At 42.8% G+C, this 71,186-nt stretch overlaps 2 protein-coding genes across 2 annotated transcripts; both read right to left on the reverse strand.

Annotated features, from left to right (window-relative positions):
- Positions 1-1,657: 1,657 nt before the first annotated feature.
- Positions 1,658-5,848, reverse strand: LOC145480549 (uncharacterized). Its single transcript, XM_081458785.1, has 7 exons — positions 4,812-5,848; positions 4,379-4,408; positions 3,984-4,025; positions 3,820-3,843; positions 3,668-3,709; positions 3,159-3,188; positions 1,658-2,887 (listed from the first exon to the last, which is right to left on the reverse strand). Exons 1-7 carry the CDS (start codon positions 4,876-4,878, stop codon positions 2,691-2,693), a joined length of 432 nt encoding a protein of 143 aa, XP_081314911.1. The 5' UTR covers positions 4,879-5,848; the 3' UTR covers positions 1,658-2,690.
- Positions 5,849-7,464: 1,616 nt separating this feature from the next.
- Positions 7,465-15,311, reverse strand: LOC145480503 (uncharacterized). The gene is made up of 5 exons (XM_081458746.1): positions 13,675-15,311; positions 11,374-12,638; positions 9,859-10,007; positions 9,088-9,167; positions 7,465-7,491 (listed from the first exon to the last, which is right to left on the reverse strand). Exons 1-5 carry the CDS (start codon positions 14,881-14,883, stop codon positions 7,465-7,467), a joined length of 2,730 nt encoding a protein of 909 aa, XP_081314872.1. The 5' UTR covers positions 14,884-15,311.
- Between the last annotated feature and the right edge of the window lie 55,875 nt (positions 15,312-71,186).

Genomic DNA, 71,186 nt, shown 5'->3' on the forward strand with positions numbered 1-71,186 from the left:
CCAGTCTGACTCTAGGTTTTGGCAGGGGGGGGGGGGGAGGGGGGAAGGGAGGGGTTGAGTGAGTGCTGTTTTCATTTCCTTAGTATGTTTCGGTTGGTTCTTTCTTTGTTTTTTTGGTTTTTTTTTTCGCAGAAAACCACGTGACACTTAGATTGGCTAGTTGAAGTAGCATTCGATCCTTGACGAGATAAACCAGCGTCCGGTGAAATGACCAGGAATTGTTCTTTGCTGTACGGGTTCTGGAGTCGCTGGAGTCAAGTGCTTGCAGACGGCTAACTGCATGCGTGGGGGTGAGAGAATCCTAACATTTATTTCATATCTGATTCTAAAATCTATCAGTTTTGCTAAGACTTGCAACAAATCTTTGGACTCGCAATATTTTCAATGTTTTGAATATTTGAATAGTTCTCTCTATTTCAGCCAGTATCATTTGATATTTCATATTTAAGTGTATATTATTTAATCACGTCAGAGATTAAAGAGTGACACTTCATATCGGCACTTAATGGCTTGCCAGTTAACCCGTATCAAGCTGCTTTACCAACTAAATTATGTAGTATCTGTGTAGGTAACATACTTACCGAGTGTTGTGTTCATCTCATGGGAATAAGTTGACTACTGGTTACGGGCAGCTGGGGTGTATTCCAGCACGCACGAACCGGACAACTTACATACATGTCTTCTCCAGTCTGACTCTAGGTTTTGGCAGGGGGGGGGGGAGGGGGAAGGGAGGGGTTGAGTGAGTGCTGTTTTCATTTCCTTAGTATGTTTCGGTTGGTTCTTTCTTTGTTTTTTTGGTTTTTTTTTTCGCAGAAAACCACGTGACACTTAGATTGGCTAGTTGAAGTAGCATTCGATCCTTGACGAGATAAACCAGCGTCCGGTGAAATGACCAGGAATTGTTCTTTGCTGTACGGGTTCTGGAGTCGCTGGAGTCAAGTGCTTGCAGACGGCTAACTGCATGCGTGGGGGTGAGAGAATCCTAACATTTATTTCATATCTGATTCTAAAATCTATCAGTTTTGCTAAGACTTGCAACAAATCTTTGGACTCGCAATATTTTCAATGTTTTGAATATTTGAATAGTTCTCTCTATTTCAGCCAGTATCATTTGATATTTCATATTTAAGTGTATATTATTTAATCACGTCAGAGATTAAAGAGTGACACTTCATATCGGCACTTAATGGCTTGCCAGTTAACCCGTATCAAGCTGCTTTACCAACTAAATTATGTAGTATCTGTGTAGGTAACATACTTACCGAGTGTTGTGTTCATCTCATGGGAATAAGTTGACTACTGGTTACGGGCAGCTGGGGTGTATTCCAGCACGCACGAACCGGACAACTTACATACATGTCTTCTCCAGTCTGACTCTAGGTTTTGGCAGGGGGGGGGGGGAGGGGGGAAGGGAGGGGTTGAGTGAGTGCTGTTTTCATTTCCTTAGTATGTTTCGGTTGGTTCTTTCTTTGTTTTTTTGGTTTTTTTTTTCGCAGAAAACCACGTGACACTTAGATTGGCTAGTTGAAGTAGCATTCGATCCTTGACGAGATAAACCAGCGTCCGGTGAAATGACCAGGAATTGTTCTTTGCTGTACGGGTTCTGGAGTCGCTGGAGTCAAGTGCTTGCAGACGGCTAACTGCATGCGTGGGGGTGAGAGAATCCTAACATTTATTTCATATCTGATTCTAAAATCTATCAGTTTTGCTAAGACTTGCAACAAATCTTTGGACTCGCAATATTTTCAATGTTTTGAATATTTGAATAGTTCTCTCTATTTCAGCCAGTATCATTTGATATTTCATATTTAAGTGTATATTATTTAATCACGTCAGAGATTAAAGAGTGATACTTCATATCGGCACTTAAAAGTCTTTAGAGTCGTTTATCGGAAGCTGAATTCTGATGGAAACGATTTTTTTATGCTACCCTATAAGGTCCTTCAGCCATAATCAGACCCCTATTCCTCTTGAGGTACCACACGCCATTTTATCATCAAAGAAATATTTTTATCTGGAAAGAACAACTTTATTCTAACAACTACAATATCCTACGAATACATGATATCAATCAATAAATCTATGTCAATCTATGAATGTAAGACCTGGAAAGGGGATTTTGGCTCAGCTAAGGGGGGTTACAAAACAAAATATACACAATAAATAAAACGGTGGACACTTTTATTAAGCTCTTCATTGTGTGTTTTTTGTTACAGAAAAGGGTTTGACATTTGACAATGTGTAACGTCCAATAGGCACTTAGACTGTAAAGACACTACATGTTCCCGTGGGAAGCGCCGAGCCCAAGTCTAAAGCTACAATAATATATTTACATAGTTGTTTCTACAGAGGTTAAAATATATACAATTTTATGTACAACAACATTTACAATAAATAAGACTTAAGTTAACATCGTGTATTTTACAATTCTATTTACAAAACTATTTACAGCAATTCAACTTTTTAGAATGCAAGATTAACAATACATCTTAACGATTTTTTTTGGTATATATGTTTTACATTTTTTTTTATTATTATTATTACATACACTAATTTCAACGTCTATTTACAAAATTTATATAACTTATGCCCTTACCCTTAGAAATATAGCCCCCCTCTTAGCCCCCATTCCCCTCCCTATTGGCATTTTCTGTCTCTCTCCCCCCCGTTTATGTTAAATAAGAATAAATTTAAGACGAGACGGAAAATGTTGCCCCTCCCATACTGACTACCATTCTTCCCCCCCCTCTTCCCCCTCCCCTTCCCCCTCCCCTTCCTCTCCCCCACCCACGTCCCCTCCCATGGCCACCCCACTGCCTTCTCCCTCCCCCTCTTTCTGTACAATCCTTGGCCCTGTGGCCTTTTCTTTTGCAACGCCAACAGCGCACTAAAAATGAAAGAAAGACATAAAATTGTGAGATAAGTTTTTTGTTTAACACATTTCTATTTTTCCTATTTTAGGGAAATTTTCTTGCTAGCGTCACAAACAAGTATTACTCACTCCGATTTAGGACAACAGTCAATCAAACGTCAGATAATATTACAACCAATGAGCAAAAGGCATTACTGTATTTTGCAAGCTTTTTACATGACTGGCGAGTTTGTGTTTCTTTGGCTATCAAGAATTATATACAGACAAACAGAATTTGAAAACTTACTGTTTGAGAGCTTCAACTGCTCTTTTAATTCTGAAAAAGAATATTGTAAGTAAGTAAGAGACTTTATTTTATGAGGGTGACACGTAACAGTAACTAACATTACAAATCATGTTTTGGCCCTCTAAAAAATACAGATAATAAAAACTACATTAAATACTACATTAGCAATAGATATTTACAATGGAAATAGTATAACAATATTTCTAGAATTTGATAAAGCCAGGAAAGAAATTCATCTTCAATAACAGGACAGACGCATGAAAAACTAACGTCAGTTTGTTTTTTTACATAACAAATTGTCAAATTGTCCGCTCTCGCTCGTTGCCGCATCACATAAATTATAAATTCATGTGTCTGTCCGCATATTGACAATGAAAATTAGCCAATGAGCGGGCGAGAATTTCTGCAGTTATCATAAAATATAGTATTGACTGGATAGTGATGTTAGCCTAAGGTCGAAACGTCGTCGTTTTCAAAAAAGTAGTAATGACAAACTTTGGTATATTTACCGCTTATTTCTGCCCTCAGGGCTTCCACATTTTCTTTAGGATCTATAGAGAAACCAACGTGTATGTCAGTTATGTTCTCAACTTTTCCTTTTTTGCAGAAATTTTATAATGTATAACAATGATAATAGAGGTTATTGAAGCTCGTTTCTCACCTCCATCTGTCTTTTCCGGCACAACTGTAGAAAAGACAAAAAAAGTCATTTTCTTACCAATTAAACTTCGAAATCAAACTGCAATTTTCGAACTTGTACTATTAAAAGTTTCACATCCTTTGTCCCTGAAACTTTATTTTTTTGACAGGTTTTTCACATGTTACCTTCTTTCTCCTTTAACTGCACCACCTCTCTTATGTCGTCCCCTGTAGAAAACCAAACAAATGTCATTTTGCAATGAATTAAACCTCAATATCATCCTGTTATTTTAAAACTTTTACTATTCAGAGGTTTCGCACCCTTGTCCGATTCACGTAAAACCTCATTTTTGTTAGTCTGACCTAATAAGGCTATGTCTACACTATAGCGTATAGTTATTGGGCCGGCGCGAAAACCATATAGGATAGGCCTTTCGTTCACACAAAACGTAACGGAGCCAAGCTGCGCGGTCGTTTCTGCTCATACCAGGCCGGAGTATCTTTCATGTCGACATAATGAGCCGTTCGGTATAGTGTAGACAGATCCTAAAAATAAAAATTGACAGTTGTTTATATGTTACCTGCAGAAGGTTCTGTCTCTCCCTTGTTTTCTGCGGGAAAAGCAAAATACTCGTTTTTAGTGTGTATCTTTAGTGGCCTCCACAGTTAGGGCTATGCTAAATTATAACCATCTTTGGCCACCTTTATGACAAGGGAAAAATTCAGCTTCGTAAAACAAATAGAACAAAAGATGTAGCTGCCCAACCATAATTCTACTTTACATTCCTGACCCTGGCCTTAGACTGCTTGAGTAACGCAGCTCTTTTCAGGAAGCTTTGAATTGAGTTAATCTTTTTGTGTGTTTTGTTGTTGTTGTTGTTGTGCTACAAACAGGAATTTGAGAGTTTACCCGTTTGAAAAAGCCCCTAAATTTTCTTTGTGGCTCTTTTAAAAAAAGAAAGAAATGCACAAATAAAAATATCCATTCAGTAGACAAATGAGTAAAGGTGTTACCGTTGGTTTGACTTGATGACATCTTGTGTTGAATGTCTAAACGGGGAAACGTATAACACAAATGCATCGCATTACGTTAATCGTAACATCTTAAATTAACCTGAACAGTTTATTCCACGACTGTAACTGTATCATTATACATAAGTTGTTGACAATCTTTGTCGGTCAAGATGCTTGCCTGAATATTGGCCTCGTTCTTTTGCGTTGTTATTGACCAAGACAAAGGCCAGACGAGCTCTCTTGGCCAAAAAAGCTTGCTAATAAAAGGATTTATTACATGGTGGTGTTGAGAGTTTTTTAGTTTTCCGCGGGAACAATGCAAGCAATGTCGAGCGAGCAAGAGACACGCCCATCTTGCCCGCTCCGAACCGCACTGTACTAGACTACGAGTAGTCCCTCTTTCGCTTAGTCCGTCGTGCGTGACGCGAAAGAAATTTGCGAGAAAAAAATGGCCGCGCGAAATCCTGGGGGCTAGGAGCGCGCGAAAGGAGGGTAGGCGAAATTGGAGCGTTATTTTACATTTGCAGCACTTGTGAGCACTTAATTGACTTTTGAGCAGAATTTGAGCATGTTTTGGCTTTTTGGAAAACATTTCAGCACATTTTTCACAATTTTCCATATGTTAAATGCAATATTTTGTGTTTGAAACGTTTTCAGTAAAGCCGAGTACGAGTAATTTTAGCTTGTCGCCTGATCGGCTGACTGTTGTCATGGAAATGCGCGTGCTATGGTCCTTTTAACCGTGGGAACAGGCGATTTTCATTGGATCGTGACTTCGTGTTTAGTTAAAAGTTTGATAAAACTAGGAATATGTATAAACATCTGCTGGGAAATAAACGTAAACTGCGAGCAATTTTCGTGCACCATTTCTAAATTTCAAGCACTTTTTATAGAAATCGAGCACTAGTTAAGTACTTTTTTGCCATGTTTTGAGCACTTGCGATTTTTCCAGCGCAATCGGGACAGGCCTACCTATCAATGTTTCGCTCGATGTCTAGTTTAAAGATTTAAATTATCAGCGAATCTCCTCGGTTTGTTTAAAATGTTCCTGACCTAGGTCTAGTTCGCTTGCTTTAAATTTTACCGAAATAACGAACGGCGTTCAGATAAGTCTTTAAGGTAGCTCACCTTGGTCCAACTTAACGAGACGAAAGAGGCTGGTTACAAATTTCACGTCAGTTTTATATAGTGCCATATCCTCGACCCCAGGGGCCGCGCCGTTTTTGGTCAGCACCAGGACTCTTGACCTCTGGCCGGGTTCAACACCGGAAGTTCGTGAATCGCGGACTTCCCGTCACTCTGCACATACTCAGAGTCAAGTCTGACAAATCTGATTGGCTGAGAGTACGAAACAAATTCTCAGCGGATGTTCAGAAAATCGGATCCGGCCAGAGGTCGCGATTCTTGTTGCTGACCAAAAGGAGCGAGGCCTTGGGACGAGAAATGATATGGTGCTATCCAAACGGCAGCGGTCTACCTCGTTTGCATGCTGAAAGAATGTCCGTATGCTCAAGGGAAAAGTTTATTTCATGTTAGGGGGGAAATGTATGTATTGTCTATCGATTGCGGGGATTCTTCGTCCTTTTTCGACAGATCAAAAAGTGAACTCGAGGTTACGTTCATGTCTGTAAAGTAACACTCAATGTGATGACGTTTGCAAAATATTGGCGGAGCAAAAACTTTGGCAAGGTAAGGTCCTTAGCACCGGCAATTTAACCACTTACTGCACAATATGCTAAATGCGATTTTCTGAAAGAAATTACTGTTTCCTCGTTACTTTTTTATGCAATGGAGAGATTTTCTCCAGTCGCAACCCTCCTCTTTTATCCGGGCTTGGGACCGGCTCAGATGACAGTTTTCGCACATCTAAGGCAGAGTTAAAAAGCTCTGGGTCGAGTAGGCTTAATCTAGAATAACAAAACTGTATCAAGTCTTCAGGAATATGCCATTAAACGATATTCATTTTTTTTCATTTTGATTGAAACTTTTGGTTATACACCCATTACAGTTTGTTAAGTTACTAACATTTCTGAATATAATAACATCTAAACTTTCATTTTCTGAATTTCCACAAAAAACGACAAAGTAGTTTGCAAGTTAAACGAAAAAGTGTTCAACCCTTCAACCTTTAACTTTTCAACTATCACGCAATAGCAATGGAGTGCGAGCAATCTGATTGTTTTAGTATAAATCTACTCGTCCTTCAAAACTTTATCTAAATCCTCTTCCAAAACGCCAAGAAGCGGCCGTCATTTTAATTACAAGGTACAAGGGCACACTGCTACGCCACTCACTGTCTATCACAGAGTAGACAGTGAGTAGCGTAACCAATCAGAGAGTAGCATTCGTGGTAGAATGCTAGTAGATTTATACTCATAATGGTTAGATGTCACTGCAAGTAACGTTTTGTCGCTTTTAATTAGCAATGTATATGGGAAAAAGTTAACTTGCTATATCATTTGTGCTAACTTGAAACTTGACAGAAATAACTTTTTAGCAATTTTACAAGTTTAATCATATTTTTATCGATATGAAACTTCCGTTTTTTATGTTTCCTGTTACGGTTTTACTTTGGGAATCTAAAAGTCTGCACTCATTTGACCATAAATGCTACAAACGAAACTATTTTTCTGCAAACTTTTTAAACGGTATGTTAGGCCCAAAGATAAGCAGAAACGGCCTGAAACATGATAACGTAATGTACAAAGGACAGTAACGATAGAAAATCACAGGTCTAGCGAAACTCATGCTTTGTGAGCTTTCATTCTCACGAGAGAAAATGTGAGCTACACACTTGGTTAACTACTCCTAGTAAACTTAACACAATTAAAATGAAAAATTGACTATGACTTTGAACGGAGTATTAATAGCAATGTGTTCGAGTCTCTGCAGTTCTTTGCAACATATACTTAATTTCGTTAAGTAATGTAATTTACAACCACTCAAAGCAAAAACTGAATTAAATGGAAATGGAATGTGAAAAGCAGTTATCAAAATACCCCTCTTTTCAGTTCTTTCTAACAAAAGTACCACAATTAGTGTTTTCAGTCAAGTTTTAGTACATTGTCGAGGAAAAGGTTTTTGTTATTCATCCTGGTAGATGTAATAATAAAGTGTATTATCGTTTGTCTCACGATGTAGTCACTTGAGATGTAGATCGCGACGTTTCGATTGCTTACTGCTAGTCTTCAGGCGATAAGGTCGACTGATTGCACGGTATCATTTACATCACAAAGGTCGGCTGTGATTGGTGCATTTCGATCCTCCTATTGTTCCATTGTTCTGGCGAGTAGGTGTTCCCTCAGTGGTCCGCTGTTGTACCGTTCTCCTGTTGTTGTGTTTTTTGATCGTGGGCATCCATGCTTCAGGAATTTCAATTCCACTATCCTTGTTGATGTTATTAGGGTGAAGTCTTATGTGAATAGCTTCCTTGACCCTACGTGTGTACCAGTGAGGATCTCGATCAATAAACTTGACCTCATTCCAGATAGGATAGTGGCCGGTCTCGTGGGTGTGTTCAGAAACGGCGGAGGTCTGAGTACGGGCGAGTCGTATATCCCTGTCGTGCTCTTTGATCCTCTCCTGCATAGATCTCCCTGTTTCCCCGATGTAGACTTTGCCGCACTCACAGGGAATCCTGTAGTCAACACCATCTTGTTTAGCCGGGTTGACGGTGTCCTTTGGTTGCACTAAGTGTGACCGAAGTGTCGTGTCGGACTTGAAGACGGTGCGAATGCCTTGTTGTTCAAGGCAGCGGTGGAGAGACTCCGAAACTCCTTGGACATAAGGTAAAACGGCGTTGGATTTAAATTCCGCGACGGGCTCTCTTCTTGGGGTTGTTCGTGCTTTTGTGATCTTCTGTACAAAAGAGGAGGGATATCCGTTAGAAACAAGTACAGATGACAGATGTTTCTTCTCTCCAGTGATTACTGATGGTTTGGTCACGACACGTTTAGCCCGGTCGTACAAACACTTCACAATACCGCGCTTTACTGACTGAGGGTGGTGTGAATCATACGCTAGGTACTGATCAGTATGTGTTGGTTTCCTGTAGACACTGGTGGTAAGGCGGCCATCAGGTACATTGTTTTCATTTTCAAAGATTTTAAGTTGCTCGATCTGTAACATTAAAAGGCGCGTCCAGTTTTGCCAATAGGTACCGGAGGCTCCATTACGCAGATAATGCTGTACCTTTCAAGCCCCAACCCATCCTTTTGAGCAAGCCACTTGAAACTTATTACTTTTCGTCTTATTATGAAGGAGACCTCCAACTCACCGTCATCTTGGTCAATTTGTAATACTGCTTTTCACCCACAAGTTGAATCTGCTTGGAATTCTTCGTCATGAAGGTAGCTACTGCAATAACAAGAACGTTTACCTCACCAGTACTTTTTCTGCTGAGTTGCCAACCGCAGAATGAAGTTTCATCGTATTTGGAACTCCCTCGACTTCTTTGTATTTTCTCCCAAGGTATGCTTCTGCCTCACCGTACGCTTCTCATACTCTTCCCAGTTGCCTTGATAGCTCAGTTGGTAGAGAACTGCACCGGTATTGCAGAGGTCCAGGGCTCGAATCCCGTTCAGGCCTGATCTTTTCTCAGGCTTTAAATTCACAACTGCTACAGCTGTTTATATAACTGCGATGATCAATCGTGTCTTCATATCTTTCTCCGCAGTTCAAATATATGATCTTTCATATATTCACTTGCATTCTTCACCGTCTACGCGTATATAACGAACTCACAACATGATCAGCTTCCAGTTGGCTTGATAGCTCAGTTGGTAGAGCACTGCACCGGTATCGCAGAGGTCATGGGTTCAAATCCCGTTTAGGTCTGATCTTTTTTCAGGCTTTAATTTCACAGCTGCTGTGTTTATGTAAGTTGTTTATATAACTACGATGATTTCCGTGACCGGCTTCCAAATGGTTCCATACAACAGGAAACCCAAACTCAGTCTTATGATTAACTGTCACTGCGATTAGCTGTCACTGCAAAGATGCTCTTGTTCCGGTACTGTGAGTTGTGGCTGTCTGTCTATTGCCTCACCCTTCAGAAGGTGTTCTGCTAGTCGCTTTAGCTGGGAATACGGCAGAGTCGTTAGATTTGCGTGTCCTCGGAACTTGCGCACTGCATTATATACGACGTTGAAAAAATCCGCCTTTGAAACATCGTATCCGGAAGAAACAATCTTTGTCCTAATCATGAGGATAATTTTAACATATTTTTTTGTATAACTATATTACCTCCGCTGTAAACATTTAATTTACATTATTTAAACCAGTTGCCTGACATTTTTAGGTTTTTAGTTATTTCTGGGAACTGGTAACCCTTTAACTTTTCAAATCATCTTTTAAATATTTTTATACACTTCTAAATGGATAATAACATGTGTTGTTGCTTAATGTAAATTACCGTTACAGATAACGGAGAATGTGTTCAATATAAACTTATGTGAAATATGTACAAAATGAGCATGGTTTCATTGGAAAGTCCAAAGCGTTAACTGGCTTAAAGGACATTTGAAAAGAAATTTTCTGCCATGTGACAACCTATTTTCAGCAACTAGGGATAATACAAATATTTACTAAAGAGTAACCTGAAAAGCTAATTCAATGACATTTCTCTGGGTATGTCGTTTGGTATTTAAGATCTAAATAAAATACATTTCAGTGATATAGAATGTCAGATAGGAAAATAAAAGAAAGCTCAAAGCGTGTGACATCAATGGTCCCTGTTAGCTGAGAATGGGTGTATAAGGAAAATGATAAAATTAGAAAACGTATGAATTTAGAAGGATGCACTCGTCAATTCAATCGTAAAATTGGACTATATATTTTTATATTGCAAAAAATCGTGGGTCAAAAATATACATATTTGTTATATCTAGACTCCAAAGCCTTCTGTTCACCATCTCGACCCTGGTGCCAAATACTATGAAGATCTCCAGGCAAGGATAATGTCACAGAACTTCACAGCTCCTTCATATATCAAACCTATACCAGGTTTCACGAGAGGGCAAGTTATTATTAAAGGGACACTGCACTTACCACTGAGGGTGGTAAAGGGGGTCGAGATCACGTTTAACGGAAAATAAATTGGTCGTTTCACAATTCACTGGAAGCTGAACAATTATAGTTTTATTTTGCAGAGCAGTACCCGACAAATGATTAAAACCCACTAGGAAGTGAGAATGGCTAACAATAGCGAGGATGGAAACGGATTGCAATATGGATTTTTTAAAAAGCGTTAGGCTGTCAGGTTTAAAAAAATTCAAGTTTGGCTGGAAAATCGTTCAAAGTGTGCAAAAATGATGCTGCTGTGTCGATGTTCGTAACGAAATTGCTTTTAATCGTTTAGTTAGAGCTAATTAAGTTATTACATAAATGTAGGGACCATTTGGTGAATTTATAACAGCTTTTGGCAAATATATCGTGACAGTGTCCCTTTAATACAGCTCTCTCCTCGTCCTTGCCAAATCTTCATAGGATCTCCAGGCAGACTCACTGCTCTTATGTTCACTGATAGAAACAATCAGTAATGAAAGCTATTTATTCAGCATACCTGTTTCGTCTCCTGGCATTTGCATTAACTTCCATCCTGTATCGTTCCCTCCTGCAAAGAGAGGGATGAACAAACTGCTCTCCGGAGAAACCGCCTTTTCTTTGTCGGATAGCCTCCTGAAATTCTTGCCACAAATCATTCGTGACAAAATAGTGATTTGTCGGAAAAGCATATCCTGTACGCAATGCCCTTTTGGCCATCTCAAGCCTTTGTAGTGTTGGAACAGGCTCATCTTCCTCTGGCAGCGTTTCCGCGTTATAGACACCACGAATGTCCAGCAATAGCCTGTTATAGATGTCCACACCATAACAGTCACCCAGGATTCTCGCCTGATCGCAATCTATGTCTCCTTTGAGTCCCTGGAGTTCCTCCTGTAAAAATTGTCTTCCCTCGCGCCACAGAGGTTGTGGTACTTGACAGTCCCTTCTTCCGGGACCCCTTGGCGCCTCTTGTGTGTCAAAGCCTAATAGCCTGCTTCGCATTTCAACAAAATCTGCTGGGACTCCTTCGATCTGATCGAACGAACTGGGGTAGACCCGTTGGACAAAATTGATTTCCTGAACACCGTTTACTTTTTCGTCATTAACAAACACGCCATGTAGCTGTGTAACTCTAAGGTCACATAATCCATCCCCATCCCCGGGAGGTGTGTTTGGAAATTCAAGGGAAATGCGCAGGTACGGTGCGTCACATCTGGACTGCTGTGCCCTGATTACGTTGTTAGGCAAGGGCTCGTTTCTCGCGACCTTTTCATCAAAAAGATCTCGCAAAGCAGGCAGCACAATCTTTGCTTCTGACCAACTTAATTGCACTTGGCCTAGTACGGGGTAACGGTAAACAATCCAGGCAATCCGTACGATATCCCTCCATGCTGTAATTTTTAACGATACCATTCCTTCGTCAATCAGCCACTTCGCAGTATTCAAGATATGCTCATCTCGAATTTTGCTTAAGCTCTCAAGCTGTCTAGCTAATTGTAGTTGCTGCAGAAAAGGATGGGAAATATCTCCCTTCAATTTCTCAGTCATAGATACTATGTTTTGTATCATTTCTTGTTGCGGAATTCCTTCCACGCATCTTAAAACGCTTTGCGCGTGCAAGAGATTCAAATTGTCTCTGTAAGACCTGAACTCCAAGCTAGACACGTACCGCTCGAGATCTTCTTGAGTTTCACCACCGACAATTCTAGCTACTCGTTGTTTTAGTGAACCATGTGCCCTTTTTCTTCTTTTTGGCTGGCTTGGCGTCTCGCTTTCACTTTCCTCCTACAAGTAAGATACAATATTAGAATAACCATCAGGACTTTTGTGCGAATTGCAATTAAGAGAGATTCTATATCAACGCTACGAGTTTCTGGTCAACCTCTAGCCGGCATAAAGAGCTAACGCGCCAAGCGCGCAGCGTCAACAAACTAATCAGGGCGAGGTCTTAGGAAGTAAATAATTCCTGCATACATGGTGAAAATTTAGATTGAGTGTAGGAGGCGCGAACGTCTGAGGAAAGTTCCCTATTTCCTTCCAAACCACGGATCACTTGCGAAACAATATTAAGTCTAGAATCAACACCGACTTGCGCGTCATCGTGCACAGCGCAACTTGTACCTTTCTTAGTGCCCGCCGTGTCCTCGTATTCCTGGTGCGTAGGACAATGAGACAGAGATATTGTATGCATTGTTCTATTTAACAATTAGATTATGAGCTCCAGATTTCTATAAGGTGATAGTTGATGAGGCCGATGGCCGAACCAACTATCGAGAGCGCATAATCTAATTGTTTTAGTAGAACTCTTACTAAAATTTACTTCAAATAACGGTTTCCAATTATTTCTTGACGCATTATTAAACTTTGCGCCTGAAAAAGATCGCTCGGATTTAAGTGCCATTTAAAATCGAAGTTGCGCATCAGCTTTTTCAATAATTTCAACTTTTTTAAAAGTCAAGAAACCCTAAATGTCCTTCGTTTAGGCTTGTCAGAAATTCAATTATCCATTTGCATCAAAATTTTCCTCCAAAACTTTGGAAAAACGAAAAAAAGTCGCCATTTCCAAGACGATCTCCAGCCACTGCACACTAATGGCTGATAGTGTTCAATGGCTCAGTCAATCCGATTACAGCATTTGCATTAGTATACCAGTAGAACTCTACTGATCAAGAACATAGGGTCAAAAGCACTGTTAAACGTTTTTTTTTTAGCAATGCAGAACTTTCTTATATGGAGGTTTCACTGTGTAGCTTTCTATCTCAGTAACGATCTAGTGGCCCGAGAACCTCTCCTCTTTAAGTCTTAGTTTTTATTTGCTTACCTCGTCCTCTTCATCTTCTTGTTCTACTGGGTTGTCTCCTACTTTTGTAGCCGCAGGTGATTGTTCGGAGATAACTTCCTCGTCAGAAACTCCTGAATGCGGAAATTGGTCTTCCTGGGTTTCTTGAGGAGTCGCCATCTGGATTTCGTCCTCCTGGGTTTCTTGAGGACTCGCCATATGGATTTCGAGTGATTGTTCGCAGATAACTTCCTCGTCAGAAAATTGGTCTTCCTGGGTTTCGTGAGGACACGCTATCTGGGTTTCGAGCTTGCTACTGCTGGATGTAGCCTGCAACTCGCTTTCTGCCGTTGCTTTTCCCGTAGCTACAGAAGACTGTTGTGAGAATAACTTCACCCCAGAAACCTCTGTACTTTGGCTTTCTTGGCTTTCCCCGGTGCTGCTGGTTGCGAAAATGTCATTGGGCGCCATCCATGTTATCGCTGGCTGTACAGCGGCAGCATTCTTAAGGACAGGTAGAAGGAAAGTGCTTTCCAATTTGCCTTTCACCTGCTTTAAAACCCTACGTGTGCTTTCGTCACCAACATTACGTACTGCCATCAAGACCTCGCTTTCTACTTCGTAAACACCAATGATCTCAAACCCATGTGCCAGATACAGGCGTAGAGCAGGTACATTGGAGAATCCTCCTGCTAGAACAAGCCAGATGTAGGTACTAGCTCCGTGGGGATCATTCTTCGCTCTATTTCTAACCTCTTCTATGGCACAGGAAAGAAGAATGTCTCCTAAACACAAGGAACGCTTGTCAGCTCTTCTAACACAATAGCTGACCTCCCACATCAGTTTCCGGGTCGTGGCCCTCATGTCGCTGGCAACTGCATGCCCTGAAATAGATGTTAATTTGCTGGCTTCGTAACTCCGTTTTTTGAGCAAAATCAAGCCAGAGGGATCGCTGGACTCCTTCTCGAAGGCGACAATCATGATCTTGTCGTCACTTTTGCCTTCATTACAAAACTGCTGGACGGCGTTCTTGTAACTGCTGACGATCAGCCGGTTGTTCTTGGCTTCATCTGGGCTCAGGATGGATTGTAGTCTTTCTACTGAACACTTCGTCAGTACAGTAGCACCGTCATCGAAAGTCTGAAAAAAATATAGAATTGGATAAGCACATGTTGTAACTAAAGCTGTAACTGTTTGAGAGAGTTTTCTATTTGAACAGAATGACTCTAGATGCGTACAACTCCATAGCATCTGCTCTCCACCGTATTTTCGCGTAAAATGCAGACTCTGCCAAATGAAGGCCAGACCCCGGTTGTTCAAAACCCGAATAACATAACCCGAGGTTAGCGGGATAATTAATCGAGGAATAAAATTGTGTTTATTCACCGTTTAACTATCCTTCGATTAAACTCCATTAAGCTAGTAAAACCGGTCTGTAGCTGGAGTATTAGGGAAGGGAAGGGATAATTATGATGGTTATGATAATAGTGATAATAATAATAATAATAATAATAATAATAATATTAATAAACATTTTTAGGAGGGTGCTATCAAGCAAAAAAACTGGCTATCCTCTAGTGCCCCAGGACCATGGTTTGGTCTCGGCCCTAAGGACTCTAAGCAAACATTACGTGAAGACTATAATAATAATAATAATAATAATAATAATAATAGACATTATTTAACGAGGGTTAAACGCTTAATAACCAAAGGCTAATAAACTTGTGGCCCTCAGAAAATAAAATTATGAATACAAATATGCAGTATAATAAAAGTTCAAATCCTAAACTTATGAGACGCGAGTATATTAATTACAATAAGATTAAAAACTTAAATTTAAAATGTCAAATCCTAAAATGGTCCAAATGTTGCTGCGCTGCGAAGATCGTTTTCCTACAAAATTGATGCGAACTTGTTGTTGAATAAAGAGAAACAGAAAGCCCGATAGTTATATCTCAACTATACTTGTCTTCTATGAAGACTAACAAAAATGATTAAATTAAAATGAGATTTGTACGCTGGGCGAAGCTTACTGAATCAGGCATCACTGAATCACTGATCTTTCATTTTTACATTACAGCATGAAACGATTTCTATTTCTGAGAGCACAAATGTTGAGACTTCTTCCTTCGCACTAGTCGTGTAAAAAACTAAAAAGTTGGCGTATCGCCGAAGAATGGTCCGTCCATATTTGGTAACTACTCAGAGCATTCCGTACCGGGCCCAGTACTTTAAGCAAAATGTCCGCCATTTTGACTTGTTTGTCCGCATTTTCATCCGATTAGCACGTTAATTCACCTCGCTAGGTGGGTTAAATTTAACCTTTAGTTTAATCCTTGGATAGTGCTAATCCAGCTTGGAGAAACAAAATTTAAACACAGGATAAATTTATTCTTTTGATTAGGACAATTTAACCGTGAATTGAAGTAAACTTAATATAAGCAAAAAAGGAGTTCTCTACGGCTGGAAAAAGCCATTATTATTCAGTATAGTCTTACCTCGACCAAAAATGGACTGTGATCGAAACTGTTTACAAAATCTTTTGCCATTTTAGTAATCGCAAAAACAATTCAGGTCAGCTCTGAAATAACAAGTTTCCCTTTCACTTTCAGCGATTTGATCGTGATTATCCAAATAAGCCCTGGGGACGAGGTTGATCCAAATATGGGTGGTATCTTATCTTTCATATGACGTGGTCGAAAAAGACGTGCTCAATTCGCCCGACAATGGCGGCATGTCGAAAAAAGTCTGTAAAATGCTTTTTGTTCTCTGAGTCCGATGTCAAGTGCGGCACGGAATCTGGTTAGTGCTAAATTTCCCTTTTTGCCATCAGAGAGAAATGGCTTGAGTCGCAGAGAAGTGGATCGTCGATAAGCAGACAAGTGAACGCATGCGATCTCGGGGACGAGAAAGGTATTCGATAGCGTTTTAATAATTGCTGTTTTAGTTGCGTTATGTTCATTCTTATCCGACTTTTTCCCTGGTAATACCATCATCACATCAATACGAATTGACCGTAAAACAAACAAAGCTGTGAGGTCAACGCATGCAATTTGTTTTCGTATTTCCTTCGAAAGACAGTTTTATAGATTAGTCACAACACTTCAATGAAAATTATTGAGAAACATTAATCCCAAATGAAGCACAAGCGTGTTTCATTTGCTCATTAGTTATGCATGGGGCATGCGCATGTGTCTCCAAGGAATTTACGCTTTGGAAGACCTCGATTTCTACGGATTGTGCTGAGATAAAATCAAATTACAGACTAAATCTTCGTATTTATAGAGAGCGAATTTTAATCGTAGTAATATTGAAATTGTTGGGTGAGAAAATACAGAAAGATCTCTTACAGTGTATTGACGTTTCGAATAATTCATGATTTCACCATCCCATTATTTACCGAACAGTCAGTTCAATTTTGATCTTTGTTTGTTCTTAGATTTTTTTCTGTTTAGCTGAGTGATTGCATAGTTTAGGGCATCAAATCATGCTAGTAACCCGGTCAACTGAGATCTTTGGAATTACTTCCATCCACAGTTATTACCAGTTTTAATTCAGTATTTTTTCAAAGAGAAATAAATATTTTTCTAACAGTAAGGCAACTTTATCATTTGCCTTAAGCTGCAAAATTATCACTTTCATATATTACTGATTTGTAGTCGTTGAGCTTTTGAACTCTGAAGCCATCTGACTTGCTACTTGCAAAGCTCGAATCTTATATCAACCTCAGAGCTAATGTAACAGCAGTCCCACATATGATCAGCTCTAATTGTGCTGCTGGGCTGAGTGTTTTAAATTTATATTAATGAGACCTCTAACAGTTCAAATCTATCATCTTTCATTCTCCCGGCAGATGATTGATTGAAAATTGCCAAAGTTACACCACTACTAAATCCATGCCTCACAGTTCAACTTCCAGAATTTATAGAGTTGTAACTTGGTTAACCACTCCACATCCATGAAGATGCTTTTAATCTCACTGTATTTATTACATTATATTCCGAGTCAACGATTAACATTTATCATGATTTCATCCCAAGGACCATCGACTGATTGACCTGTGACTTCATTCTTCTAATACATCCTAAAAAACATACCTAAAAATATTCTTCAATGAGAGAAGTCATTGATGATTACTTCAAAATCCATTCTCTAGCTCATCCTGGGGCAGATCTTCATTGAAACTAGTTGTCAACATTGTCAAAATTAGTTGTCAACTTCAACACTAGAACAACTATTCCACACATTCATTATGTGGGACTGAGTAGAGCTGCTACTGTTCAAGGGTTATATACTAGTCATTGTCCTCACTAAATTTATGACAGCATAAATTGTCTTATTGAAAATTTTGTTTTAAGGGTGTCCATTTTATAAGGATGCACACTATAAAAGCATTTAGTAATATTTGGTGTAATGGTATTCAAAATGTAATATTCTCCAGAAAAAGACATGAACTCGTTAATAATGTAAGGTAATACAAAATGTCCTTGCAATACAACAGAACAAAAATTGAAGGGCTCCTCCAAAAACACAACATGAACTTGTTAACAAAGTAAGGCAATAGAGAATATCCTTGCAATAAAACAAAAGGTTGATGAAATTGTTTACTAATTGAAGGGTCTTTTTTATCACGATGTGTAATTACTGTTTCTATGTCATTTATAATTTTTAGGCACTGCTGTTTTCAGTGTTCATGGGAACTTGCAACTGGCCATTATTATCTTGGGTGTTGTTATCTTGCTGGCTTTTAGCGGTTTCATCTGATGCGGTATGTTTTTTTTATACTGGTGATCGGTTTTCCTGTTTGAGAGAGGTGAAAATCAATGTTTTCAAGCTTCAAGCTTAACATTTATCATGATTTCACCCCAAGGACCATCGACTGATTGACCTGTGACTTCATTCTTCTAATACATCCTAAAAAACATACCTAAAAATATTCTTCAATGAGAGAAGTCATTGATGATTACTTCAAAATCCATTCTCTAGCTCATCCTGTGGCAGATCTTCATTGAAACTAGTTGTCAACATTGTCAAAATTAGTTGTCAACTTCAACACTAGAACAACTATTCCACACATTCATTATGTGGGACTGAGTAGAGTTGCTACTGTTCAAGGGTTATATACTAGTCATTGTCCTCACTAAATTTATGACAGCATAAATTGTCTTATTGAAAATTTTGTTTTAAGGGTGTCCATTTTACAAGGATGCACACTATAAAAGCATTTAGTAATACTTGGTGTAATGGTATTCAAAATGTAATATTCTCCAGAAAAAGACATGAACTCGTTAATAATGTAAGGTAATACAAAATGTCCTTGCAATACAACAGAACAAAAATTGAAGGGCTCCTCCAAAAACACAACATGAACTTGTTAACAAAGTAAGGCAATAGAGAATATCCTTGCAATAAAACAAAAGGTTGATGAAATTGTTTACTAATTGAAGGGTCTTTTTTATCACGATGTGTAATTACTGTTTCTATGTCATTTATAATTTTTAGGCACTGCTGTTTTCAGTGTTCATGGGAACTTGCAACTGGCCATTATTATCTTGGGTGTTGTTATCTTGCTGGCTTTTAGCGGTTTCATCTGATGCGGTATGTTTTTTTTATACTGGTGATCGGTTTTCCTGTTTGAGAGAGGTGAAAATCAATGTTTTCAAGCTTCAAGCTTAACATTTATCATGATTTCACCCCAAGGACCATCGACTGATTGACCTGTGACTTCATTCTTCTAATACATCCTAAAAAACATACCTAAAAATATTCTTCAATGAGAGAAGTCATTGATGATTACTTCAAAATCCATTCTCTAGCTCATCCTGTGGCAGATCTTCATTGAAACTAGTTGTCAACATTGTCAAAATTAGTTGTCAACTTCAACACTAGAACAACTATTCCACACATTCATTATGTGGGACTGAGTAGAGTTGCTACTGTTCAAGGGTTATATACTAGTCATTGTCCTCACTAAATTTATGACAGCATAAATTGTCTTATTGAAAATTTTGTTTTAAGGGTGTCCATTTTACAAGGATGCACACTATAAAAGCATTTAGTAATACTTGGTGTAATGGTATTCAAAATGTAATATTCTCCAGAAAAAGACATGAACTCGTTAATAATGTAAGGTAATACAAAATGTCCTTGCAATACAACAGAACAAAAATTGAAGGGCTCCTCCAAAAACACAACATGAACTTGTTAACAAAGTAAGGCAATAGAGAATATCCTTGCAATAAAACAAAAGGTTGATGAAATTGTTTACTAATTGAAGGGTCTTTTTTATCACGATGTGTAATTACTGTTTCTATGTCATTTATAATTTTTAGGCACTGCTGTTTTCAGTGTTCATGGGAACTTGCAACTGGCCATTATTATCTTGGGTGTTGTTATCTTGCTGGCTTTTAGCGGTTTCATCTGATGCGGTATGTTTTTTTTATACTGGTGATCGGTTTTCCTGTTTGAGAGAGGTGAAAATCAATGTTTTCAAGCTTCAAGCTTTTCAAGTTTTTCAAACTTTTGGGGTGAGGAAATTGATTTAAACACCCTACTTTGGCCCAGCCAAGATTCCTCCCTAACCCTAACCCTAACCCTAACCCTAACCCTAACCTAACCCTAACCCTAACCCTAACCCTAACCCTAAACCCTAAGAAAGCCCTAGAAAGCCCTAGAAAGCCCTAGAAAGCCCTAGAAAGCCCTAGAAAGCCCTAGAAAGCCCTAGAAAGCCCTAGAAAGCCCTAGAAAGCCCTAGAAAGCCCTAGAAAGCCCTAGAAAGCCCTAGAAAGCCCTAGAAAGCCCTAGAAAGCCCTAGAAAGCCCTAGAAAGCCCTAGAAAGCCCTAGAAAGCCCTAGAAAGCCCTAGAAAGCCCTAGAAAGCCCTAGAAAGCCCTAGAAAGCCCTAGAAAGCCCTAGAAAGCCCTAGAAAGCCCTAGAAAGCCCTAGAAAGCCCTAGAAAGCCCTAGAAAGCCCTAGAAAGCCCTAGAAAGCCCTAGAAAGCCCTAGAAAGCCCTAGAAAGCCCTAGAAAGCCCTAGAAAGCCCTAGAAAGCCCTAGAAAGCCCTAGAAAGCCCTAGAAAGCCCTAGAAAGCCCTAGAAAGCCCTAGAAAGCCCTAGAAAGCCCTAGAAAGCCCTAGAAAGCCCTAGAAAGCCCTAGAAAGCCCTAGAAAGCCCTAGAAAGCCCTAGAAAGCCCTAGAAAGCCCTAGAAAGCCCTAGAAAGCCCTAGAAAGCCCTAGAAAGCCCTAGAAAGCCCTAGAAAGCCCTAGAAAGCCCTAGAAAGCCCTAGAAAGCCCTAGAAAGCCCTAGAAAGCCCTAGAAAGCCCTAGAAAGCCCTAGAAAGCCCTAGAAAGCCCTAGAAAGCCCTAGAAAGCCCTAGAAAGCCCTAGAAAGCCCTAGAAAGCCCTAGAAAGCCGGATGTCTTAAATTCACCTCTTTTCCTGATCTGTTTCAATCGATCTTCCACCACCCCACCCACCTCCATTCGGGCATCTGTGCATATATATTGATTTCCACACAAATGCTTACCTTAGTGGTACATTTTATCCTGTCCACTTTTGAGAAAATTTATCGTCTTATTTGCAGGGAAAATTGATGCTGAGGACGGTTTCAAAGGCTGAAAGCACTGTCAGATATTAGGAATAGCTAGGGAAAAGCATTTTCATTTTTTTGCGCTTTCTGTTTTTCAACTTCTGGTGACATGTGTTTATCTTAGGATGAAAATTACTTATCCTCAAGAACGAGTTAAAGAGGTAAGTCACCAAACAAAATATAACTACACATTGAAAAGTATCTGGTATGAAATACAAATTACATAGAAACTTCAATTTAGTACGTCTTCTTTGATTTTTAGGAACAGTGAGTCTATAAACTGTATACGGCTGAATAAAAATAATGTAAACAGAATTTGCGTCACCACTATTTGCATATGCACTGTTGTTATTTGAAACGAACAGCACTGGATGTTTAGCAGCATTATCACCCCCTCACTCCATATACTTTATAAGCTTGGAGCCTCCTTTACTGACAAACTTTAAAAATGGGTTAGAATATTTTTTGGCAATGTGCTACTTTTAAGAAGTTACTCCGTTCGATAACTGACAGCCGTGAAGAAATGAATTCAAGTAGAGAGCTAGTTATTTACGCTTAACCCACGAAACAAAACATAATTACACACTGAGAATGGCTTGTAAACAATTTTAAAGAAAACAGAAAATTATTGTTAAACTTAATATTTGTCACCAGTCTGCCAAATTTTAAGGAATTTCACAGCAGGAAACGCAAAAAAATTCACTGTCAGTCTTTAATTCTGATGTAGTGCTCAAATTTCATCATACTTACCCCCGCAGGTTGGCGGCAGATGAAAATTTGACAATATCCTCAAGATCAAGCTACCGACCTTCATCAAAAATAAAAATATCTCTGGACATTAACTAGTATCTGGCACGAAATAAAATTTGAATAGAACTTCCATTTGGTAAATCTTTGAATCTTAACAACAGCGAGTCTATCAACTAAATACGGCTGACTTTAAATAATGTAAACAGAATTCGCATCTCGCCTATCTGTAGATGCATTGTCGTTATTCGACACGAGCAGCACTGGATGTTTATCAGCATTATACTCCCTCCTTTGCTCCATATACTATATAAGCTAGGAGCATAGTTTATTAAAGAACTAAAAAATGGGTTAAAATATTTTCTGACAATGTGCTATTTTCATTAGCGACGTTGGCTAGTTCGATTTCTGACAGCCGCGAAAAAATTAATTCAAGTAACGAGCAAGTTATTTCCGCTTAACCCACGAAACAAACCATAATTATGCGTTGGGTAATGGCTTGTAAACAATTTTAACAACAAAAAATTTATATATAAGGATTTGTCTTCGTTTTCAACAAACAGATGGTCTGCAAACAAAAGCCAATAGATTTTGCTTTGTAAACATTAAAGTTTGGGTAGCAGTTGTTGGGTGTCAAATAACGCAAGCAGAAGGTTTTTGATGTTATCAACTCGTTACATTACATGAAAGGCAAATAACACAAGCAGAGTTCTCCATTCGAGAATCGCATGTCATAACATCGACTTAAAAATATTTCAGGACATTGCGTACCCCAATAGAAGTTTCTCGAAACGACCAATTCGAAACTTTCGTCCCATCGAGAATTTCATGCAAGATATGACAAGCGAAATTATCCATTCCACAATTGCATATGATTACTACGACTCACAGATATTTCACAACATCATGTTACCATTGTCTAAGTTTGTCGATACGACAGATTCCTTTCATTCGTGGAAAGGAAAATTTTCTGTACGAACCTACAAGCACACTCCTCCATTAGACAATTTGATGTAAATACAAGCCCTTGCAGGGCTTACTTTATTTTACACAACGATACAAAACGAAAGAAACAAATCTATACCGAAATAAACGTATCAAGTATCAAAACAGTAAAATTCCTCTGTACGAAAACCTAAAAAGGAATAAAACAGCGGAACTCCGAAATTTGTAAATTCGAAGATCTGTATTTCGAGAACCGAGTCCTTCCAAGACTGTACTATATAACACTTATTGCTTCAGATTATTTAACACTTCGTACATACAACTGGATGCAGTGATATTTTTTAACAGCGAGTTATAGCCGAAAGATCACAAGTGCTCCATTTCGCAAATTACAAATACGTATTTTAAGAAACGGGTGCTTCAGTACCTTACTTCCTTCGTTACCATAGTGATAAAGCGAACATTAACTCGTGAAAGGTGAGTCAAGTAGTAGGCACTCCTTTCACCGAGCACAAATCTGTAAGCTCGAAACCGAGCGTGCAATAATTTTTCCCCTGACGATTTCCCTGCAAACCAAGGCCATCACGTGCCAGTTTAGAGTCCCGGGTACTGGGAAATATGATCCAAGTTCTGGATATCAACCCATAGTTGCTCAACCGAGCGTTCAATTGTTTTTCCTTGTCCATTTCACTGCAACCCAAGGCCATCAGAAGTTAGTATAGAGTCCCTGGGACTGGACAATATCCCCCAAGTTCCGGGAAATCGAGCCAAAGTTGGTCAAAATCACGATGCGTGTAAGTCGGTCTTCGCTACCTTTTTCACTCTTAAAATTAAGTGGGGCTATTTTGGCGCTAGAAATTAGCTCCAAAGCGAGCGTGCGATAGTTTTACCTCCATCCATGTCACTGAAAACCAAGGCTATCACGATGAAGTTTAGAGTCCCTGGGACTGGAAAATATCATCAAAGTTCCGGCATATCGAGCCAAAATTGGTCAAAATCACGATGCGCGTAAGGTGGTCTCGGCTATTCTTTCAGTCTTAAAATGAAGTGGGGCTATAATTCGGCCTAGAAGCTCAAAACCAAACGTTCAAATATTTTTCCTCTGTCCATTTCACTGAAAATCAAGGCCATCACAAGTTAGTTTGAAGTCCCTGGGACTGGAAAATAATCGAGCCAAAGGTGATCAAAATCACAATGCACGTAAGGCGGTCTCGGCTACTCTATCAGTCTTAAAATAAAGTGGGGCTATATTTTGGCCTAGAAGCTCGAAACCGAGCGTTCAAATATTTTTCTCTCTCCATTTCACTAAAAACCCAGGCCATCACGAATTAGTTTAGAGTCCCTGGGACTGCAAAATATCCGAAAAGCTCCAGGAAATCGAGCCAAAATTGGTCAAAATCACGATGCTCATAAGGCGGTCTCGGCTACTCAATCAGTCCTTAAATGAAGTGACGTGGAGCTATCTTTCGGCCTAGAACCTCGAAACCGAGCGTTCAAATATTTTTCCTCTGTCCATTTCACTAAAACCCAGGCCATCACAAGTTAAGTTTAGAGTCCATGTGACTAGAAAATATCCACCAAGTTCCGGCAAATCGAGTCAAAGTTGGTCAACATCCCTATGCCCGTAAGGCGGTCTCTGCTACTCAATCAGGATTAAAATAAAGTGACCTGGGGCTAAATTTTAACCTAGAAGCTCGAGATCGAGCGTTCAAATATTTTCCTCTGTCCATTCTACTAAAAACCAAGGCCATCACCAGCTACTTTAGAGTCCCTGGGACTGGAAAATATCCCCGAAGTTCCGCAAAATCGAGCCAAAGTTGGTCAAAATCAAGATGCACGCAAGGCAGTCTCGGCTACTCTATCAGTCTTAAAATGAAGTGAGGCTATATCTCGCCCTAGAAGCTCGAAACCGAGCGTTCGAATATTTTTCCTCTGGCCATTTCACTGAAAACCAAGGCCATCACCAGCTCGTTTACAGTCCCTGGGACGGGAAAATATCCCTGACGTTCCGACAAATTTAGCCAAAGTTGGTCCAAATTACCGTCGATGCGCGTAAGGCGGTCTCGGCTACTTTTTTAGTCTTAAAATGAAGTGGGGCTATATTTCGGCGTAGAAGCTGGAAACCGAGCGTTCAAATATTTCTCCTGTGTCCATTTCACTTAAAACCAAGGCCATCACGAATTAGTTTAGAGTCCCTCCCACTGGAAAATATCCCCTAAGCTCTGGCAAATCGAGCCAAAGTTAGCCAAAATTACGATGCGCGTAAGGCGAGCTATATTTCGGCCTAGAAGCTAGAAACCGAGCATTCAAACTTTTTTCCTCTGCCAATTTAACCTAAAACCAAGGTTATCACGAGTTAGTTTAGAGTCCCCGAGGCTGGAAAATATCCCCCAAGTTCCTGGAAATCTACACAAAGTTGTTCAAAATTACGCTGCACGTAAGGCGGTTTCGGCTATATTTCGGGGCTATATTTCGGCCTAGAAGCTCGAAAAAGAGCGTTCAAATATTTTCCTCCGCTTATTTCACACAAAACCAAAGGCCATTATGAGTTAGTTTAGAGTCCCTGGGACTGGAAAATCTCCTCCAAGCTCCTGGAAATCGACCCGCAGTTGTTCAAAATTACGCTGCGCATAACGCGGTCTCGGCTACCCTTTTAGTCTTAAAATAAGTGAAGCTATATTTCGGCCTAAAAGCTCGAAATCGAGCGCTCAAATATTTTTCCTCTGCCCATTTCACTGAAAACCAAGGCCATCAGTATTTAGTTCAGAGTCCCCGAAACTGGAAAATATCCTCCAAATTCCTGGAAATCGGCCCAAAGTTGGTCAAAAGTACGCTGCGAGTAAGGCGGTCTCGGTTACCTTTTTGCTCATGGATGTTAGACATCCATGAGCTTATAAGGCAGTCGGATGGCGTTCACTCACTCACTCAGTCCATTGTGATTAATTTATTCATTAAAACTGGATTAAATAGTTTTCACCTATCCCTCCCCTGCTAAGTATAATTTTTGTCCCAGACACTTCGTACTGTTTGTTTGGCTTGTTTTAGGGGGGACAAGAAAGGCGAAATTTTGTCCTATAACACGGAGTTTATACAGGGGAGTTTATACATGGCGGTTAAGACGGCACGAAGATGGGTTTTGGTTCAATCCGTGGAGTTTTAAAATGGAAAGTTCTTAAGCTAATCAGCAGTAGCTGCGACAAATACACATGGAAAGACCAGAAGGACATACTATACCATTTTTGTGCGGCATTTTGAGGAGACCTTCGTGGAGTGGTAAAATGGAAAATTATCAAGCTAAGGAACACTAGCTTCGGCAACGGACATTGAAATCCTGAAAGCTACGATGCTCGTTTCGAAATCTTTAAAGCTACGATGTTAAAAAGCGACGATGTCATGTCACGACCGAGGACAAAAAGTCTTTTAAAATGTCACCCGGAGGAGGAAACAATCCAATGGGCCATGAATTCTGTATCATCTGGAACCTAAGGTGAGCCTCCTTGTTGTGTCGGAATTTTTTTACTACGTCTTTTATACGAGGGGGATTATTTCGTTCGGAAAGTAGCTCTGGTGCAGGGTCGACCGCTCTTTGAATGAAAAACAAAGACAGTTTTTTGTCATGTCTTATCAGATTTCTAAATAGTATCACTGGAGAAAATCCAAATGATGTGAAAAATGTCAAGACTGCCCCAACTAGTAAAGCAGCATTCAGCATTAAAGGCAATACACTACATGCTGCTTTTAAGATACCTGCCAATAGAGGTTTTGAGCATTTTGCACTGGACAGTGATAGACTGAATACCATTAGAGCAAAACTAAACAAACAGGGTGATTTTCATTGATAAGATTTCTATGGTTGAAAGTGGCATGTTCAACTTTTTGACTTAAAGATTACAACAAATTATTGGAACTAATGAACCATTTGGTGGAATAAGCTTGGTAACTGCTGGAGATCTTTTCCAGCTTAAGCAAGTTTTTGATAAGTGGATCTTTGAAAATTCCCAATCTGGCTGTAATGAATTTGCAACAAAAATTTGGACAGAGTACTTCACCCTCGTTGAATTGACAGAGATAATGAGACAAAGAGATGACAAAGAATTTGCTCAGCTACTCGATCGTTTGAGAGAGTGAAAGCACTCTGAAGATGATATAACCATTTTGAAACAAAGACTTCTGAATGTAAGGCCTGGACAAGATAATTACAATATGAACATGGCACATTTATTTACTAAAAATACATCCGTACATGCTCACAACAATGCATTGTATGCCCTCTCTAAAGCTGATAAAGCTCAAACTAAGGCTTTGGACATTGTAATCGGGGACATCTCTGATGATCTCAAGAAACAAATGAAAAACAAAATCCCAGATGATCCAACAAAGACAATGGGTTTATATTTGCTCATGTCAATAGTAACTGCAACAAAATATGACTGACAACTACATTGATGTGACTGACGGACTCACCAATGGTGCAGAGTGTGTCACAGAACACAGAGACTACAGAGTTGAAATTATACCAGACCAATTATTATTTGGGTGTCATTTCCACATCCTGACATAGGCAGAAACCAGCTTAGAGAAAATGCACATTTATACAAGGCAACTATAAATAGAAATTGGACACCAGTATTGGAAGTAACAAGACAATTTTGAGCCAACAAAAAAAGTGAGGTCCAAATTCTCCGGCGCCAATTTCCACTTAGACCTGCTGCTTCCAACACTATTCACCGTTGTCAAGGCGATACATTAAATGAGGTAGTTGTTGATTTTCCAGTATCCAGAAGAGAGCACATACATTATGATGGCTTGAGCCATGTACGAAACAGCTCTGCAATGCATATTTTTAATTTGAATGAAAACAAACTAAAGGTTAGTGAGAAAGTTAAAAGTGAGATGAGCAGACTAAGAACACAAGTAAGCCTTGTGCCTTAAGCAGTGTTACGGACTGACGATTCACCCCAAACAAAAACAGTCTTGTTTCAGAATGTTAGATCTCTCCACCTCCACCTAGATGATGTACAAAGTGATTACAACATTCAAGAAGCTGATGACAACATTTTTGTTGGATCAAAACTTTGCTTGTTAGATAGAGATGATACATATCAGCTTAGTAAATTAACTCTTTACAGAAATGACTTTAATCAGTCTAACATAAGAACTTGCTATGGAACTGCTTTGTACATTAAGAATGATTTGAATTGTACTAAAATTCCATACAGATATAACTTTTAATTAATAATTTGGAAATCACTGTAATGGTGTTGAGCCAACCAATTCCAAATATTAATGTCATTGGTATCTATCGATCGAAAACTAATTACAATTTCACAGTTGATTGATCCTCTTACTCATCTTCATGACTTAGTATTCACAGAATCTAACACTCCGAATGTACTGCTTGGGGATTTCAATACTGATCTAATGCAGGCCAATTCAGAACAAATGGCTCTGAAAAATATCTTATAACAGACAAAGGATACACTCAGCTGATTAACCAGTTTACTACTGACTACAGTACACAGATAGATCATGTATATACCAATGTATTACAATGTGTACATTTAGCAGGTACCCTGGAGTCTTACTACAGTGATCATAAACCTATTTACATTTTCATGAAAGCTGTTTGAATATTTCCCTGCATTTATCATATGAGATCATTATTAATATATAATTTAGCTGAATTTGGAAACTTTACATACCAAAGAAATACATGTGTCTAAATGTATCAAGCAACTATTTAAATCACACAGCAAAACAGTCAGAAAATTTATTTGCAGAAACAAAGAATGGTTTGAATTTACTGTGCTATTAATGTCCCTAAATTCCTAGTCTTCATAGAGATTCAAAATTACATGTAACTCTACCAAACTTTACAGATGCTGTACATGACAATACCTTTTTTCTAGGTTAAAAGAATTATTTTAACTCCAGTGTTTCTTTAGAGAGAGCACGGCATTATAGCTAGCATTTTCTTTCTTAACCCTTTCCAGAAAAGAAAGAAATATCACTTGGACACCTTAGTTAGGTAGGTAGCTTATTTTTATTGGGGCAGCAGGGGGGGGGAGAGAATAGAAAGGAAAGCAAATTAAAGAAATACAATATTTTTTCTGCATATAATCATTTATACACTTTTAAAATGTGTCACTATTACATTCATTGTGTATTGCAGGTTAGGCAAGTTGTACTATTGTACATGTGCATATAACCCAGATGAACACTGCAATAACAACTACAGTATGATATGCAAGTGACAGTAAGCAGATGTTACTATTAACACAACATTACTGATGCTATACAGGTTTATTAGCCGTCAAAAATAATATCAAAAGACTTAGTAGAAACTGGCTTTAACAACAAAAATCACCATTTAAACTTCATGGAATTAATCTGAGAATTACAGATGGATGTGGAATTCTCCTGCTTACAAAAAGAATAAGATGTTTTCAAGACTTAAGTCAGCTGACACTTGAACTTTTGAAACTCACTCTTTGCAAAATACATTGGGTGCAAGCATATAAAATGGCTCTCCAGGCTGCATGTATAATTACAGAGTTGGAAACACTTTAGAAATTTATCCATATATGTTTCTTAAAGTCAAGAATGTTGACAATTGAAATCCATCTGAACTTGCTATGCGTGTCAAAACTTAACTCGAGAAATGAACTTATAGCTTTACACTGAAATACAGAAATTATATAACAGAAGCTTAAAATTAGCAGTTCTATACCATGTTCATATACATGAACATATACGTGTAGAGTATCGCAATCAGTCTTAATATTAGGACTACAATTAAATGAAACTCCTAGAACCCATCATTAAGGAACACAAAAGTTGAATGTTTTAATCTGTCTCTATTCATAAAATACAAATCTTGCAATGTTTATTCGAAGTATAAGCTGTCCTAACTGTTCCAGCTTATACCTTTTGAATTTCCATTCAGTTCTTAAAATGGTGGTTATCATGCTGTACTTCTACTACGTGTATGTCCTGCTGCTTTAAAGATTGTTATTTATAACTCAGCAAAAATTGTAAAATCTGTATCAGTAGGAGACTGCTGGCTAGAATGTCTCCTCTTACCTTTTATGTGCTACATTATGGTAGTCAGTATTTCAGTGGACTTAATAACAAAGAAAATGCTCCTAATAAAAGCAGTGTTCCTCTTGATTTTTGTTGTTGCACTCTGTTGAAAACCATTTTCAATTATGTAATAAATAATTATTTATAATTTATAAAGTAATTTTAACGGAGAGCAAATTCAGCCACCTAAAGGGTGGGAGGCGTGGTAGCCTCATGGTTAGTGCACTCGTCTCTGGATCAAGTGGTCCAGGTTCAGGTTCTGACCGTGGACATTGCGTTGTGTTCTTGGGCAAGACACTTTATTCTCATAGTGCCTCTCTCTACCCCGTGTATAAATGGGTACCGGCGAACCTAATGCTGGAGAAAACCCTGCAATGGACTGCATCCCATACAGGGGGGAGTAGAAATACCCCTAGTTGCCTCACACTACAAAAACCGGGATAAGCTCCAGCCTGGTGGGCCACTTGGCCTGTATACAGACTTTATTTATTACAATTTAGTGGCAGATTTACATAACAATGAAAAAAATCTATCTAAAAAATCTATCCATTAAGTGGCTTGACCCTTACCTATCGATCGCCTTGGTTTGCATTGAAATGGACAGAGCAAAACATTTTAAACGCTCACCTTCAAGCTTCTGAGCCGAATATAGCCCCACTTCACTTTAAGACTGAAAGAGTAGCCGAGACCGTCTTACGCGCAACGTGATTTTCACCAACTTTGGCTTGATTTTCCGGAACTTGGGGGATATTTTCCAGTCCCGGGGACTCTAAACTAACTCCTGATGGCCTTGCTTTGCAGTGAAATGGACACAGCAAAACTTTTTGAACGCTCACTTTGGACCTTCTGGGCCGAAATATAACCCCACTTCACTTTAAGACTTAAAGAGTTGCCGAGACCGCTTTACGCGCATCGTGATTTTGACCATCTTCGGCTTGATTTCCCGGGACTTGGGGGATATTTTCTAGTCCCGGGGACTATAAACTAAGTCCTGATGACCTTGTTTTGCAGTGAAATTGAAACAGCAAAAGGTTTTGAAAGCAGAGTTTCGAGCTTCTGGGCCGAAATATAGCCCCACTTCACTTGAGGAGTGAAAGATGAGCCGAGTCCGCCTTACGCGCATCGTGATTTTGACCAACTTCGGCTCGATTAGCCACAACTTAGGGAATATTTTCCAGTTCTGTGGACTCTAAACTAATTCCTGGTGGCCTTGGTTTGCAATGAAATGGACACAGCAAAACTCTTTCATTGCTCATCTTCGAGCTTCTGCGCCAAAATATAGCCCCACTTCACTTGAAGACTGAAAGAGTAGCCGAGACCGCCTTACAGACATCGTGATTTTGACCAAGTTCAGCTCGATTTCCCGGAACTTGGGGGATATTTTCCAGTGCGAGGGACTTTAAAATACCTCCTGATGGCCTTTTTTTGCAGTTAAATGCACGAAGCGTAACTGTTTAAACGGTCACTTTCGAGCTTCTGGGCTGAAATATAGCCCCACTTCACTTTAAGACTGCAACAATACCCGACCGCGTTTCGCGAATCGTGATTTTGACAAACTTCGGATCGATATCCCGGAACTTGGGGGATATTTTCCAGTCCTGGGGACCCTAAACTAACTCCTGATCACCTTGGTTTGAAGTGAACTTGACAAGGGAAAACTTTTTGAACGCTCACTTTCGAGCTTCTGGGGCGAAATATAGCCCCACTTCACTTTAAGACTGAAAGATTAGCCGAGACCGTCTTACGCTCATGGTGATTTTGACAAACTTAGGCTAAATTTCCCGGAATTTGGGGGATATTTTCCACTCCGTGGATCTCTATACTAACTGCTGATGGCCTTGGTTAGCAGTGAAATTGACACAGCAAAACGTTTTAAACACTCAGTTTCGAGCTTCTGGGCCGAAATAGTGCCCCACTTCACTTTAAGACTGAAAGAGTAGCCGAGACCGCGTACGCGCGTCGTGATTTTGACCAACTTGGGCTAAATTTCCCGGAACTTGGGGGATATTTTGCATTCCCGGGGACTCTAAACTGACCCCCGACGTCCTTGGTCTGTAGTAAACCGGACACAGCAAGGCTTTTTGAACGCTCATTTTCGAGCTTCTGGCACGAGATATAGCCCCACTTTACTTTAAGACTAAAAGAGTAGCCGAGCCCGCCTTACGCGCATCGTGATTTTGACCAACTTCGGCTCGGTTTCCCGGAACTTGGGGAATATTTTTTAGTCCCGCGGACTCTAAAGTAACTCCTGATGGCCTTGGTTCGCATTGAAATGGACACAGCAAAACTTTTTGAAGGTTCACTTTCGAGCTTCTTGGCCCAAATGTAGCCCCACTTCACTTACAGACTGAAAGAGTAAGCGAGAGCGCCTCACGCGCATCGTGATTTTGACCAACTTTGGCTCGATTTCCCGCAACTTGGGGGATATTTTTTAGTCCCGGGGACTCTAAACTAACTCCTGATGGCCTTGGTTTGCATTGAAATGGACATAGGAAAACATTTTGAACGCACACCTTCGAGCTTCTGGGCCCAAATATAGCCCCACTTCACTTTAAGACTTTAAGAGTAGCAGAGACCGCCTTCCGCGCATTGTGATTTTGACCAGCTTAGGCTCGATTTCCCGGAACTTGGGGGATATTTTCAAATCCGGCGGACTCTAAACTAACACCTGATTACCTTCCTTTGCAGTGAATTGGACACAGCATAACTTTTTCAACGCTCAGTTTCGACCTTCTTTGCCGAAATATAGCCACACTTCACTTTAAGACTGAAAGAGTAGCCGAGACCGCCTTACGCGCATCGTGATTTTGACCAACTTCGCATCGATTTCTAGGAGCTTGGGGGGTATTTTCCAGTCCCGAGTACTCTAAACTAACCCCTGATCGCCTTGGTTTGTATCGAAATGGACAGAGGAAAACATTTTGAACGCTCACCTTCGAGCTTCTGGGCCGAAATATAGCCCCACTCTACTTTAAGATTGCAAGAGTAGCCGAGTCTCTCTTACGCGCATCGCGAGTTTGACAAACTTTGGCTCGATTTCCCGGAACTTAGGGGATATATTCAAGTCTCGGGGACTCTAAACTATCTCCTGATTGCCTTGGTTTGCAGTGAAATGGACACAGCAATTTTTTTTGAACGCTCACTTTGGACCTTCTGGGCCGAAGTAGAGCCTCACTTCACTTTAAGACTGAACGAATAGCCGAGACGGCCTTACGCGTATCTTCATTTTGACAACTACTGTCCCCATTTTCCCGCACTTACAGGATATTTTCCAGTCCCTGGGACTCTAACCTAACTTCTGCTCGCCTTTGTTTGCAGTGAAATTGACACAGGAAGACCTTTTGAACGGTCACTTTCGAGCTTCTGGGCAGAAATATAGCCCCACTTCACTTTAAGACCTAAAGATTAGCCGAGACCGCCTTACGCACATGGTGATTTTGACCAACTTCGGCTAAGTTTCCCAGAATTTGGGGGATATTTTCCACTCCCTGGGTCTCTAAACTAATTCCTGATGGTTTTGGTTTGCAGTGAAATTGACACAGCAAAACCTTTTTAAACACTCACTTTAGAGCTTCTGGGCCGAAATATTGCCCCGCTTCACTTTAAGACTGAAAGGGTAGCCGAGACCGCCTTACGGGCATGGTGATTTTAACCAACCTCGGCTCGATTGCCAGGAAGTTGGGGGATATTTTCTACTCCCGGAAACTCTCAATTAACTCCTGATGGCCTTCGTTTGCAGTGAAATAGACAGAGAAAAACTTTTTAAACGCTCACTTTCAAGCTCTTGGGCAGCAATGTAGCCCCACTTCACTTTAAGACTGAAAGAGTAGCCGAGACCGCCTTACGCGCATCGTGATTTTGATCAACTTTGGCTCGATTTTCCGGAAATTGGGGATATTTTCCAGTGCCGGAATCTCTAAACTGAACCCTGATGTCTTTATTTTTTGCTGAAATGGACACAGGTTAAAGAAGCGCAAGCTAGGTGTCGAGCTTCTAGGCCGAAATATAGCCCCACTTCATTTTAAGACTAAAAGAGTAGCCGAGACCGCCTTACGCGAATGGTGATTTTTGAGCATCTTTGGCTGGATTTGCGGGGACTAGGGGGATATTTTTCAGTCCCGGGGACTCTAAACTAACTCCTGATTGCCGTATTATTAAGTGAAAAGGACAGAGGTAAACGAAGCGGACGCTAGGTGTGGAGCTTCTAGGCCGAAATATAGCCCCACTTTAATTTAAAACGGTAAGAGTACCATAAACTCTTACGCACATCGTGATTTTCAGCAACTTTGCTTGTTTTGCCGGATTTTGGTTGATATTTTACAGTCCCGGGGACTCTAAACTAACTTCTGATGGCCTTAATTTTTACTAAAATGGACACAGATAAAAGGAGCGCTCGCTCGGTGTCGAGCTTCTAGGCCGAAATATAGCCCCACTTCACTTTAAGACGGAAAGAGTAGCAAAGAACGCCTTCCGCGCATCGTGATTTTCACCAACGTCGGCTCGATTTCCCGCAACTTCGAGGATATTTTCCAGTCCCGGGATTTCTAAACTAACTCCTCATTGTCGTGGTTTGCAGTGAAGTGGACTTAGCAGAACTTTTTAAACACTCACTTGTAAGTTTCTGGAATAAAATATAGCCCAACTTTACTTTAAGACTGATAGAGTAGCCGAGACCGGCTTACGCGCATGGTGATTTTGACCAAATTTGGCTCGATTTCCCGGAACTTGGGGGATATATTCCAGTCCCGGGGACTCTAAACTAACTCCTGATGGCCTGGGTTTGCAGTGAAATGGACACAGGAAAACTTTTTGAACGCTTCCTTTCGAGCCTCTGGGCCGAAATATAGCCCCACTTCACTTTAAGACTTAAAGAGTAGCCGAGACCGCCTTACGCGCATCGTGAATTTGACCAAATTTGGCTCGATTTCCGGGAACTTTGGCGATATATTCCAGTCCTGGGGACTCTAAACTAACTCGTGATGGCCTTGGTTTGCATTGAAATGGACATAGCAAAAGATTTTGAACGCTCACCTTCGAGCTTCTGGGCCCAAATATAGCTCCATTTCACTTTAAGACTTTAAGAGTAGCCGAGTCCGCCTTGCGCGCATCGTGATTTTGACCAGCTTAGGCTCGATTTCCCAGAACTTGGGGGATATTTTCAAATTCGGCGGGCTCTGAACTAACACCTAATTACCTTGCTTTGCAGTGACTTGGGCACAGCATAAGTTTTACAACGCTCACTTTCGACCCTCTTTGCCGAAATATAGCCACACTTCACTTTAAGACTGAAAGAGTAGCCGAGACCGCCTTACGCGCATCGTGATTTTGACCAACTTCGGATCGATTTCTAGGAACTTGGGGGCTATTTTCCAGTCCCGAAGATTCTAAACTAAGCCCTGATCGCCTTGGTTTGTATTGAAATGGACAGAGGAAAACATTTTGAACGCTCACCTTCGAGCTTCTGGGCCGAAATATAGCCCCACTCTACTTTAAGATTGCAAGAGTAGGCGAGTCTCTCTTACGCGCATCGTGAGTTTGACAAACTTTGGCTCGATTTCCCGGAACTTAGGGGATATATTCAAGTCTCGGGGACTCTAAACTATCTCCTGATTGCCTTGGTTTGCAGTGAAATGGACACAGCAATTTTTTTTGAACGCTCACTTTGGACCTTCTGGGCCGAAGTAGAGCCTCGCTTCACTTTAAGACTGAACGAATAGCCGAGACGGCCTTACGCGTATCTTCATTTTGACAACCTTTGTCCCCATTTTTCCGCACTTACAGGATATTTTCCAGTCCCTGGGACTCTAACCTAACTTCTGCTCGCCCTTGTTTGCAGTGAAATTGACACAGGAAGACCTTTTGAACGGTCACTTTCGAGCTTCTGGGCAGAAATATAGCCCCACTTCACTTTAAGACTGAAGGATTAGCCGAGACCGCCTTACGCACATGGTGATTTTGACCAACTTCGGCTAAGTTTCCCGGAATTTGGGGGATATTTTCCACTCCCTGGGTCTCTAAACTAATTCCTGATGGCTTTGGTTTGCAGTGAAATTGACACAGCAAAACCTTTTCAAACATTCACTTTAGAGCTTCTGGGCCGAAATATTGCCTCACTTCACTTTAAGACTGAAAGGGTAGCCGAGACCGCCTTACGGGCATGGTGATTTTAACCAACCTCGGCTCGATTGCCAGGAAGTTGGGGGATATTTTCTACTCCCGGAAACTCTCAATTAACTCCTGATGGCCTTCGTTTGCAGTGAAATAGACAGAGAAAAACTTTTTAAACGCTCACTTTCAAGCTCTTGGGCAGCAATGTAGCCCCACTTCACTTCAAGACTGAGAGAGTAGCCGAGACCGCCTTACGCGCATCGTGATTTTGATCAACTTTGGCTCGATTTTCCGGAAATTGGGGATATTTTCCAGTGCCGGGATTTCTAAACTAACTCCTCATTGTCGTGGTTTCCAGTGAAGTGGACTTAGTAGAACATTTTACACGCTCACTTGTAAGTTTCTGGAATAAAATATAGCCCAACTTTACTTTAAGACTGATAAAGTAGCCGAGACCGGCTTACGCGCATGGTGATTTTGACCAAATTTGGCTCGATTTCCCGGAACTTGGGGGATATATTCCAGTCCCGGGGACTCTAAACTAACTCCTAATGGCCTGGGTTTGCAGTGAAATGGACACAGGAAAACTTTTTGAACGCTTCCTTTCGAGCCTCTGGGCCGAAATATAGCCCCACTTCACTTTAAGACTTAAAGAGTAGCCGAGACCGCCTTACGCGCATCGTGATTTTGACCATCTTCGGCTTGATTTCGCGGGACTTGGGGGATATTTTGTAGTCCCGGGGATTTGAAAATATCCCCCAAGTTGCGGGAAATCGAGCCTAAGCTGGTCAAAATCACGATGTGCGTAAGGCGGTCTCGGCTACTCTTAAAGTCTTAAAGTGAAGTGGGGCTATATTTGGGCCCAGAAGCTCGAAGGTGAGCGTTCAAAATGTTTTCCTATGTCCATTTCAATGCAAACCAAGGCCATCAGGAGTTAGTTTAGAGTCCCGGGGACTAAACAACTATTCCCGAAGTTCTGGGAAATCGAGCCGAAGTTGGTCAAAATCACGATGCGCGTAAGGCGCTCTCGCTTACTCCTTCAGTCTTTAAGTAAAGTGGGGCTATATTTGGGCCAAGAAGCTCGAACGTGAACCTTCAAAGAGTTTTGCTGTGTCCATTTCAATGCGAACCAAGGCCATCAGGAGTTACTTTAGAGTCCGCGGGACTAAAAAATATTCCCCACGTTCCGGGAAACCGAGCCGAAGTTGGTCAAAATCACGATGCGCGTAAGGCGGGCTCGGGTATTCTTTTATCCTTAAAGTAAAGTGGGGCTATATCTCGTGCCAGAAGCTCGAAAATGAGCGTTCAAAAAGCCTTGCTGTGTCCGGTTTACTGGAGACCAAGGACGTCGGGGGTCAGTTTAGAGATCCCGGGAATGCAAAATATCCCCCAAGTTCCGGGAAATTTAGCCCAAGTTGGTCAAAATCACGACGCGCGTACCCGGTCTCGGCTACTCTTTCAGTCTTAAAGTGAAGTGGGGCAATATTTCGGCCCAGAAGCTCGAAAGTGAGTGTTTAAAAAGTTTTGTTGTGTCAATTTCACTGCAAACCAAGGCCATCAGGAGTTAGTATAGAGACCCAGGGAGTGGAAAATATCCCTCAAATTCCGGGAAATTTAGCCTAAGTTTGTCAAAATCACCATGGGCGTAAGACGGTCTTGGCTAATCTTTCAGTCTTAAAGTGAAGTGGGGCTATATTTCAGCCGAGAAGCTCGAAAGTGACCGTTTAAACAGTTACGCTTCGTGCATTTAACTGCAAAAAAAGGCCATCAGGAGGTATTTTAAAGTCCCTCGCACTGGAAAATATCCCCCAAGTTCCGGGAAATCGAGCTGAACTTGGTCAAAATCACGATGTCTGTAAGGCGGTCTCGGCTACTCTTTCAGTCTTCAAGTGAAGTGGGGCTATATTTTGGCGCAGAAGCTCGAAGATGAGCGTTGAAAGAGTTTTGCTGTGTCCATTTCATTGCAAACCAAGGCCACCAGGAATTAGTTTAGAGTCCACAGAACTGGAAAATATTCCCTAAGTTGTGGCTAATCGAGCCGAAGTTGGTCAAAATCACGATGCGCGCAAGGCGGACTCGGCTCATCTTTCACTCCTCAAGTGAAGTGGGGCTATATTTCGGCCCAGAAGCTCGAAACTCTGCTTTCAAAACCTTTTGCTGTTTCAATTTCACTGCAAAACAAGGTCATCAGGACTTAGTTTATAGTCCCCGGGACTAGAAAATATCCCCCAAGTCCCGGGAAATCAAGCCGAAGATGGTCAAAATCACGATGCGCGTAAAGCGGTCTCGGCAACTCTAAGTCTTAAAGTGAAGTGGGGTTATATTTCGGCCCAGAAGGTCCAAAGTGAGCGTTCAAAAAGTTTTGCTGTGTCCATTTCACTGCAAAGCAAGGCCATCAGGAGTTAGTTTAGAGTCCCCGGGACTGGAAAATATCCCTCAAGTTCCGGAAAATCAAGCCAAAGTTGGTGAAAATCACGATGCGCGTAAGACGGTCTCGGCTACTCTTTCAGGCTTAAAGTGAAGTGGGGCTATATTTCGGCCCAGAAGCTCGAAAGTGAAGGTTCAAAAAGTTTGACTGTGTCCATTTCACTGAAAACCAAGGCCATTAGGAATTAGTTTAGAGTGCCCGGGACTGGGAATTATTTCCCAAGTTCCGGGAAATCGAGCCGAAGTAACCCAAAATTACGATGCGCGTAAGGCAATCTCAGCTACTCTTTCAGTCTTAAAGTGAAGTAGGGCTATGCTTCGGCCCAGGAGCTCGAAAGTGAGCGTTCAAAATGTTATCCTGTGTCCATTTCACTGCAAACCAAAGCCATCAGGAGTTAGTTTAGAGTCCCCGGAACTGGAAAATATCCCCCAAGTTCCGCGAAATCGAGACGGAGTTGGTCAAAATCACGATGCGCGTAAGGCGGTCTCGGCTACTCTTTCAGTCTTAAAGTGAAGTAGGGCTATATTTCGGTCCAGAAGCTCGAAAGTGAGCGTTCAAAAAGTTTTGCTCTCTGAATATAACTGAAAACCAAGGCCATCGTGAGTTAGTTTAGAGTCCCCGGGACTGAAAAATATCCCTTAAGTTCCGGAAACTCGAGCCGAAGTTGGTCAAAATCACGATGCGCCCAAGGCGGTCTCGGCTACTCTTTCAGTTTTAAAGTGGTGGGGCTATATTTCTCGCCAGAATTTCGAAAGTATGCGTTCAAAAAAATTGGCTGTGTCCATTTCACTGCAAACCAAGGCCATCAGGAATTACTTTAGAGTCCTTGGGACTGTAATATGTCCCCGAAGTTTCGGGAAATTTAGCTGAAGTTGGTCAAAACCACGATGCGCGTAAGACGGTCTCGGCTACTCTTTCAGTCTTAAAGTGAAGTGGGGCAATATTTCGCCCCAGAAGCTCGAAACTGAGTGCTTAAAAAGTTTTGCTGTGTCAATTTCACTGCAAAGCAAGGCCATCAGGAGTTAGTTCAGAGACCCAGGGAGTGGAAAGTATCCCCCAAATTCCGATAAATTAAGCCTAAGTTTCTCAAAATCACCAGGGCGTAAGGCGGTCTTGGCTAATCTTTCAGTCTTAAAGTGAAGTGGGGCTATATTTCGCCCCATAAGCTCGAAAGTGAGCGTTCAAAAAATTTTCCTGTGTCAATTTCACTTCGAACCAAAGCCATCAAGAGTTAGTTTTGAGTCCCAGGGAGTGGAAAATATCCCGTAAGTGCCGAAAAATCGAGACAAAGTTTGGCAAAATAAATAAGCGCTTAAGGCCGTGTCGGCTACTCTTTTAGTGTTAAAATTAAGTGGGGCTCTATTTCGGCCCAGAAGCTCCAAAGTAAGGGTTCAAAAAAATTTGCTGTATCCATTTCACTGGAAACCAAGGCCATCAGGAGTTAGTTTAGTGTTCCCGGGACTGGAATATGTCCCCCAGGTTCCGGCAAATCGAGCCGAAGTTAGTCAAAATCACGATTTGCGTAAGACAGACTCGGCTACTCTTGCTCTTAAAAAGAAGTGGGGCTATATTTCGGCCCAGAAGCTCGAAGGTGAGTCTTCACAACGTTTTGCTCTGTCAGTTTCAATGCAAAGCAAGGCGATCAGGAGTTAGTTTAGAGTCCCCGGGACTGGAAAATATCCCCCAAGTTCCGGGATATCGATCCGAAGTTGGTCAAATCACGATTCGCGAAACGCGATCTCGGCTATTGTTTCAGTCTTAAAGTGAAGTGGGGCTATATTTCGGCCCAGAAGCTCGAAAGTGACCGTTTAAAAAGTCACCCTTGGTGCATTTAACTGCAAACAAAGGCCATCAGGAGTTAGTTTAAAGTCCCCTGGACTGGAAAATATCCGCCAAGTTCCGGGAAATCGAGCTAAAGTTGGTCAAAATCACGATGCCTGTAAGGCGGTCTCCGCTACTCTTTCAGTCTTAAAGTGAAGTGGGGCTATATTTCGGCCCAGAAGCTGCAAAGTGATCGTTAAAAAAGTTATGCTCTGTGCATTTCACTGCAAACCAAGGCCATCAGGAGTTAGTTTAGAGTCCCCCGGACTGGAAAATATCCCCCAAGTTCCGGGAAATCGAGCTGAACTTGGTCAAAATCACGATGCGGGTAAGGCGGTCTCGGCTACTATTTTAGGGTTAAAGTGAAGTGGGCTTCTATTTAAGCCCACAAGCTAGAGGGTGAGTGTTAAAAAAGTTCTGCTCTGTCCATTTCTCCGAAAACCAAGGCCATAAGGAGTTAATTTAGAGCTCGCGGGACTCGAATATATCCGCCAAGCTCCGGGAAATCGACCCGAAGTTGGTCAAAATCACGATTCGCGCAAGACGGTTTCGGCTACTCTTTCAGTCTTAAAGTAAAGTGGGCTATATTTCGGGCCAGAAGCTCGAAAGTGAGCGTTCAAAAAGTTTCGCTGTGTCCATTTCAATGCAAACCAAGACGATCAGGAGTTAGTTTAGAGTCCCCGCGACTGGAAAATATCCCTCAAGTTCCGGGAAATCAACCCGAAGTTTGTCAAAATCACGATGCGCGTAAGGCGGTCTCGGCTACTCTTTTAGATTTAAAGTAAAGTGGGGCTATATTTTGGCCCAGAAGCTCGAAGATAAGCGTTCAAAAAGTTTTGCTGTGTCCATTTCAATGCAAACCAAGGCCATCAGGATTTAGTTTAGAGTCCTCGGAACTGGAATATATCCCCTAAGTTCCGCCAAATCGAGCCGAAGTTGCTCAAAATCAGGATGCGCGTAAGTCGGTCTCGGCTACTCTTTCTGTCTTCAAGTGAAGTGGGGCTCTATTTCGGTACAGAACCTCGAAAGTGTGCGTTCAAAAACTTGTGCTGTGTAAATTTCACTGCAAACCATGGCCATCAGGAGTTAGTTTAGAGTCCCCGAAACTGGAAAATATTCCCCAAGTTCCGGGAAATCGAGCAGAAGTTGATCAAAATCACGATGCGCGTAACGCGGTCTCGGCTACTGTTTCAGTCTTTAAGTGAGGTTGGGCTATACTTTGGCGAAGAAGCTCGAAAGTGAACGTTCAAAAAGTTTTGCTGTGTCCATTTCAATGCGAACCAAGGCCATCAGGAGTTACTTTAGAGTCCGCGGGACTAAAAAATATTCCCCAAGTTTCGGGAAACCGAGCCGAAGTTGGTCAAAATCACGATGCGCGTAAGGCGGGCTCGGCTACTCTTTTAGTCTTAAAGTAAAGTGGGGCTATATCTCGTCCCAGAAGCTCGAAAATGAGCGTTCAAAAAGCCTTGCTGTGTCCAGTTTACTGCACACCAAGGACGTCGGGGGTCAGTTTAGAGTCCCCGGGAATGCAAAATATCCCCCAAGTTCCGGGAAATTTAGCCCAAGTTGGTCAAAATCACGACGCGCGTACGCGGTCTCGGCTACTCTTTCAGTCTTAATGTGAAGTGGGGCAATATTTCGGCCCAGAAGCTCGAAACTGAGTGTTCAAAAAGTTTTAATGTGTCAATTTCACTGCTAACCAAGGCCATCAGGAGTTAGTATAGAGACCCAGGCAGTGAAAAATATCCCCCTACTTCCGGGAAATTTAGCCTAAGTTTGTCAAAAACCATGGGCGTAAGACGGTCTTGGCTTATCTTTCAGTCTTAAAGTGAAGTGGGGCTATATTTCGCCCCAGAAGCTCGAAAGTGAGCGTTCAAAAAGTTTTCCCTTGTCAAGTTCACTTCAAACCAAGGTGATCAGGAGTTAGTTTAGGGTCCCCAGGACTGAAAAATTTCCCCCAAGTTCCGGGATATCGATCCGAAGTTGGTCAAAATCACGATTCGCGAAACGCGGGTCGGCTATTGTTGCAGTCTTAAAGTGAAGTGGGGCTATATTTCAGCCTAGAAGCTCGAAAGTGACCGTTTAAACAGTTACGCTTCGTGCATTTAACTGCAAAAAAAGGCCATCAGGAGTTATTTTAAAGTCCCCTGGACTGGAAAATATCCGCCAAGTTCCCGGAAATCGAGCTGAACTTGGTCAAAATCACGATGTCTGTAAGGCGGTCTCGGCTATTCTTTCAGTCTTCAAGTGAAGTGGGGCTATATTTTGGCGCAGAAGCTCGAAGATGAGCGTTCAAAAAGTTTTGCTGTGTCCATTTCATTGCAAACCAAGGCCATCAGGAATTAGTTTAGAGTCCACAGAACTGGAAAATATTCCCTAAGTTCCGGCCAATCGAGCCGAAGTTGGTCAAAATCACGATGCGCGTAAGGCGGTCTCGGCTATTTTTTCAGTCTTCAAGTGAAGTGGGGCTATATTTTGGCGCAGAAGTTCGAAGATGAGCGTTCAAAACCTTTTGCTGTGTCAATTTCACTGCAAAACAAGGTCATCAGGACTTAGTTTAAAGTCCCCGGAACTAGGAAATATCCCCCAAGTCCCGGGAAATCAAGCCGAAGATGGTCAAAATCACGATGCGCGTAAAGCGGTCTCGGCAACTCTTTAAGTCTTAAAGTGAGGTGGGGTTATATTTCGGCCCAGAAGGTCCAAAGTGAGCGTTCAAAAAGTTTTGCTGTGTCCATTTCACTGCAAAGCAAGGCCATCAGGAGTTAGTTTAGAGTCCCTGGGACTGGAAAATATCCCCCAAGTTCCGGAAAATCAAGCCAAAGTTGGTGAAAATCACGATGCGCGTAAGACGGTCTCGGCTACTCTTTCAGGCTTAAAGTGAAGTGGGGCTATATTCGGTTCAGAAGCTTGAAGGTGAGCGTTTAAAATGTTTTGCTCTGTTCATTTCAATGGAAACCAAGGCGATCGGGAGTTAGTTTACAGTCCCTGGGACTGAAAAATATCCCACAAGTTCCGGCAAATTGAGCCAAAGTTGTTCAAAATCACGATGCGCGTAAGGCCGTTTCGTCTATTTTTTCAGTCTTAAAATGAAGTGGGGCTATATTTCGACCTAGAAGCTCGGCACCGAGCGTGCGCTAATTTAATCTGTGTCGATTTTACTGAAAACTAAGGCAATCAGGAGTTAGTTTAGAGCTCCCAAAGCTGGAAACTATCCCCCAAGTTCCGGGAAATCCAGCCATAGAGGCTCAAAATCACGATGCGCGTAAGGCGGTCTCGTCTACTCTTTCAGCCTTAAAATAAAATGGGCTATATTTCGGCCCAAAGGCTCGAAAGTGAGCGTTCAAACCGTTTTCCTGTGTCCATTTCACTGCAAACCAAGGCCAAGAGGAAATATGTTAGAGTCCACGGGACTGTAAAATATCCCCCAAATTCCGGGAAATCAAGCAGAAGTTGGTCAAAATCAGGTTGCGTGTAAGGCGGTCTCGGCTACTCTTTCAGTTTTAAAGTGAAGTGGGGCTATATTTCGACCCAGCAGCTCGAAAGTGAGCGTTCAAAAGATTTTCCTGTTTCCATTGCTCGGCCAACCAAGGCAAGCAGGAGTTAGTTTAGAGTCCCCGGGACTGGAAAATATCCCCCCAGTTCCGGGAAATGGAGCCGAACTTGGTCAAAATCACGATGCGCTTAAGACAGTCTCGGCTACTCTTTAAGTCTTAAAGTGAAGTGGGGCTATGTGTTGGCCCAGAAGCTTTAAAGTGAGCGTTGAAAAAGTTTTGCCGTTTCCATTTTACTGCAAACCAAGGCAATCAGGAGTTAGCTTACAGTTCCCGGGTCTCGAAAATATCCCCCAAGTTCCGGGAAATCGAGGCGTAGTTTGTCAAAATTACGATTCGCATGAGGCGGTCTCGGCTACTCTTTCAGTCTTAAAGTGAAGTGGGGCTAAACTTTTGGGCCCAGAAGCTGGAAAGTCAGCGTTCAAAAACTTTTGCTGTTTCCATTTCACTCCAAACCAAGACAAGCAGGAGTTAGTTTAGAGGCCCCGGGACTGGAAAATATCCCCCAAGTTTCCGAAAATCGAGCTTAAGTTAGTCAAAATTACGATGCCCGTAAGGCGGCCTCGGCTACTCTTTCAATCTTAAAATGAAGTGGGGCTAAACTTTTGGGCCCAGAAGCTGGGAAGTCAGCGTTCAAAAAGTTTTGCTGTTTCCATTTCACTCAAAACCAAGACAAGCAGGAGTTAGTTTAGAGTCCCCGGGACTGGAAAATATCCCCCAAGTTCCGGGAATTCAACCCGAAGTTTGTCAAAATCACGATGCGCGTAAGGCGGTCTCGGCTACTCTTTTAGTGTTAAAGTAAAGTGGGGCTATATTTTGGCCCAGAAGCTCGAAATTGAGGGTTCAAAAAGTTTTGCTGTCTCCATTTCACTGCAAAGCAAGGCCATCAGGAGTTAGTTTAGAGCCCTTGGGACTAGAAAATATTTCCCAAGTTCCGCCAGATCGAGCCGAAGTTGGTCAAAGTCACGATGCGCGTAAAGCGCTCTCGGTTAGTCTTTCAGTCTTAAAGTGAAGTTGGGCTATAGTTCGGCCAAGAAGCTCGAAAGTGCGCGTTCAAAAAGTTTTGCTCTGTCCCTTTCACTGGAAACCAAGGCCGTCAGGAGTTAGTTTAGAGTCCCCGGGAGTGGAAAATATTCTCCAAGTTCCAGGAAATCGCGCCGAAGTTGATCAAAATCACCATGCGCGTAACGGGCTCTCGGCTATTCTTCAGTCTTAAATTTAAGTAGGGCTATATTTCGGCCCTGAAGCTCGAAGGTGAGCGTTCAGAATGTTTTGCTGTGTTCATTAAATTGGAAACCAAGGTCATCGGGAGTTAGTTTAGCATCCCCGGGACTTTAAATTATTCGCCAACTTCCGGGAAATCGAGCAAAAGTGGCCCAAAATCACGATGCGCGTAAGGCGGTCTCGGCTACTCTTTCAGTCTTAAAATTAAGGGGGGCTATATTTCGACCTAGAAGCTCGAGACCTGGCGTGCGCCAATTTTACCTGTGTCCATTTCACTGACATCTTTGGCGATCAGGTGTTAGTTTAGAGTCCTTGGGACTGGAAAATATTCCCCAAATTCTGGCAGATCGAGCCAAAGTTGCTCAAAATCACGATGCGCGTAAGGCGGTCTCGGCTACTCTTTCAGTCTTAAAGTGAAGTGGGGCTATATTTCGGCCGAGAAGCTCGACACCGAGCGTGCGCTCCTTTTGCCTGTGTACATATCACTGAAAACTAAGTTCATCATGAGTTAGCATAGAGTCCTCGGGACTGGAAAATATTCCCCGAATTACGGCAAATCGAGCCAAAGATGCTCAAAATCAAGATGCGAGTAAGTTGGTCTCGCCTACTCTTTCACTCTGAAAATGAAGTGGGGCCATATTTCGGTTCTACAAGCTTGACACCGAGCGTGCGCTCCTTTTGCCTGTGTCCTTTTCACTAAGAACTAAGTCCATCGAGAGATAGTTTAGAGTCCTCGAGACTGGAAACTATCTCCAAGTTTCGGCAAATTGAGTTTCTTAAAATTACGATAAGCGTACGGCAGTTTCGTTTACTCTTTCAGTCTTAAAATGAAGTGGGGCTTTATTTTCGACCTAGAAGCTCGACAGGGAGCGTGCGCTCCTGTTACCTGTGACCATTTTACTGAAAACTAAGGTTATCAGGAGTTAGCTTAGAGTCCCCGGGAGTGGAAAATATCCCCCAAGTTTTGGCATATCGAGCCATAGTGGCTAAAAATTTGGATGCGCTTAAGGCGGTTTCGTCTACCCTTTCAGTCTTAAAATAAAGTAGGGCTAGATTTCGGCCTACAACCTGGAAACCGAGCGTGCGCTCCTTTTACCTGTGTCCATTTCACTGAACACCAAGGCAATCAGGAGTTAGTTTAGAGCTTCCGGGACTGGAAAATATCCCCCAAACCCCGAGAAATCAAGCCGAAGTTGGACAAATTTACCATGCGCGTAAGGCGGTCTCGGCTACTCTCTCAGTCTTAAAGTGAAGTGGGGCTATATTTCGGCCCAGAAGCTCGAAAGTGAAGGTTCAAAAAGTTTGGCTGTGTCCATTTCACTGAAAACCAAGGCCATCAGGAATTAGTTTAGAGTGCCCGGGACTGGGAATTATTTCCCAAGTTCCGGGAAATCGAGCCGAAGTAACCCAAAATCACGATGCGCGTAAGGCAATCTCAGCTACTCTTTCAGTCTTAAAGTGAAGTAGGGCTATGCTTCGGCCCAGAAGCTCGAAAGTGAGCGTTCAAAAAGTTATCCTGTTTCCATTTCACTGCAAACCAAAGCCATCAGGAGTTTAGAGTCCCCGGAACTGGAAAATATCCCCCAAGTTCCGCGAAATCGAGACGAAGTTGGTCAAAATCACGATGCGTGTAAGGCGGTCTCGGCTACTCTTTCAGTCTTAAAGTGAAGTAGGGCTATATTTCGGTCCAGAAGCTCGAAAGTGCGCGTTCAAAACGTTTTGCTCTCTCAATTTCACTGAAAACCAAGGCCATCGCGAGTTAGTTTAGAGTCCCCGCGACTGAAAAATATCCCTTAAGTTCCGGAAACTCGAGCCGAAGTTGGTCAAAATCACGATGCGCCCAAGGCGGTCTCGGCTACTCTTTCAGTTTTAAAGTGAAGTGGGGCTATATTTCTCCCCTCGAATTTCGAAAGCATGCGTTCAAAAAAAAATTGGCTGTGTCCATTTCACTGCAAACCAAGGCCATCAGGAATTACTTTAGAGTCCTTGGGACTGGAATATGTCCCCGAAGTTTCGGGAAATCTAGCCGAAGTTTGTCAAAACCACGATGCGCGTAAGACGGTCTCGGCTACTCTTTCAGTCTAAAAGTGAAGTGGGGCTATATTTCGGCTCAGAAGCTCGAAAGGGAGCGTTAAAAAAGTTTTGCTCTCTCCATTTCAATGCAAACCAAGGCAATCAGGAGTTACTTTGGAGTCCCCGGTACCGGAAAATATCCCCCATTTCCCGGGAAATCGAGCCAAAGTTGGTCACAATCACGATAAGCGTAAGGCGGTCTTGGCTACTCTTTCATTCTTAAAGTGACCTGGGGCAACATTTCCGCCCAGAAGCTTGAAAGTGAGCGTTCAGAAAGTTTTGCTGTGTCCATTTCACTCCAAAGCAAGGCCATCAGGAGTTACTTTAGAGTCCGCGGGACTGTAAAATATCCCCCAAGCTCCGGGAAATCGAGCCGAAGTTGGTCAAAATTACGATGCGCGTAAGCCGGTCTCGGCTACTCTTTCAATCTTAAAGTAAAGTGGGGCAATATTTCGGCCCAGAAGCTCGAAACTGGGTGTTTGAAAAGTTTTGCTGTGTCAATTTCACTGCAAACCAAGGCCATCAGGAGTTAGTTTAGAGACCCAGGGACTGGAAAATATCCCGTAAGTGCCGAAAAATCGGGACAAAGTTTGCAAAATAAATAAGCGCGTAAGGCCGTCTCGGCTACTCTTTTAGTGTTAAATTGAAGTGGGGCTATATTTCGGCCCAGAAGCTCCAAAGTAAGGGTTCAAAAAAATTTGCTGTTTCCATTTCACTGGAAGCCAAGGCCATCAGGGGTTAGTTTAGTGCTCCCGGGACTGGAATATATCCCCCAGGTTCCGGCAAATCGAGCTGAAGTTAGTCAAAATCACGATTTGCGTAAGACAGACTCGGCTACTCTTACTCTTAAAAAGAAGTGGGGCTATATTTCGGCCCAGAAGCTCGAAGGTGAGTCTTCACAACGTTTTGCTCTGTCAGTTTCAATGTAAAGCAAGGCGATCAGGAGTTAGTTTAGAGTCCCCGGGACTGGAAAATATCCCCCAAGTTCGGGGATATCGATCCGAAGTTGGTCAAAATCACGATGCGCGAAACGCGATCTCGGCTATTGTTTCAGTCTTAAAGTGAAGTGGGGCTATATTTCGGGCCAGAAGCTCGAAAGTGACCGTTTAAAAAGTTACGCTTTGTGCATGTAACTGCAAACAAAGGCCATCAGGAGTTAGTTTAAAGTCTCCCGGACTGGAAAATATCCCCCAAGTTCCGGGAAATCGAGCTAAAGTTGGTCAAAATCACGATGCCTGTAAACCGGTCTCCGCTACTCTTTCAGTCTTAAAGTGAAGTGGGGCTATATTTCGGCCCAGAAGCTGCAAAGTGATCGTTAAAAAAGTTATGCTCTGTGCATTTCACTGCAAACCAAGGCCATCAGGAGTTAGTTTAGAGTCCCCCTGACTGGAAAATATCCCCCAAGTTCCGGGACATATAGCGGAACTTGGTCAAAACCACGATGCGCGTAAGGCGGTCTCGGCTACTATTTCAGGGTTAAAGTGAAGTGGGCTTCTATTTAAGCCCACAAGCTAGAGGGTGAGTGTTAAAAAAGTTCTGCTCTGTCCATTTCTCCGAAAACCAAGGCCATAAGGAGTTAATTTAGAGCTCGCGGGACTCGAATATATCCGCCAAGCTCCGGGAAATCGACCCGAAGTTGGTCAAAATCACGATTCGCGCAAGACGGTTTCGGCTACTCTTTCAGTCTTAAAGTAAAGTGGGCTATATTTCGGGCCAGAAGCTCGAAAGTGAGCGTTCAAAAAGTTTCGCTGTGTCCATTTCAATGCAAACCAAGACGATCAGGAGTTAGTTTAGAGTCTCCGGGACTGGAAAACATCCCCCAAATTCCGGGAAATCGAGCCGAAGCTGGTCAAAATCACGATGCGCGCAAGGCGGTCTCAGCTATTCTTTCAATCTTAAAGTGAAATTAGGCTATATTTTAGGCCAGAAGCTCGAAGATAAGCGTTCAAAAAGTTTTGCTGTGTCCATTTCACTCTAAACCAAGGCCATCAGGAATAAGTTTAGAGTCCACAGAACTGGAAAATATTCCCTAATTTCCGGGAAATCGAGCCGAAGTTGGTCAAAATCACGATGTGCGTAAGGCGGACTCGGCTCATCTTTCACTTTTCAAGTGAAGTGGGGCTATATTTGGGCCTAGAAGCTCGAAACTTTGCTTTCGTAATGAGGGTAAGACGTATTTATAGAAGCTGCCTGCTCTTAGCCATTTTAGTGCTTTTAAGATGCTCGGTTACGGAATACAAGTACTTGGCAGATGGTCTAAGCCAAAAAGGTCATGTGTGGGAAAGTTTCAAGACTCAAGACCATTTATCCACTCAGGAAATACGGAATTTTACTTCTGGACTACAAGCGACTTGGTGGTTTCAAGGTGACGGAATTTCGTAGAAAGAAAATTTTCTTGATTTCGCTTTGTACTCAAGCAATGATGTATTGTTTACAACGCGCATACCACACGGCTGGATGGATAATTATGCAATCACTGATAATCTTCTACACAGGTATTTACCAAAGCGGCATAGGATGAAAAGACACAAAAGACCATGTTTTTATTATCCCAACAGCTCCGCCGCTTTCAACATGGAATTAATTGGCGATCTGACATTCAAGCTAAATCCCGGGCCTTCTGTGAACAGAACAATACCGGTCATTGTTTCATCGCAAGCCAAACGCAGCCATGCATCACGGCCCACCACTGTGTCACACAACGTCACCCTTGGCTCCAAAAATTGCTGCTCCAGAGGAGTGAATTGGCACAATCTTACCAGCATAAGATGCTCAAACAAAAATCTGCAGAATAGTATTATACCAATCGACTTCTGTTTATTGAACACTAGATCGATCAACAAGAAGGAACTTGCGATAAAAGATTATGCAGTCGGCAATAACGTGGATATTTTTGCAGTGACTGAGACATGGCTGCGCAATAATGAAAACTATAATTTTTCAATTGCTGAAGTTTGTCCAACCGGATACCGCTTCTACCATGTTCCACGGAAAAACTCACGAGGGGGAGGAGTTGGTCTCCTAATAAAGAAACAAATGAAAGTCACGAAACAAACCCAGACAAATTTCAGCTCCTTCGAATACCTGGACATTGTGACGACATGCTCCACTGGTTCTATAAGAATTGTAACTATCCATAGACCGCCTCCATCCAAGGGAAATCAATTAAATTGTTCTCTATTCTTTGAAGAATTTTGCACCCTCGCAGAACAGTTCGTTGTTTCCCCTGGCAACCTTCTAATAGTGGGTGACTTCAATTATCACATGGATAAAATCAGCAATTTGGAGACTGTAAAATTTAACAAGATCTTAGAATCGCTCAGTCTAGTCCAGCATGTAAATGGCCCACCCATAAGAAAGGCCACACCTTAGACCTGACCATAACTAGGGCCGAGGACGAGCTAGTTACTAGCGTTGAAATACGCGATCCAATGCTGTCCGATCACTCTGCTGTACACTGCAAGCTACGCCTAAAGAAACCACCTCTGGAACGAATGGAAATTAGTTATCGTAAACTGCGCTCGGTAAATATGGTCAGTTTTAATGACGACCTAAAGCAATCTGACCTCCTGACAACCAACGCCTTTGATCTTATGGATTTCACTGAAAAATACGAAAATACTCTGACGGAAATACTTCAAAGGCATGCACCTTTAAAACGACGCATGATAACTCTCCGTCCATCAGCACCATGGTACCATGAGGGTATTAGTAACGCCAAGAGAAAACGTCGAAGGCTGGAGCGCCACTGGCGATCGTCGAGACTGTGCGTCGACAGACAGATGTTTGTCGACCAGTGCCAGGTAGTGAACAAAATGCTAAGGGACGCAAAGGCTTCATACTATTCATCTATTATTTCAGAGAATGCATCAGATCCAAAAATACTTTTCAACGCAGTCGACAAGCTATTACACCGCAGAGTAGATGGACGCTATCCGACCGCACCCTCAACGTTTGTGTTTACGAACAATTATGCCGACTTTTTTGACAAGAAGATAGCATCCATAAGAACGGAGCTATCCAAAGAAGTGACTTCTGGTACCCAGTCCTGCGAAGCATACAAACAGCCATGTCAAGCCGAATTCACAGAGTTCAGGGTGATGTCAGAAAGAGAGATTGAAAGTTTTGTGGACAAAATCGGTAAAAAATCCTCTGATCTTGACCCTATACCGGCTTCTATTCTTAAGGAATGTAAATCAACTATTCTACCGGTGTTAACTAACATCGTTAACATGTCTCTCCAATCAGCATCTATGCCCGCTGCACTGAAAGAAGCAATGATCAAACCGAAGCTGAAGAAGGACAACCTGGACTCTGAGGATTATTCAAACTTTAGACCTATCTCAAATCTGAAGGTTGTATCTAAGATAATTGAAAAGGCAGTATCTTGTCAATTGAGCGACTATCTACGCGATAATGATCTAGAGGAATCAGACTGCTCTCCTGAGGGTGCAAAATGACATTCTCTGTGAGATAGATAATCAGAAATGCGTTATCCTGCTACTGTTGGACATGTCTGCGGCGTTTGATACCGTCGACCATAAACTGCTACTAGAAAGAATGGAAAAACGCTACGGCGTGAAAGGAAATGCGCTAAAATGGTTTCGATCCTATCTTCAAGACCGAAAACAGTTTGTGATGATTGACGGAACCAAGTCAGAGATGAAAGAACTTCGCTACGGTGTTCCCCAGGGATCCGTTTAGGGCCAATCCTGTATTTGTTATACACATCGCCCATCGGGGACATCATCAAACGGCACGGACTTAACTACCATCTATACGCTGATGACACCCAGCTCTACCTCTCATTTAAGCCCAACTACGCCGAACAACCTGGTTCTATAGCTAAAATAGGAGCATGTGTTTCTGAGATCGACTCGTGGATGGTGTGCAATAAGCTGAAACTAAACAGAGGAAAGACGGAGCTTTTGATCTTGAGCGCACGACATCGTCCACCCCCATTAATAGACCACGTCGATGTGTCTGGTGAACAGATCGAGTCATCTACTTCTGCAAAGAACATTGGAGTCATCTTTGATGAGTACATATCACTGGAAAAGCATGTTACCAGTACCTGCAAGGCCTGTTTCTTCCATCTTAGAAACATTAGCAGGATAAGAGTCTGTCTATCTCTAGCAGACACTGAAAAGTTAGTACATGCATTCATCACTTCCAAACTAGATAACGCCAACTCGCTTCTATATGGACTACCAAAATTTTTGATAGATCGTCTACAAAATGTCCAGAATGCTGCGGCTCGCGTCGTTACCAGAACAAGGAAATACGATCATATCAAGCCGGTTTTAAAGCAGCTACACTGGCTTCCAATAAGCCAGCGCATCAATTATAAGATTTTACTTTTAACCTATAAAGCGCTCAACGGCCAGGCCCCTAATTACATTACTGAGCTGCTAGAGCCTTATGTACCAAGCAGAAATCTTCGATCCTCCTCCAAAAACCTGTTGAAAGTACCACCTGTCAAGTTAATAGGCTATGGTCATAGGTGTTTCTCTTTTGTAGCACCTAGCCTATGGAACTCTCTTCCGAACAATATAAGAGGGAGTGGCTCGCTATCAGATTTTAAGACTTGTATAAAGACATATCTTTTTAACAAATTTTCTAACTAGACTTTTGGTTAGTTAGTTAATTAGTAGATTAGATAGTTTAGCTAGTTAGTTAGTCAGTCACTTAGTTAAGTTAGTCAGTTTTTACTTAAAGGTTTTAATGATTCCTAGTTTTACTTTCATTTTTACAGCTTAGCTATTTTATTTGTTAGTAATTTTTTATCACTGATGTAAATTTTTAATGTAAATTTTATTTTTAATAACATTTTTTACTGTAAAGCGCCATGAGCCCTGGATATGGCGCTATACAAATCTATTATTATTATTATTCAAAAAGTTTGGCTGTTTCAATCTCACTGCAAAACAACGCCATCCGGACTTAGTTTAGAATCCCCGGGACTAGAAAATATCCCCCAAGTCCCGCGAAATCAAGCCGAAGATGGTCAAAATCACGATGCGCGTAAGGCGGTCTCGGCTACTCTTTAAGTCTTAAAGTGAAGTGGGGCTATGTTTCGGCCCAGAAGCTCGAAAGGAAGCGTTCAAAAAGTTTTCCTGTGTCCATTTCACTGCAAACCCAGGCCATCAGGAGTTAGCTTAGAGTCCCCGGGACTGGAATATATCCCCCAAGTTCCGGGAAATCGAGCCAAATTTGGTCAAAATCACCATGCGCGTAAGCCGGTCTCGGCTACTCTATCAGTCTTAAAGTAAAGTTGGGCTATATTTTGTTCCACAAACTCACAAGTGAGCGTTTAAAAAGTTCTGCTAAGTCCACTTCACTGCAAACCACGACAATGAGGAGTTAGTTTAGAAATCCCGGGACTGGAAAATATCCTCGAAGTTGCGGGAAATCGAGCCGACGTTGGTGAAAATCACGATGCGCGGAAGGCGTTCTTTGCTACTCTTTCCGTCTTAAAGTGAAGTGGGGCTATATTTCGGCCTAGAAGCTCGACACCGAGCGAGCGCTCCTTTTATCTGTGTCCATTTTAGTAAAAATTAAGGCCATCAGAAGTTAGTTTAGAGTCCCCGGGACTGTAAAATATCAACCAAAATCCGGCAAAACAAGCAAAGTTGCTGAAAATCACGATGTGCGTAAGAGTTTATGGTACTCTTACCGTTTTAAATTAAAGTGGGGCTATATTTCGGCCTAGAAGCTCCACACCTAGCGTCCGCTTCGTTTACCTCTGTCCTTTTCACTTAATAATACGGCAATCAGGAGTTAGTTTAGAGTCCCCGGGACTGAAAAATATCCCCCTAGTCCCCGCAAATCCAGCCAAAGATGCTCAAAAATCACCATTCGCGTAAGGCGGTCTCGGCTACTCTTTTAGTCTTAAAATGAAGTGGGGCTATATTTCGGCCTAGAAGCTCGACACCTAGCTTGCGCTTCTTTAACCTGTGTCCATTTCAGCAAAAAATAAAGACATCCGCGTTTAGTTTAGAGTTTCTGGCACTGGAAAATATCCCCCAATTTCCGGAAAATCGAGCCGAAGTTGATCAAAATCACGATGCGCGTAAGGCGGTCTCGGCTACTCTTTCAGTCTTGAAGTGAAGTGGGGCTACATTGCTGCCCAAGAGCTTGAAAGTGAGCGTTTAAAAAGTTTTTCTCTGTCTATTTCACTGCAAACGAAGGCCATCAGGAGTTAAATAAGAGTTGCCGGGAGTAGAAAATATCCCCCAACTTCCTCGCAATCGAGCCGAGGTTGGTTAAAATCACCATGCCTGTAAGGCGGTCTCGGCTACTCTTTCAGTCTTAAAGTGAAGTGAGGCAATATTTCGGCCCAGAAGCTCTAAAGTGAGTGTTTAAAAAGGTTTTGCTGTGTCGATTTCACTGCAAACCAAAACCATCAGGAATTAGTTTAGAGACCCAGGGAGTGGAAAATATCCCCCAAAATTCAGGGAAATTTAGCCGAAGTAGGTCAAAATCACCATGTGCGTAAGGCGGTCTCGGCTAATCTTTCAGTCTTAAAGTGAAGTGGGGCTATATTTCTGCCCAGAAGCTCGAAAGTGACCGTTCAAAAGGTCTTCCTGTGTCAATTTCACTGCAAACAAAGGCGAGCAGAAGTTAGGTTAGAGTCCCAGGGACTGGAAAATACCCTGTAAGTGCGGGAAAATGAGGACAAAGGTTGTCAAAATGAAGATACGCGTAAGGCCGTCTCGGCTATTCGTTCAGTCTTAAAGTGAAGTGAGGCTCTACTTCGGCCCAGAAGGTCCAAAGTGAGCGTTCAAAAAAAAATTGCTGTGTCCATTTCACTGCAAACCAAGGCAATCAGGAGATAGTTTAGAGACCCGAGACTTGAACATATCCCCTAAGTTCCGGGAAATCGAGCCAAAGTTTGTCAAACTCACGATGCGCGTAAGACGGACTCGGCTACTCTCTCAATCTTAAAGTAGAGTGGGGCTATATTTCGGCCCAGAAGCTCGAAGGTGAGCGTTCAAAATGTTTTCCTCTGTCCATTTCAATACAAACCAAGGCGATCAGGGGTTAGTTTAGAGTCTTCGGGACTGGAAAATAGCCCCCAAGCTCCTAGAAATCGATCCGAAGTTGGTCAAAATCACGATGTGCGTAAAGCGATCTCGGCTACTCTTTCAGTCTTAAAGTGAAGTGTGGCTATATTTCGGCAAAGAAGGTCGAAAGTGAGCGTTGAAAAAGTTATGCTGTGCCCAATTCACTGCAAACGAAGGCAATCAGGTGTTAGTTTAGAGTCCGCCGGATTTGAAAATATCCCCCAAGTTCCGGGAAATCGAGCCTAAGCTGGTCAAAATCACGATGCGCGTAAGGCGGTCTCGGCTACTCTTAAAGTCCGAAAGTGAACTGGGGCTATATTTGGGCACAGAAGCTCGAAGGTGAGCGTTCAAAATATTTGCCTATGTCCATTTCAATGCAAACCAAGGCTATCAGGAGTTAGTTTAGAGTCCCCGGGACTAAAAAACTATTCCCCAAGTTTCGGGAAATCGAGCGGAAGTTGGTCAAAATCACGATGCGCGTAAGGCGCTCTCGCTTACTCTTTCAGTCTTTAAGTGAAGTCGGGCTATATTTGGGCCAAGAAGCTCGAAAGTGAACGTTCAAAGAGTTTTGCTGTGTCCATTTCAATGCGAACCGAGGCCATCAGGAGTTACTTTAGAGTCCGTGGGACTAAAAAATATTCCCCAAGTTCCCGGAAACCGAGCCGAAGTTGGTAAAAATCACGATGCGCGTAAGGCGGGCTTGGCTACTGTTTTAGTCTTAAAGTAAAGTGGGGCTATATCTCGTCCCAGAAGCTCGAAAATGAGCGTTCAAAAAGCCTCGCTGTGTCCAGTTTACTGCAGACCAGGGACGTCGGGGGTCAGTTTAGAGTCCCCGGGAATGCAAAATATCCCCCAAGTTCCGGCAAATTTAGCCGAAGTTGGTCAAAATCATGACGCGCGTACGCGGTCTCGGCTACTCTTTCAGTCTTAATGTGAAGTGGGGCAATATTTCGGTCCAGAAGCTCGAAACTGAGTGTTTAAAAAATTTTGCTGTGTCAATTTCACTGCAAAGCAAGGCCATCAGAAGTTAGTATAGAGCCCCAGGCAGTGAAAAATATCCCCCAAATTCCGGGAAATTTAGCCTAAGTTTGTCAAAATCACGTGAGCGTAAGACGGTCTTGGGTAATCTTTCAGTCTTAAAGTGAAGTGGGGCTATATTTCGCCCCAGAAGCTCGAAAGTGAGCGTTCAAAAAGTTTTCCCTTGTCAAGTTCACTTCAAACCAAGGTGATCAGGAGTTAGTTTAGGGTCCCCAGGACTGGAAAATATCCCCCAAGTTCCGGGATATCGATCCGAGGGTGGTCAAAATCACGATTCGCGGAACGCGGGTCGGCTATTGTTGCCGTCTTAAAGTGAAGTGGGGCTATATTTCAGCCTAGAAGCTCGAAAGTGACCGTTTAAAAAGTTACGCTTCATGCATTTAACTGCAAAAAAAGGCCATCAGGAGTTATTTTAAAGTCCCCCGGACTGGAAAATATCCCCCATATTCCGGGAAATCGAGCTGAACTTGGTCAAAATCACGATGTGTGTAAGGCGGTCTCGGCTATTCTTTCAGTCTTCAAGTGAAGTGGGCCTATATTTTGGCGCAGAAGCTCCAAGATGAGCGTTCAAAAAGTTTTGCTGTGTCCATTTCATTGCAAACCAAGGCCATCAGGAATTAGTTTAGAGTCCACAGAACTGGAAAATATTCCCTAAGTTGCAGCCAATCGAGCCGAAGTTGGTCAAAATCACGATGCGCGCAAGGCGGACTCGGCTCATCTTTCACTCCTTAAGTGAAGTGAGGCTATATTTCGGCCAAGAAGCTCGAAACTCTGCTTTCAAAAACTTTTGCTCTTCCAATTTCACTGCAAAACAAGGTCATCAGGACTTAGTTTATAGTCCCCGAGACTAGAAAATATCCCCCAAATCTCGGGAAATCAAGCCGAAGATGGTCAAAATCACGATGCGCGTAAAGCGGTCTCGGCAACTCTTTAAGTCTTAAAGTGAAGTGGGGTTATATTTGGGACCAGAAGGTCCAAAGTGAGCGTTCAAAAAGTTTTGCTGTGTCCATTTCACTGCAAAGCAAGGCCATCAGGAGTTAGTTTAGAGTCCCTGGGACTGGAAAATATCCCCCAAGTTCCGGAAAATCAAGCCAAAGTTGATCAAAACCACGATGCGCGTAAGACGGTCTCAGCTACTCTTTCAGGCTTAAAGTGAAGTGGGGCTATATTCGGCTCAGAAGCTTGAAGGTGAGCGCTTAAAATGTTTTGCTCTGTCCATTTCAATGCAAACCAAGGCGATCGGGAGTTAGTTTACAGTCCCTGGGACTGAAAAATATCCCACAAGTTCCGGCAAATTGAGCCAAAGTTGCTCAAAATCACGATGCGCGTAAGGCCGTTTCGTCTATTTTTTCAGTCTTAAAATGAAGTGGGGCTATATTTCGACCTAGAAGCTCGGCACCGAGCGTGCGCTAATTTAATCTGTGTCGATTTTACTGAAAACTAAGGCAATCAGGAGTTAGTTTAGAGCTCCCAAAGCTGGAAACTATCCCCCAAGTTCTGGGAAATCCAGCCATAGAGGCTCAAAATCACGATGCGCGTAAGGCGGTCTCGTCTACTCTTTCAGCCTTAAAATGAAATGGGCTATATTTCGGCCCAAAGGCTCGAAAGTGAGCGCTCAAAACGTTTTCCTGTGTCCATTTCACTGCAAACCAAGGCCAAGAGGAAATACGTTAGAGTCCACGGGACTGTAAAATATCCCCCAAGTTCCGGGAAATCAAGCGGAAGTTGGTCAAAATCAGGTTGCGTGTAAGGCGGTCTCGGCTACTCTTTCAGTTTTAAAGTGAAGTGGGGCTATATTTCGACCCAGCAGCTCGAAAGTGAGCGTTCAAAAAGTTTTCCTGTGTCCATTGCTCGGCCAACCAAGGCAATCAGGAGTTAGTTCAGAGTCACCGGGACTGGAAAATATCCCCCCAGTTCCGGGAAATGGAGCCGAACTTGGTCAAAATCACGATGCGCTTAAGACGGTCTCGGCTACTCTTTAAGTCTTAAAGTGAAATGGGGCTATGTGTTGGCCCAGAAGCTTTAAAGCGAGCGTTGAAAAAGTTTAGCCGTTTCCATTTTACTGCAAACCAAGGCAATCAGGAGTTAGTTTAAAGTTCTCGAGTCTGGAAAATATCCCCCAAATTCCGGGAAATCGAGGCGTAGTTTGTCAAAATCACGATTCGCATGAGGCGGTCTCGGCTACTCCTTCAGTCTTAAAGTGAAGTGTGGCTATATTTTGGCCCAGAAGCTCGCACCAGAGCGTTAAAAAAGTTTTCCTGTGTCCATTTCACTGCAAAGCAAGGCCATCAGGAGTTAGTTTAGAATCCCCGGGACTGGAAAATATTCCCCAAGTTTCCGAAAATCGAGCTTAAGTTAGTCAAAATTACGATGCGCGTAAGGCGGCCTCGGCTAGTCTTTCAATCTTAAAATGAAGTGGGGCTAAACTTTTGGGCCCAGAAGCTGGAAAGTCAGCGTTCAAAAAGTTTTGCTGTTTCCATTTCACTCCAAACCAAGACAAGCAGGAGTTAGTTTAGAGTCCCCGGGACTGGAAAATATCCCCCAAGTTCCGGGAAAGCAACCCGAAGTTTGTCAAAATCACGATGCGCGTAAGGCGGTCTAGGCTACCCTTTTAGTGTTAAAGTAAAGTGGGGCTATATTTTGCCCCAGAAGCTCGAAATTGAGCGTTCAAAAAGTTTTGCTGTGTCCATATCAATGCAAACCAAGGCCATCAGGAATTAGTTTAAAGTCCTCAGAACTGGAATATATCCCCTAAGTTCCGGCAAATCGAGCCGAAGTTGCTCAAAATCAGGATGCGCGTAGGTCGGTCTCGGCTACTCTTTCTGTCTTCAAGTGAAGTGGGGCTCTATTTCGGGCCAGAAGCCCGAAAGTGAGCCTTCAAAAAGTTTTGCTGTGTTCTTTGACTGAAAAACAAGGCCATCACCAGTTAGTTTAGCGTCCCTGGGACTGGAAAATATTCCCCAAGTTCCGGTAAATCGAGCTGAAGTTGGTCAAAATCACGATGCTCCCAAAGCGGTCTCGGCTTCCCTTTCAGTCTTAAAGTGAAGTGGGGCTATATTTCTGTCCAGAAGCTCGAAAGTGAGCGTTCAAAAAGTTTTGCTGTGTGCATTTCACTGCAAACCAACGCTATCAAAAGTTAGTTTAGGGTCCCCGGGACTGGAAAATATTCCCCAAGTTCCGGGAAAGCGAGCCCAAGTTGATCAAAATCACGATGCGCGAAATGCGGTCTCGGCTACTGTTTCAGTCTTTAAGTAAAGTGTGGCTATATTTAGGCCCACAAGCTCGAAAGTGAGCGTTCAAAAAGCTTTGCTGTGTCCATTTCACTGCAAACCAAGGCAATCAGGAGTTAGTTTAGAGTCCCCGGAACTGGAAAATATTCTCCAAGCTCCAGGAAATGGCACCGAAGTTGATGAAAATTACGATGCGCGTAACGGGCTCGCGGTTATTCTTTCAGTCTTAAATTTAAGTAGGGCTATATTGCGGCACTGAAGCTCGAAGGTGAGCGTTCAGAATGTTTTGCTGTGTTCATTAAACTGCAAACCAAGGTCATCGGGAGTTAGTTTAGCGTCCCCGGGACTTTAAATTATTCGCCAACTTCCGGGAAATCGAGCAAAAGTGGCCCAAAATCACGATGCGCGTAAGGCGGTCTCGGCTACTCTTTCAGTCTTAAAATGAAGTGGGGCTATATTTCGGCCGACAAGCTCAACACCGAGCGTGCGCTCCTTTTGCCTGTGTACATATCACTGAAAACTAAGTTCATCAGGAGTTAACATAGAGTCCTCGGGACTGGAAAATATTGCCCGAATTGCGGCAAATCGAGCCAAAGATGCTCAAAATCACGATGCGCCTAAGGCGGTCTCGGCTACTCGTTTACTCCGAAAATGAAGTGGTGCTATATTTCGGTTCTACAAGCTCGACACCGAGCGTGCTCTCCTTTTACCTGCGTCCATTTCACTAAGAACTAAGTCCATCAGGAGATAGCTTAGAATCCTCGAGACTGGAAGCTATCCTCCAAGTTTCGGCAAATTGAGCCATACTTTCTTAAAATTACGATAGGCGTACGGCAGTTTCGTTTACTCTTTCAGTCTTAAAATGAACTGGGGCTACATTTCGGCCTAGAAGCTCGACACCGAGCGTGCGCTCCTGTTACCTGTCACCATTTTACTGAAAACTAAGGCCATCAAGAGTTAGGGTAGAGTCCCCGGGACTGGAAAATATCCCCCAAGTTTTGGCATATCGAGCCATAGTGGCTAAAAATTTCGATGCGCTTAAGGCGGTTTCGTGTACACTTTCAGTCTTAAAATAAAGTGGGGCTATATTTCGGCCTACAACCTGGAAACCGAGCGTGCGCTCCTTTTACCTGTGTCCATTTCACTAAAAACCGAGGCATTCAGGAGTTAGTTTAGAGCTTCCGGGACTGGAAAATATCCCCCAAGTCCCAGGAAATCAAGCCGAAGTTTGAGAAAATTACCATGCGCGTAAGGCGGTCCCGGCTACTCTTTCAGTCTTAAAGTGAAGTGGGGCTATATTTCGGCCCAGAAGCTCGAAAGTGAACGTTCAAAAAGTTTGGCTGTGTCCATTTCACTGAAAACCAAGGCCATCAGGAATTAGTTTAGAGTGCCCGGGACTGGCAATTATCTCCCAAGTTCCGGGAAATCGAGCCGAAGTAGCCGGAAATCACGATGGGCGTAAGGCGGTCTCGGCTAGTCTTTGAGTCTTAAAGTGAAGTAGGGCTATGCTTCGGCCCAGAAGCTCAAAAGTGAGCGTTCAAAAAGTTGTGCTGTGTCCATTCCACTGCAAACCGAGGAAATCAGGAGTTAGTTTAGAGTCCCCGGTACCGGAAAATATCCCCCATTTCCCGAGAAATCGAGCCAGAGTTGGTCAAAATCACGATGCGCCTAAGGCGGTCCCGGTTACTCTTTCATTCTTAAAGTGAACTGGGGCAATATTTCCCCCCAGAAGCTCGAAAGTGAGCGTTCAAAAAGTTGTGCTGTGTCCATTTCACTCCAGAGCAAGGCCACCAGGAGTTACTTTAGAGTCCGCGTGACTGGAAAATATCCCCCAAGTTCCGGGAAATCGAGCCGAAGTTGGTCAAAATGACGATGGGCATAAAGCGGTCTCGGCTACTCTTTCACTCTTAAAGTGAAGTGGAGCTATATTTCGGCTCAGAAGTCAAAGTGAGTGTTCAAAAAGTTTTGCTGTGTCCATTTTACTGCAGACCAAGGACGTCGGGGCTCACTTTAGAGTCCCCGGGACTGGAAAATATCCCCCAAGTTCCGGGAACTTTAACCGAAGTTGGGCAAATAACGACGCGCATACGGCGGTCTCGGTTACTCTTTCAGTCTTAAGGTAAAGTGGGCTTAGGTTTAACTCCAGAAGCTCGAAAGTAAGGGTTCAAAAATTTTTGTGTCTATTTCACTCACATCTTAGACAATCAGGAGTGAGTTTAGAGACTTTGGGACTGGAAAATATCTCCCAACTTTCGCCAGATCGAGCCGAAGATCCTCAAAATCACAATGCGCGTAACGCGCTCCCGCTTACTCTTTCAGTCTTAAAAAGAAGTAGGGCTATATTTCGGCCGGCAAGCTCGAAAGTGTGCGTTCAAAAAGTGTTCCTGTGTCCATTTCACTGGAAACCAAGGCCATCAGCAGTTAGTTTAGAGTCCCCGGGACTGGAAAATATCCCCCTATTTCCGGGTAGTCGAGCCGAAGTATCCCAAAATCACGATGCGCGTAAGGCGGTCTCGGCTACTCTCTCAGTCTTAAAGTTAACTGGGGCTGTATTTCGAGCCATAAGCTCGAAAGTGAGCGTTCAAAAAGTTTTGCTGTGTCCCTTTAACTGCAAACTAAGGCCATCGGAGGTTAGTTTAGCTTCCCCGCGAATTGAAAATATTGGTCAACTTCCGGGAAATCGACCCGAAGTTGGTCAAAATTACGATGCGCGTAAGGCGGTCTCGGCTACTCTTTCAGTCTTAAAGTGAAGTATGGCTATATTTCGGCCGAGAAGCTTGAAAGTGAACCTTTAAAAGTTACGCTTTGTGCATTTAACTGCAAACCAAGGCCATCAGGAGTTAGTTTAAAGTCCCCCGGACTGGAAAATATCCCCCAAGTTCCGGGAAATCGAGCTGAACTGGGTCAAAATCACGATCCTCCTAGGGAGGCCTCGGCTAATATTTCAGTCTTAAAGTGAAGTACGGTTGTATTTGGGCCCAGAAGCTCGAAACTGAGCGTTCAAAAAGTGTTCCTGCGTCCATTTCACATCAAACCAAGGCCATCAGGAGTTAGTTTAGAGTCCCCGGGACTTGAAAATATCGCCAAAATTCTAGAAAATCGAGCGGAAGTTGCTCAAAATCACGATGCGCGTAAGGCGGTCTTGCCTACTCTTTTAGTCTTAAAGTGAAGTGGGGCTATATTTCATCTCAGAAGCTCGAAAAAAAGCGTTAAAAAAGTGTTACCTTGTTCATTTCACTGCAAACCAAGGCCATCAGGAGTTAGTTTAGACTGCTCGGGACTGGAAAATATCGCCCAAGTTCGGGGAAATCGAGCTGAAGTTTGTCAAAATCACGATGCGCGTCAAGCAGTCTCGGCTACTCTTTTAGTCTTAAAGTGACGTGGCTGTATATTTCGGCCCAGAAGCTCGAAAGTGAGCGTTGAAAAAGTTTTGCTCTCTCAATTTAACTGAAAACCAAGGCCATCATGAGTTAGTTTAGAGTCCGCGGGACGAAAAAATATCCCTTAAGTTCTGCCAACTCAAGCCGAAGTTGGTCAAAATCACGATGCGTCTAAGGCGGTCTCGGCTACTATTTCAGTCTTAAAGTGAAGTGGGGCTATATTTCGGCCCAGAATTTCGAAAGTAAGCGTTCAAAAAAAATTGCTGTGTGCATTTCACTGCAGACCAAGGTCATCAGGGGTTAGTTTAGAGTCCTTGGAACTTGAATATATCCCCGAAGTTTCGGGAAATCCAGCCGAAGTTGGTCAAAATCACGATGCGCGTAAGACGGTCTCGGCTACTCTTTCAGTCTTAAACTAGAGTGGGGCTATATTTCGGCTCAGAAGCCCGAAGGGGAGCGTTGAAAAAGTTTTGCTCTCTCCATTTCAACGCAAACCAAGGCAATCAGGAGTTACTTTAGAGTCCCCGGTACCGGAAAATATTCCCCATTTCCTGGGAAATCGAGCCAAAGTTGGTCAAAATCACGATGCGCGTAAGGCGGTCTCGGCTATTCTATCATTCTTTAAGTGAACTCGGGCTATATTTCGGCCCAGAAGCTCTAAAGTGAAAGTTCAAAAAGTTTTGCTGTGTCCATTTCACCGCGAACCAAACCACATCAGGAGATAGTTTACAGTCTCCGGGACATCAAAATATCCCCCAAGTTCCGGGAAATCGAGCCGAAGTTTGTGAAAATCACGATGCGCGAAAAGCAGTCTCGGCTACTCTTTTAGTCTTAAAGTAACGTGGCTGTATATTTTGGCCCAGAAGCTCGAAAGTGAGCCTTCAAAAAGTTATGCTGTGCCCATTTCACTGCAAAGCAAGGCCCTCAGGAAGTAGTTTACAGTCCCCGGAACTGGAAAATATCCTCCAAGTTCCGCGAAATCGAGACGAAGTTGGTCAAAATAACGATTCGCGTAAGGCGGTCTCGGCTACTCTTTGAGTCTGAAAGTGAAGTAGGGCTATATTTCGGTCCAGAAGCTCGAAAGTGAGCGTTCAAAAAGTTTTGCTCTCTCAATTTCACTGAAAACCAAGGCCATCATAACTTAGTTTAGAGTCCCCGGGAGTGGAAAATGTCTTTTAAGTTCTGGCAACTCAAGCCGAAGTTGGTCAAAATCACGATGCCCCTAAGGCGGCCTCGGCTACTCTTTCAGTCTTAAAGTGAAGTGAGGCTCTATTTCGGCCCAGAAGCTCCAAAGTGAGCGCTGCAAAACATTTGCTGTGTCCATTTCACTGCAAACCAAGGCCATCAGGAGTTAGTTTAGAGTCCCCGGGACTGCAATATATTTCCCAAGTTCCGGAAAATCGAGAAGACGTTGGTGAAAATCACGATGCGCGCAAGACGGTCTTGGCTAGTCTTTCAGTCTTAAAGTGAAGTGGGGCTATATTTCGGCCTAGAAGCTCAAAAGTGAGCTTCAAAAAGTTTTGCTGTATCCATTTCAATGCAAACGAAGGCCATCAGGGGTTACTTAAGAGTCTTCCGGACTGGAAAATATCTCCCCAAGTTCAGGGAAATTTAGCCGAAGTTGGTCAAAATCACGGTGCCCGTTAGGCGGTCTCGCTTACTGTTTCAGTCTTAAAGTGAAGTGAGGCTTTATTCCTGCCCAGGAGCTTGAAAGTGAGCGTTCAAAAAGTTTCCCTGTGTTTATTTGACTGCAAACCAAAGCCATCAGAAGCTAGTTTAGAGTCCCCGGGACTGGAAAATATCCCCCAACTTCCACGAAATCGAGCCGAAGTTGGTCAAAATTACGATTTGCGTAAGCTAGTGTCGGCTACTCTTTCAGTCTTAGAGTGAAGTGGAGCTATATTTCGGGCCACAAGCCCGAAAGTGAGCGTTCAAAAAGTTTTCCTGTGTTAATTTCACAGCAAACCAAGGCCATCAGCAGTTAGTTTAGCGTCCCCGGGACAAGAAAATATGCCCCAAGGTCCGGGAAATTGAGCCGAGGTTGGTCAAAATCACGATGCGCGAAATGCGGTATCGGCTACTGTTTCATTCTTAAAGTGAAGTGGGGCTATATTTCGGCCCAGAAGCCCGAAAGTGAGCCTTCAAAAAGTTTTGCTGTGTTCTTTGACTGAAAAACAAGGCCATCACCAGTTAGTTTAGCGTCCCTGGGACTGGAAAATATTCCCCAAGTTCCGGAAAAGCGAGCCCAAGTTGATCAAAATCACGATGAGCGAAATGCGGTCTCCGCTACTCTTTTAGTCTTAAAGTGAAGTGGGGCTATATTTCGGCCTGGAAGCTCAAAAGTGAGCGTTCAAAAAGTTTTCCTGTGTTAATTTCACAGCAAACCAAGGCCATCAGCAGTTAGTTTAGCGTCCCCGGGACAAGAAAATATGCCCCAAGGTCCGGGAAATTGAGCCGAGGTTGGTCAAAATCACGATGCGCGAAATGCGGTATCGGCTACTGTTTCATTCTTAAAGTGAAGTGGGGCTATATTTCGGCCCAGAAGCCCGAAAGTGAGCCTTCAAAAAGTTTTGCTGTGTTCTTTGACTGAAAAACAAGGCCATCACCAGTTAGTTTAGCGTCCCTGGGACTGGAAAATATTCCCCAAGTTCCGGAAAAGCGAGCCCAAGTTGATCAAAATCACGATGAGCGAAATGCGGTCTCCGCTACTCTTTTAGTCTTAAAGTGAAGTGGGGCTATATTTCGGCCTGGAAGCTCAAAAGTGAGCGTTCAAAAAGTTTTGCTGTATCCATTTCAATGCAAACCAAGGCCATCAGGGGTTACTTAAGAGTCCTAGGGACTGGAAGATATCTCCCAAGTTCCGGTAAATCCAGCCCAAGTTGGTCAAAATCACGATGTGCGTAAGGTGGTCTCGACTACTCTTTCAGTCTTCAAGTGAAGTGGGGCTATATTTCGGTCCAGAAGCTGGAAAGTGAATGTTTAAATAGTTTTGCTCTGTCACTTTCAGTACAAACCAAGGCAATCAGAAGTTAGTTTAGAGTCCCCGGGACTGGAGAATATCCCCCAAGTCCCGAAAAATCGAGCCGAAGCTGATCAAATTCATGATGGGCGTAACGTGGTCTCGGCTACTGTGTCAGTCCTAAAGTGAAGTCTGGCTATATTTCGGCCCACAAGCTTGAAAGTGAGCGTTCAAAAAGTTTTGTTGTGTCCATTTGACTTCAAAACAAGGCCATCAGGACTTAGTTTAGCGTCCAAGGGACTGCAAAATATCCCCCAAGTTCCGGGAAATCCATTCGAAGTTCGTCAAAATCACGATGCGCGTAAGGCGGTCTCATCTACTGTTTCAGTCTTAAAGTAAAGTGGGGCTATATTTCTGCCCAGAAGCTCCTAAGTTGTGCTCTGTCCATTTCACTGAAAACCAAGGCCATCAGGAGTGACTGTAGAGTCCCTTTGACTGGAATATATCCCCCAAATTTCGGGAAATAAACGCGAAATTGCTCAAAATCACGATTCGCTCAAGACGGTCTCGCCTACTCTTTCAGTCTTAAAGTAAAATGGGGCCGTATTTCGGCCCAGAAGCTCAAGAGTGAGCGTTCAAAAACTTTCGCTGTGTCCATTTCACTGCAAACCAAGACAAGCAGGAGTTAGTTGAGAGTCCCCGGGACTGGAAAATATCCCCCAAGTTCCGGGAAATCAACCCCAAGTTTGTCAAAATCACGATGCACGTAAGGCGGTCTCGGCTACTCTTTCAGTGTTAAAGTAATGGGGGCCTATATTTTGGCCCAGAAGCTCGACATTGAGCGTTCAAAAAGTTTTGCTGGGTCTATTTTACTGCAAACCAAGGCCATCAGGAATTAGTTTAGAGTCTTCAGAACTGGAATATATCCCCTTAGTTCCGGCAAATCGAGCCGAAGTTGCTCAAAATCACGATGCACGTAAGGCGGTGTCGGCTACTCTTTCAGTCTTCAAGTGAAGTGGGGTTCTATTTCGGTCCAGAAGCTCGAAAGTATGCGTTCAAAAACTTTTTCTGTTTCCGTTTCACTGCAAACCAAGACCAGCACGAGTTAGTTTAGAGTCCCCGGGACTGCAAAATATTTCGCAAGTTCCGGGAAATCGAGCCGAAGTTGATCAAAATCACGATGCGCGAAACGTGGTCTCGGCTACTGTTTGAGTCTTAAAGTGAAGTATGGCTATATTTCAGCCCACAACCTCGAAAATGAGCGTTCAAAAAGCTTTGCTGTGTCCATTTCACTGCAAAACAAGTCCATCGGCACCTAGTTTAGCGTCCAAGGGACTGGAAAATATCCCCGAAGTTCCGGGAAATCCATTCGAAGATCGTCAAAATCACGATGCGCGTAAGGCGGTCTCATCTACTCTTTCAGTATTAAAGTAAAGTGGGGCTATATTTCTGTCCAGAAGCTCTAAAGTTGTGCTCTGTCCATTTCACTGAAAACCAAGGCCATCAAGAGTTAGTTTATAGTCCCTAGGACTGGAAAATATCCCCCAAGTTCCGGAATATCGACGCGAAGTTGGTCAAAATCACGATGCGCGCACGCCGGTCTCCGCTACTCTTTAATTCGTAAGTGATGTGGGACTATATTTCGGCCTAAAAGCTCGAAAGTGTTCGTTCAAAAACTTGTGCTGTGTGAATTTGACTGCAAACCATGGCCATCAGGAGTTAGTTTAGAGTCCCCGGGACTGGAAAATATTCCCCAAGTTCCAGGAAAGCGAGCAGAAGTTGCTCAAAATCACGATGCGCGTAACGCGGTCTCGGCTACTGTTTCAGTCTTAAAGTGAAGTGTGGCTATATTTAGGCCCACAAGCTCGAAAGTGAGCGTTCAAAAAGTTTTGCTGTGTGCATTTCACTGCAAACCAAAGCTATCAAAAGTTAGTTTAGGGTCCCCGGGACTGGAAAATATTCCCCAAGTTCCGGGAAAGCGAGCTCAAGTTGATCAAAATCACGATGAGCGAAATGCGGTCTCGGCTACTGTGTCAGTCCTAAAGTGAAGTCTGGCTATATTTCGGCCCACAAGCTAGAAAGTGAGCGTTCAAAAAGTTTTGTTGTGTCCATTTGACTTCAAAACAAGGCCATCAGGACTTAGTTTAGCGTCCAAGGGACTGCAAAATATCCCCCAAGGTCCGGGAAATCCATTCGAAGTTCGTCAAAATTACGATGCGCGTAAGGCGGTCTCATCTACTGTTTCAGTCTTAAAGTAAAGTGGGGCTATATTTCTGCCCAGAAGCTCCTTAGTTGTGCTCTGTCCATTTCACTGAAAACCAAGGCCATCAGGAGTGACTGTAGAGTCCCTTTGACTGGAATATATCCCCCAAGTTTCGGGAAATAAACGCGAAATTGCTCAAAATCACGATTCGCTCAAGACGGTCTCGCCTACTCTTTCAGTCTTAAAGTAAAATGGGGCTGTATTTCGGCCCAGAAGCTCAAGAGTGAGCGTTCAAAAACTTTCGCTGTGTCCATTTCACTGCAAACCAAGACAAGCAGGAGTTAGTTGAGAGTCCCCGGGACTGGAAAATATCCCCCAAGTTCCGGGAAATCCACCCGAAGTTTTTCAAAATCACGATGCACGTAAGGCGGTCTCGGCTACTCTTTCAGTCTTCAAGTGAAGTGGGGTTCTATTTCGGTCCAGAAGCTCGAAAGTATGCGTTCAAAAACTTTTTCTGTTTCCGTTTCACTGCAAACCAAGACCAGCACGAGTTAGTTTAGAGTCCCCGGGACTGCAAAATATTTCGCAAGTTCCGGGAAATCGAGCCGAAGTTGATCAAAATCACGATGCGCGAAACGTGGTCTCGGCTACTGTTTGAGTCTTAAAGTGAAGTATGGCTATATTTCGGCCCACAAGCTCGAAAGTGAGCGTTCAAAAAGCTTTGCTGTGTCCATTTCACTGCAAAACAAGTCCATCGGCACCTAGTTTAGCGTCCAAGGGACTGGAAAATATCCCCGAAGTTCCGGGAAATCCATTCGAAGATCGTCAAAATCACGATGCGCGTAAGGCGGTCTCATCTACTCTTTCAGTATTAAAGTAAAGTGGGGCTATATTTCTGTCCAGAAGCTCTAAAGTTGTGCTCTGTCCATTTCACTGAAAACCAAGGCCATCAAGAGTTAGTTTATAGTCCCTAGGACTGGAAAATATCCCCCAAGTTCCGGAATATCGACGCGAAGTTGGTCAAAATCACGATGCGCGCACGCCGGTCTCCGCTACTCTTTAATTCGTAAGTGATGTGGGACTATATTTCGGCCTAAAAGCTCGAAAGTGTTCGTTCAAAAACTTGTGCTGTGTGAATTTGACTGCAAACCATGGCCATCAGGAGTTAGTTTAGAGTCCCCGGGACTTGAAAATATGCCCCAAGTTCCAGGAAAGCGAGCAGAAGTTGCTCAAAATCACGATGCGCGTAACGCGGTCTCGGCTACTGTTTCAGTCTTAAAGTGAAGTGTGGCTATATTTAGGCCCACAAGCTCGAAAGTGAGCGTTCAAAAAGTTTTGCTGTGTCCATTTCACTGCAAACCAAGGCAATCAGGAGTTAGTTTAGAGTCCCCGGAACTGGAAAATATTCTCCAAGTTCCAGGAAATGGCGCCGAAGTTGATGAAAATTACGATGCGCGTAACGGGCTCTCGGTTATTCTTTCAGTCTTAAATTTAAGTAGGGCTATATTGCGGCACTGAAGCTCGAAGGTGAGCGTTCAGAATGTTTTGCTGTGTTCATTAAACTGCAAACCAAGGTCATCGGGAGTTAGTTTAGCGTCCCCGGGACTTTAAATTATTCGCCAACTTGCGGGAAATCGAGCAAAAGTGGCCCAAAATCACGATGCGCGTAAGGCGGTCTCGGCTACTCTTTCAGTCTTAAAATTAAGGGGGGCTATATTTCGACCTAGAAGCTCGAGACCGGGCGTGCGCTAATTTTACCTGTGTCCATTTCACTGACATCTTAGGCCATCAGGAGTTAGTTTAGAGTCCTTGGGACTGGAAAATATTTCCCAAATTCTGGCAGATCGAGCCAAAGTTGCTCAAAATCAGGATGCGTGTAAGGCGGTCTCGGCTACTCTTTCAGTCTTAAAATGAAGTGGGGCTATATTTCGGCCGACAAGCTCAACACCGAGCGTGCGCTCCTTTTGCCTGTGTACATATCACTGAAAACTAAGTTCATCAGGAGTTAACATAGAGTCCTCGGGACTGGAAAATATTGCCCGAATTCCGGCAAATCGAGCCAAAGATGCTCAAAATCACGATGCGCGTAAGGCGGTCTCGGCTACTCGTTTACTCCGAAAATGAAGTGGGGCTATATTTCGGTTCTACAAGCTCGACACCGAGCGTGCTCTCCTTTTACCTGCGTCCATTTCACTAAGAACTAAGTCCATCAGGAGATAGCTTAGAATCCTCGAGACTGGAAGCTATCCTCCAAGTTTCGGCAAATTGAGCCATACTTTCTTAAAATTACGATAGGCGTACGGCAGTTTCGTTTACTCTTTCAGTCTTAAAATGAACTGGGGCTACATTTCGGCCTAGAAGCTCGACACCGAGCGTGCGCTCCTGTTACCTGTCACCATTTGACTGAAAACTAAGGCCATCAAGAGTTAGGGTAGAGTCCCCGGGACTGGAAAATATCCCCCAAGTTTTGGCATATCGAGCCATAGTGGCTAAAAATTTCGATGCGCTTAAGGCGGTTTCGTGTACACTTTCAGTCTTAAAATAAAGTGGGGCTATATTTCGGCCTACAACCTGGAAACCGAGCGTGCGCTCCTTTTACTTGTGTCCATTTCACTAAAAACCAAGGCATTCAGGAGTTAGTTTAGAGCTTCCGGGACTGAAAAATATCCCCCAAGTCCCAGGAAATCAAGCCGAAGTTCGAGAAAATTACCATGCGCGTAAGGCGGTCCCGGCTACTCTTTCAGTCTTAAAGTGAAGTGGGGCTATATTTCGGCCCAGAAGCTCGAAAGTGAACGTTCAAAAAGCTTTGCTGTGTCCATTTCACTGAAAACCAAGGCCATCAGGAATTAGTTTAGAGTGCCCGGGACTGGCAATTATCTCCCAAGTTCCGGGAAATCGGGCCGAAGTAGCCCGAAATCACGATGCGCGTAAGGCGGTCTCGGCTAGTCTTTCAGTCTTAAAGTGAAGTAGGGCTATGCTTCGGCCCAGAAGCTCAAAAGTGAGCGTTCAAAAAGTTGTGCTGCGTCCATTTCACTTGAAACCGAGGAAATCAGGAGTTAGTTTAGAGTCCCCGGTACCGGAAAATATCCCCCATTTCCCGGGAAATCAAGCC

This window comes from Orbicella franksi, chromosome 3, assembly GCF_964199315.1.
Source record: "Orbicella franksi chromosome 3, jaOrbFran1.1, whole genome shotgun sequence".
Taxonomy (NCBI): Eukaryota; Metazoa; Cnidaria; class Anthozoa; order Scleractinia; family Merulinidae; genus Orbicella; species Orbicella franksi.

Excerpts from the sequence above, each read along its gene's own strand:
- LOC145480549 (XM_081458785.1), bottom strand. The coding sequence starts at position 4,878 with ATGCATTTGTGTTATACGTTTCCCCGTTTAGACATTCAACACAAGATG. Across the intron at positions 4,026-4,378 it reads AGAGACAGAACCTTCTGCAG|GGGACGACATAAGAGAGGTG; the intron begins GTAACATATAAA and ends GGTTTTCTACAG. Across the intron at positions 3,189-3,667 it reads CCTGAGGGCAGAAATAAGCG|AATTAAAAGAGCAGTTGAAG; the intron begins GTAAATATACCA and ends ATTCTTTTTCAG.
- LOC145480503 (XM_081458746.1), bottom strand. The coding sequence starts at position 14,883 with ATGCTATGGAGTTGTACGCATCTAGAGTCATTCTGTTCAAATAGAAAA. Across the intron at positions 12,639-13,674 it reads AAGAAGATGAAGAGGACGAG|GAGGAAAGTGAAAGCGAGAC; the intron begins GTAAGCAAATAA and ends TCTTACTTGTAG. Across the intron at positions 9,168-9,858 it reads AGCAGAACACCTTCTGAAGG|TAGCTACCTTCATGACGAAG; the intron begins GTGAGGCAATAG and ends TTGTTATTGCAG.